We start from the raw sequence: 72,089 nt of genomic DNA, 5'->3' as shown, positions 1-72,089 counted from the left end.
CAGAGAATCCTAAAGAAATGCAGTTCAATTTGGACTAGCTAGAATTCCTACGAGAAAAGATTACAATCAGAATGGCAGTTTACAGAAATAAGATGTCTAGAATATTTAATAGTAAGATTAGGCCACGCGCCATCAACTTAGGATATCTAGTACTTAAAAGAATAGATGTAACGGATGGCAGCGTCGGGTCTGGTAAGTTGGATGAGAATTAGAAAGGACCATTCAAGATCTTGAAGGTTATTCGCCTAGAGTCATATAAGTTGGCCAAGTCATTTCCCATTCCTAAAACATCTGTAATCTAAGAAAGTTTTATCAATAACAAATTAACAAGGTATTTTACATGTAGTGTTCTTCAGAACGATGGGATTACCTCCTTAGAAGAGAGACTAAACAAGGTCGCAAGGCGGTATCAGCCAGACCATTCAGGCATTGGTCCCACTAAGCAAGGCCATAAGGTAATTTTCACTAGGTCAGGCCGTAAGACAGTTTTTGTCAGGCTATTCGAGCATTGGTCCCACTAAAATAATATCACAAGGCAATATTAGCCGGACCATTCAAGCATCAGTTCCACAAAGCAAGCTCATAAAATAATTTTTACCGAGCTATTCAGGCGTTGGTCCCACTAAGTAAAGCCACAAGATAATTTTTCCTAGCCCGGGCTATAAGGCAGTTTTCGCCAGGCCATTTGGGCATTAGTCCCACTAAGCAAGGCCATAAGACAGATTTCGCCAAACCAGGCCAGAGGGCAGTTTTTGCAGGTCAGGTCATAAGGCAGTTTTTGCTAGGTCAGGCCATAAGGTAGTTTTCGCTAGGCTATTCGCGTTGGTCCTATTAAGCAAGGTCATAAAGCATTTTTCGCCAGGACAGACCATAAGGCAGTTTTAGCTAGACCATTCGGGTGTTGATCTCACTAAGCAAGGCTACAAGGCAGTTTTCGCCAAGTCAGGCTAGGAGGCGACTCTCGCTAGACTATGAATGTAATACCCGGCTAGACTTCGGTATCGGAATCCCTACCGTCTAGTGGGATCTCGGATGTCGGAAACCTCTAGAAGGGTAAAATCATGTTTTATAAAATGTTTTAATGTATTTTAGGTTTTTAAGTAAAAAGGAAATTGAGTTTTGAATGAAAAAGGCCAAGGAGACATTTTCAGGTTCGGCCGCCGAACCCCAAGTTCGGTCGCCAAACGTGGGATGGTTTAGGGGGGCAAGTTAGGCTTCTGAAAGTTTCAAAGGTTCGGCCGCCGAACTTGCATGAGATGTGGGGGCACGTTCGGCTGCCGAAAGGTGGTCTGCCAGCCCTATATAAGAGCTCCATGGCCGAAACGGGCGAGTTTTCTCCCCATTTTCGGCCACGGTGAGTTCATGCTCTCCTATGGTTCGTTTTTTATGTTTTTTCTCTGATCTTTCATGTTTTAACAAGCTTTATGTTGATTTGAAGAGATTTGAGCAAAAAGAGCAAGTTTTGGGAAACTTGGAGACCAAAGAGCGAATCTCTCCCATCTCCGAGTTGGATCGTCTCTCCTCTCGTTTTATAAGAGGTAAGAGTAGATCCATAGTTCCTTTCATATTTTAAGTAAGTTTTATGAGGTTTTATGGGATAGAAATGCATGTGTAGGTTTATGTGAAGTTTATGGGTTTATGTTATGTTTATGAGCAATGTTGATTGTTTGATGTGTTGTAGTTGAGGCTTAGGATAGTCTGAAGCCTCTAGGAGCTTGTATTCTTGAGTATGCATGTCGTAGAATAGGAAAATGCATGATTGTATGAGTTGGGAGGCATTTATGCATGTTGAGCTGAGTTTCTGCCCTTTTGGGAGAAACTAGGTTCGGCAGCCGAAAGGACTTTCGGCCGTCGAACCTGTCTGTGAGGCAAGCCTTTCGGCTGCCGAACCCTGCCCCTGAAAGTGGACTTTCGGCTCTGGAAGGGAGTTTCGGCCACCGAAGGTGCCGCCGAACATGCATGAGTTTCGTCTCTGGAAGGAACCTTCGGCCACCGAAAGTGCCGCCGAAAGTGCCGCCGAAGGTGCATGACTTTCAGCTTTGGAGGGACTTTCGGCCGTCGAACCTGCCGCCGAAAGTGCCCTGTTCAGCCATTTCTTGCATGTTTTCTATGATTGTTTTTAGGTGTTTTTAGGGGTTTTTGGGGGAATGTTTAGACTATGTCAGTATATGTTTGGTCCCTCATCTGAGTCCATCTGTGTAGCTTCGGACCCGAGGAACCGAGGAGGTCAGCAGTGCTAGCTGCTTCAGAGTCCTTAGAGCATCAACCAGAGGTGAGTAGAACAGAACTATGCTTTAAATTTAATAAATGTTTAGCATGATCCATGCATCATAGATGCCATGTTTATGTAGGATGTATTGCATTAGTAATCACGAATATGATACATTGCATTTTTACTGTTGATGTGGATGGATGTTGGATGACCCACTAGCTCTCAGTATGTAACCCAGAAAGTCCAGGGCTGTCCATGCCACGCGTCTGGGCAAATGCATGATTGTTTATGAGAAATGAGAGTTATTGGTGACAAGTCTATCCTTAATGTGAAATGTCTATGCTATGATGCATTCCATGAAAGCATGAATGATTAAAATGTTTTATGGTTCTGCTCACTGGGATTTTTAGCTCACCCCATTCCCTTAACCCCCAGGTTTGCAGGTACAGGGTAGACCAGAAGATCAGCAGGAGTAAAGTTATGATTATGTAATAGCTAGACGTGGACATGATAAATGATATAATATGATAGACATGTAATATAATGATGTTATTGAGGTTTAGAATTTGTGCTTGACCCCGGTTTATTCAGTGTATCCCTTTTGAATACATGATCTATGTTTTGAGATGTTTATGATGTACCAAGCTTAATGTATGTTATGATACCCCATTGGAGCATTGATGAGGGCTCCAGTGTGTGGTTTATGTTTATGTTATGTGCATGCACAGGTTAAGCTTGGTTAAGGAAAAGAAAAAGTTTATAGTGTTATGGTTATGTTTGATCATGTATGGGACTGAACAGGTTTACAGGTTTATGTTTGGCTTGCTACGGGTCCCAGCGGCCTTAAGCCGATCTGGATCCTAGCGCCGGTAGCGGTCCGAATTTTCGGGTCGTTACAGACTGGTATCAGAGCCCTAGGTTCATATGGTCGGACCTATAGTGTGTCGGGCTCTTAGATGTTGTAGAAGGTCAAGCACAATAGGAAAGATCATGTCCACTAGGATAGGATGTAGAGTCCTGTCTTGAATGATGATGTGTAATGCCATGATTATATGCATGTGCATTAATGATATGCTATGTATGTGATGTATGTGATGCGGGTTCATGTGTTTTCACATGAACCATTTGATGCTAATGTTGTGCTATGTGTTGTTTTCAGTAAACAGAATGAGAGGAACTCGTCGATCTGCACGATTGACTGGAGTATCACCCCAGGACGAGGGCACTGATGCCCGTCCTCCTGTATTGCCAAGGGCAATGTCTAGCAGATCCAGTAGAGAAAGAGCAGTAAGAGACCCTAGAAGGTCTTTGGATATGAGCAGAAGTAGATCAGTGAGGGGAACAGTTCAAGGTGGAATGTCAGTAGATGTGGGAGATGACATGGATGTGGATCAGAGGAGGGATGGCAGTCTGGGAGTGAGCATGTCTGAAGAGGGCATGAGAGAGTCACAAGGAGGCACCCAGGCCTCGGGGTTTGGCCAACCACCCCAATACCCACCCTTCTCACAAAATCCCGGGTATTCGATGGGAGGTACATCGGATTACCCCAGTTTTAACCCTTACCACTCACACATGCCATACCCACCCTACTACCCACCATACTCACAGTACCCTATATATCCACCCCCTCCCTACCATCTAAATCCAGCAAATCCTACCTCAAGGAATGTTGTACCTCCTCCACCCCTAGCAGAACCCACAGTTCCAGAAACCCACATACCTAAACCTAGCTCATCTGGAGGGAGCAAGGTGAAGATGACCGACTACATGAAGCTTGGTGCTCCTCAGTATGACAAAGGGGATGACCCGTTTGAGTACCTTAGGAGGGTCAAAATGATTACAGATGAGATAGGAGCTGATGATAGTAGAGCCATTCAGATGGCTGGGTTCACACTCAAATGCAAGAAGGCCCGAGAGTGGTTTAAAAATTATGTGAACCCGAGGGTGGACAGCATGACCTGGGAGGAGTTTGCAAACGAGTTTGCTGGATGGGCTTTCCCTGATAGCTCCAGAGAATTGAAGATGATTGAATTTGAACAGTTGAGGCAAACCGATGGGATGAGTGTGGAGGAGCTCACAGACAAGTTTTTAGAGCTGCTACCATTTGCAGGGCAAACCTTAGACACAGATCAGAAGAAGGCAAGGAGGTATATTATGAAGCTTGATTCCAGGTATTCCTCCTTAATCCAGTCAGCAGAAAGGGAGAGCTTCCATGCCATAGTGGATATGGCCTGGAAAATGGAGGCTAGTGCAATCATCGAGGGGAAGGTTAAACAGTCAGTGGATCAGTCTTCAGCTTCTAAGGCACCAAGCAGTGCAAAGTGGGACAGGTCTAAGTCCAAAAAGAGCAAGTTCTGGAACAAGATAAAATCTAGTCTGGGAATGGGAGGTGGCTCAAGCTCTGGTTCGGGCGGTCATGTCTGTATGAAGTGTGGTAGACCACACAAAGGAATCTGCCGGGCTAGGACGAACACATGTTTCAGATGTGGACAAGAGGGACACATGGCTCGGGAGTGTCCTAGAGCAGTTTCAGGGGCACAGTCTCAGCAGACGGGTTCTGGTAGTGCAGCCCAACCAGTAGCTCCAGCCATGACTCAGGCAAGTGGCAGAGGCAGAGGGAGAGGAGCAGCCTCTTCTTCAGGTTACTGAGGTGAAGGTCCATCAACACCAGCACGGATCTTCACCATGACTCAGCAGGAGGCGAACACATCTAACACCGTGGTGGCAGGTAATCTCATCATTGGCTGTTTCGATGTGTATGCATTAATGGACCCTGGTACATCTCATTCTTTTGTGGCTCCGAGAGCAGTTGAGAGGTTGGGTTTGATGGTCTCTGGGTTAGAGTGTCCCCTATGGGTCAGTGGACCCAAGTGTGATCTGTCAGTGGCAGAGTCAGTCTGCCAGTTTAGTCCAGTTTTTATGGAGGGAAGATGCCTGTCCGCAAACCTTGTGGTTCTAGATTTGACAGATTTTGACGTCATTCTAGGGATGGATTGGCTATCTACCCATGGTGCTACCTTGGATTGCAGAGACAAGGTAGTCAGGTTCAGATGTCAGGATGGGTCAGAGGTTGTCTTCAGAGGAGACAGGGGGAGTACACCTAGAGGTTTGATATCAGTCCTACAGGCTCGTAGGCTGCTCAGGAGAGGTTGTCAGGGTTTTCTAGCTCATTTGAGAGAGCTGGATAGTCAGGTCAGGGAGCCCGCCTCAGTGCTAGTAGTCAGAGAGTTCTTAGATGTCTTTCCAGACGAGCTGTCAGGTTTACCACCTACTAGGGAGATAGAGTTTGAAATTAAGTTGATGCCTGGAACTAGACCGATCTCTATCCCTCCCTACAGGATGGCACCAGCGAAATTGAAGAGCTTAAGGAACAGTTACAAGAGTTGGTAGATAGAGGCTTCATCCGACCGAGTGCCTCACCTTGGGGTGCTCCAGTGCTATTTGTGAAAAAGAAGGATGGATCCCTCAGACTTTGTATCGACTACAGGCAGTTGAACAAGGTCACTACCAAGAATAAGTACTCGTTGCCAAGGATCGACGATCTATTCGACCAGCTAGCAGGAGCAGGTTGTTTCTCCAAGATAGATCTGAGATCGGGGTACCATCAGCTGAGGATAAGAGAAGAGGATGTACCGAAGACAGCCTTCAGGACCAGATATGGGCACTATGAGTTCCTTGTAATGCCGTTCGGGTTGACCAATGCCCCTGCAGCATTCATGGATCTCATGAACAGAGTGTTTAGTCAATACCTGGATCACTTTGTTATTGTCTTCATAGATGATATCTTAGTGTATTCCAGGAATGCAGAGGAGCATGCCCATCATCTGAGGTTGGTTTTGCAGACCTTGAGGGAACATGGCTTGTATGCCAAGTTCTCCAAATGTGAGTTCTGGCTGAGGAGCATTTCATTCTTGGGGCATGTGGTGTCAGAAAATGAAATCGAGGTAGACCCCAAGAAAGTGGAAGCTGTAGCTAACTGGCCTAGACCCACTACAGTGACAGAGATCAAAAGCTTTTTGGGTTTAGCAGGTTACTACAGGAGGTTCGTTCAGGACTTCTCTAAAATTGCAGCTCCCATGACCAGACTAACCAAGAAGAATCAGAGGTTTGTGTGGATCGACCAGTGCGAAGAAAGCTTTGAGGAGCTCAAGAAGAGGTTGACTTCAGCACCAGTGTTAGCTCTGCCAACTAGTAGTGAAGACTTCACGGTTTACTGTGATGCGTCCCGTGTGGGACTGGGTTGTGTGCTAATGCAGAATGAAAGGGTGATTGCTTATGCTTCTAGGCAGCTAAAGAAGCACGAGTTGAATTACCCTACCCATGACCTAGAGATGGCAGCAGTAATCTTTGCACTCAAGATGTGGAGGCATTACCTTTATGGGATTAAATGTGAGATCTTCACAGATCATAAGAGCCTGCAGTACATCCTGAGTCAGAGAGATTTGAATTTGAGGCAGAGAAGATGGATAGAACTGCTTAGTGACTATGATTGCAAGATCCAGTACCATCCGGGTAAGGCGAATGTTGTGGCAGACGCCTTAAGCCGGAAATCACTTGGCAGTTTATCCCATATTTCAGCAGAGAGGAGGCCAGTAGTGAGGGAGTTCTTCGAGCTCATGAATGAAGGTCTACAATTGGAGTTGTCTGGTACAGGTGCTTTGGTAGCCCAGATGAGAGTGGCACCCGTGTTTGGAGCAGGTGGCTCAGAAACAGCATGAGGACCCTGAGTTAGTGAAAATTGCCAGGACTGTTTAGTCAGGCAAGGATAGTGAGTTCAGATTTGACACTATGGGAGCAGATTGTGTGTACCAGATGACATAGGGCTGAAGGGAGACATTATGAGAGAAGCTCATAATGCCAGATACAATGTTCACCCTGGAGCCACCAAGATGTATCAAGATCTGAAGATGGTGTATTGGTGGCCAGCTATGAAAAGAGAAGTGGCACAGTTTGTGTCAGCCTGCGAAGTGTGTCAGAGGGTGAAGCTGGAACATCAGAAGCCGGCTGGAATGCTTAACCCACTACCTATTCCAGAGTGGAAATGGGAGAATATAGCTATGGACTTCGTGGTGGGGCTACCGGCGGCGTCCAATAGATTAGACTCCATATGGGTGATTGTGGACAGACTCACCAAATCTGCTCACTTCATCCCTGTCAGGAGTGGCTATTCGGTGGACAAGTTGGCGCAGGTGTATGTAGATGAGATCGTCAGGCTGCATGGGGTTCCTGTTTCAATAGTGTCTGATAGAGGACCCCAGTTCACCTCCAGGTTTTGGCGGAGTCTGCAGAACGCTATGGGTACCAGGTTGGATTTTAGCACTGCTTTCCATCCACAGACGGACGGACAGTCAGAGAGGACCATCCAGACAATAGAGGATATGCTCAGAATGTGTGTGTTGGACTTTGGCGGTTCTTGGAGGCAGCATCTACCCTTGGTGGAGTTTGCCTACAATAACAGCCATCATGCTAGCATAGGGATGGCCCCATATGAAGCTTTGTATGGAAGGAAGTGCAGGTCGCCTGTCTGTTGGGAGGGAGTTGGAGAAAAGGCCTTGGCAGGGCCTGAGCTTGTAGAGATCACCAGCAGAGTGGTGCCCATAATCAGAGAAAGTGTAACGACCCGAAAATCGGACCGCTACCGGCGCTAGGATCCGGGTCGACTTAAGGCCGCCGGCACCCGTAGCAAGCCAAACATACATCCTGTAAACCTGTATAATCCCGTACATGATCAAGAAAATACATAAAAATTAAAACCTTTCTTTCAAACATCCAACTCAACCTGTACATATGCTGTACATAGTCATAATCATAATCCTGATCCCTCTGTGGGATCTCAACAATGCCTCAAAGGGCAATACAACATGAGATGAGTTGGCTAACATCTGTATCATCAAATAACTAAGATCATGCATCAACAAGGGATTACAATACTCATAGGGTCAAGCACATCTATAACCTCAATATACCTCATTACATACATACTGTAATCTCTTACATTACATCATATTACAATTGTCATGTCCACCATCTAACTATTACATACACATACTTCAAAACTCTGGCTAACCTCCTGGTCTACCCTGTACCTGCACATCTGGGGTTAGGGGAGAGGGGTGAGCTACAAAGCCCAGTGAGCAGAATAGTGAAAACATATATTTAAAATCTCATGCCATTATGTAATGCAACACATCACAACAAATCACATCTCGGATGGTATTGTCACCAATAGTCCTCTACATAGTCCAACTGTGCCGGGACGTAGAATGGGTACAACCGGTCTTTCCCTTAACATAACATATCATACAGTCCAATTGTGCCAGGGACGTAGAATGGGTACAACCTGGACTTCCTCTTACATCGTGCCAGGGACGTAGAATGGGTACAACCTGGACTTCCATACCATATCATGCCATAACATCATCATATCATATGAGGACTAAAGGATCATCCAATGACCAATCCACATCAACATCATAAATGCAATGCAACATTTTCGTGAATACTAATGCAAGCAACCTACTATATCTCATGGCATTCATGATGCATGGATCATGCTCAAAATTCATATTTCGTTTATTTTAAAACTTAAAGTTTATTCCACTCACCTCTGGCTAGCTCTGACAAACTCTGTAGCAGCTGGCTCACTGCTGGGGTCCTCGGTTCCTCGGGTCCGAACCTACACAGGTGGACTCCAATGAGGGACCAAACATACATAAACATAACTCTAATATACTCCCCAAAAACCCCCTAAAACATCATAAAACAACTTCATAAAAACATGCAAGGAATGGCTGGACAGGGCACTTTCGGCGGCAGGTTCGGCGGCCGAAAGTCCCTCCAGAGCCGAAAGTCAGGCAGGTTCGGCGGCACCTTCGGCGGCCGAAACTCCTAGACAGAGGCGAAACTCATGCATGTTCGGCGGCACCTTCGGCGGCCGAAAGTCCCAGACAGAGACGAAAGTCTCTTTTCGGGGGCAACTTCGGCAGCCGAAAGGCCTGCCTCCCCAGCCATGTTCGGCGGCCGAAAGTGCCTTCGGCTGCCGAACCTGGTTTCTGCCAAAGGGCAGAAACTCGGCTCCTTTATGCACATTTGCCTCCCAACTCTCAAATCATGCATAAACTTGTTCTAAAACATGCAAAAACACCATATATCACACCTAGGGGTCTCAAACTATCAAATACCCCAACTACAACACTTCACACACACACAAACAACATACATTGTTCAAATCATTAATATTAACCCATAACTCAACATATAACCTAACATGCCTTTCTACCCATAGATCTTGCATAAAACTTATTTAAAACACATAAGGAGCTTAAGATCGACTCTTACCTCTTGAAGATCGAGAGGGAGACGACCTAAACTTGGAGATCCACGAAAATGAGCTCCTGAGTTCCCAAAGCTCCAAAACTTGGTTTAAATGCTCAAAACTTGCAATGTGAGTTTAAAACTCAAGAAAAATGGAAGAGATTTGGAGGAAGAACACAAGAGTTGCAAAGGGAAGGTCGGAAGCTTGCTTTGGCCGAAAATGGGAGAAAACTCGCCCATTTCGGCTAAGTGCCCCTTTTATAGGTGGCTGGCCAGGCCACGTTCGGGGGCCGAATGCGCTTCCGCATCCATGCAATGTTCGGCGGCCGAACTTGACTTTCGGCGGCCGAAACTGGACTTCCCTAACTCATGCTTTCGGGGGCCTAACGTGCCTCCAAAACGCATGCATGTTCGGCGGCCGAACTTGACTTTCGGCGGCCGAACCTGGGTTTTCCTCCAAGGACTTTTCATGCAAAAACTCATTTAAAAACATACTTAAAATTATTAAAAACATGAAAACATATCATAAAAACATACTTTTACCCTTCTAGAGGTTTTCGACATCCGAGATTCCACCGGACGGTAGGAATTCCGATACCGGAGTCTAGCCGGGTATTACATTCTCCCCCCCTTAAGAACATTCGTCCCCGAATGTTCCTCAACTAGTACCTGCATAGCAAAACAACATAACATACATACATAACACATAGCACACAAGGATACTAACCTCTAAAAGAGATGGGGATATTGCTGGAGCATGGACTCCCGTGTCTCCCAGGTGCATTCTTCTATATTGTGGTGGTTCCAAAGGACTTTCACCATCGGGATTTCCTTGTTTCTTAGCTTTCTGATCTGGGTGTCTATGATCCGTACTGGCTGTTCAACATAGGTGAGATCCTCTTGGACCTCCACATCAGGCTCACTAAGAACCTTGCTCGGGTCTGACACAAACTTCCTCAACATAGAAACATGGAAAACCGGATGGATTCTTTTCATTGAAGCAGGTAAATCCAGCTTGTACGACACATTCCCAATCTTTTGCAAGATTTCAAAGGGTCCGATGTATCGTGGGGCTAGTTTACCTTTCTTCCCGAAGCGAACCACTCCCTTCATTGGAGACACCTTGAGCAATACCAGATCCCCCTCCTGAAACTCTAACTGTCTCCTGCGGACATCTGCATAGCTTTTCTGTCTGCTGGCAGCAGTCTTGATTCTCTCTCTGATTATGGGTACCACCCTGCTGGTTCAGGCCCTGCCAAGGCCTTTTCTCCAACTTCCTCCCAGCAAACAGGTGATCTGCACTTCCTTCCATACAAAGCTTCATATGGAGCCATCCCGATGCTAGCATGATGGCTGTTATTGTAGGCAAACTCCACCAAAGGTAGATGCTGCCTCCAAGAACCGCCAAAGTCCAGCACACACATTCTAAGCATATCCTCTATGGTCTGGATGGTCCTTTCGGACTGTCCGTCCGTCTGGGGGTGGAAGGCAGTGCTGAAATCCAACCTAGTACCCATGGCATTCTGTAGACTCCGCCAAAACCTGGAGGTAAACTGGGGCCCTCTATCTGACACTATCGAAACAGGAACCCCATGCAGCCTGACGATCTCATCCACATACACCTGCGCCAACTTGTCCACAGAATAGCCACTCCTGACAGGAATGAAGTGAGCAGACTTGGTGAGTCTGTCCACAATCACCCATATGGAGTCTAATCTGTTGGACGTCGTCGGTAACCCCACTACGAAGTCCATAGCTATATTCTCCCATTTCCATTCTGGAATAGGTAGCGGGTTAAGCATTCCAGCTGGCTTCTGATGTTCCAGCTTCACCCTCTGACACACTTCGTAGGCTGACACGAACTGTGCCACTTCTTTCTTCATAGCTGGCCACCAATAAACCTTCCTTAGATCTTGATACATCTTGGTGGCTCCGGGGTGAACGCTGTATCTTGCACTATGAGCCTCTCTCATAATGTCTCCTTTTAGCCCTATGTCATCTGGTACACATAGTCTGCTCTCATAGCGGAGGATCCCCTTGCTATCGAATCTGAACTCACTACCATTGCCTGACTGAACAGTCCTGGCAATCTTCACTAACTCCGGGTCCTCATGCTGTTTCTGAGCCACCTGCTCCAGAAACACGGGTGCCACTCTCATCTGGGCCACCAAGGCACCTGTACCAGACAACTCCATCTGTAGACCTTCCTCAATAAGCTTGTAGAACTCCTTCACCACTGGCCTCCTCTCTGCCGATATATGGGATAAACTGCCTAGTGACTTCCGGCTTAGGGCGTCTGCCACGACATTCGCCTTACCCGGATGATACTGAATCTTGCAATCATAGTCACTCAGCAGCTCCACCCATCTCCTCTGTCTCAAGTTCAAATCTCTTTGACTCAGGATGTACTGCAGGCTCTTATGATCTGTAAAGATTTCACATTTAACCCCATAGAGGTAGTGCCTCCACATCTTGAGTGCAAAGATTACTGCTGCCATCTCAAGGTCATGTGTGGGGTAATTCAACTCATGCCTCTTCAGCTGTCTAGAAGCATAAGCAATCACCCTCTCATTCTGCATTAGTACACAACCCAGTCCCACACGGGATGCATCACAAAAGACTGTAAAGTCCTCCTCACTAGATGGCAGAGCTAAAACTGGTGCTGAAGTCAACCTCTTCTTAAGCTCTTCAAAACTCTCTTCGCACTGGTCGGTCCACACAAACTTCTGATTCTTCCTGGTTAGTCTGGTCAGAGGAGCTGCTATTTTCGAGAAGTCCTGAACGAACCTCCTGTAGTAACCTGCCAAACCCAAGAAACTCCTAATCTCTGTCACTGAAGTGGGTCTAGGCCAGTTAGCCACAGTGTCTGTCTTCTTGGGGTCCACCTCAATCCCATTTTCTGACACTACATGCCCCAAGAACGAAATGCTCCTCAGCCAGAATTCACATTTAGAGAACTTGGCATACAAGCCATGTTCCCTCAAAGTCTGCAGAACCAACCTCAGATGATGGGCATGCTCCTCTGCATTCCTGGAATACACTAAGATATCATCTATGAAGACAATAACGAAGTGATCCAGGTATTGGCTAAACACTCTGTTCATGAGATCCATGAATGCTGCAGGGGCGTTGGTTAACCCGAACGGCATTACAAGGAACTCAAAATGCCCATATCTGGTCCTGAAAGCTGTCTTCGGCACATCTTCATCCCTTATCCTCAGCTGATGGTACCCCGATCTCAGATCTATTTTGGAGAAACAACCCGCTCCTGCTAGCTGGTCGAATAGATCATCGATCCTTGGCAAAGGGTACCTATTCTTGGTAGTGACTTTGTTCAACTGCCTGTAGTCGATACAAAGTCTGAGGGATCCATCCTTCTTTCTCACGAACAAGACCGGAGCACCCCAAGGTGAGGTACTCTGTCGGATGAAACCCTTTTCTACCAGCTCTTGCAACTGTTCCTTCAACTCCTTTAACTCGGCTGGAGCCATCCTGTAGGGAGGGATAGAGATCGGTCTAGTTCCAGGCACCAACTCTATCTCGAACTCTATCTCCCTAGCAGGTGGTAAACCTGGAAGCTCATCCGGAAAAACATCCTGAAACTCTCTGACAACTGGCACCGAGGCCGGCTCCCTGACCTGACTGTCTTGCTCTCTCACATGAGCTAAGTACCCCTGACATCCCTTCCTAAGCAACCTACGAGCCTGAAGAGCTGATATCAGACCTCTAGGTGTGCCCCTCTTGTCTCCTCTGAAGACGACCTCTGACCCGTTCTGATCTCTGAACCTGACTACCTTGTCCCTGCAGTCCAAGGTAGCACCATGGGTAAATAGCCAATCCATCCCTAGAATGACGTCAAAGTCTGTCAAATCTAGAACCACAAGGTCGGCGGAGAGGCATCTTCCCTCAACAAAAACTGGACTGTACTGGCAGACTGACACTGCCACTGACGGGTCACACTTGGGTCCACTGACCCATAGGGGACACTCTAACCCAGAGACTATCAGACCCAACCTCTCAACGGCTCTCGGAGCAATAAAAGAATGAGATGCACCCGGGTCCATTAATGCATACACATCAGAACACCCAATGACGAGATTACCTGACACCACGGTGTTGGATGTGTTAGCCTCCTGCTGAGTCATGGTGAAGATCCTGGCTGGAGCTGATGGACCTTCACCTCGGGAACCAGAAGAAGAGGCTGCCCCTCTCCCTCTACCTCTGCCACTGCCCTGAGTTGTGGCTGGAACTGCTGGCTGTGCCACACTACCAGAAGCTGTCTGCTGGGGCTGGCCCATAAAAGGTGCTCTAGGACAATCCCGAGCCATGTGTCCCTCCTGACCACATCTGAAACATGTATTAGTCCCAGCTCGACACACTCCCCTGTGCGGTCTTCCACATCTCTGACATTCTGTACCATCTGAGCCTGAGCTCGAGCCACCGCCAAAACTCAGACCGGATTTCAACTTGTTCCAAAACTTATTCTTCTTCGGCTTCCTGGTGGTGTTATCCCACCCCTTCTTACCGGAGCTCTGAGAAGAGAACCCTGGTCCTCCTCTGCCTGGGGTCTTAACCCCTGAAGACTGGGTCACTGACTGCTTCACTGACCCTTCAACTATAGCACTTGCTTCCATTCTTCGAGCCATATCCACCACAGTGTGGAAACTTTCTCTCTCAGCTGACTAAACCAACGAGGAGTACCTGGAATGCAGCTTCATAACATATTTCTTGGCTTTCTTCGTATCTGTATCTAGAGCTTGCCCTGAAAAAGGCAATAGCTCTAAAAATTTATCCGTGAACTCCTCTACACCCATGTGCTCTGACTGCCTCAGTTGCTCAAACTCAATCATCTTCAGTTCTCTAGAACTGTCTGGAAAAGCCCATCCAGCGAACTCATTCGCAAATTCTTCCCATGTCATACCGTCTAGTCTCGGGTCCACATAACACTTGAACCATTCCCGTGCCTTCTTGCACTTTAAAGTGAACCCTGCCATCTGAATGGCCCTGCTGTCACTTGCCCCTAGCTCATCAGTTATTGTCTTCACCACTCTCAGATACTCAAAGGGGTCATCCCCTGACTTGTATTTCACTACAAAAAAACAGGGTATCAGTGACGGATTTTTCCGTCGCTGAAAGTAAAAAATCCGTCGCTGAAACTTTCAGCGACGGATTTGCGACGGACTCAAGTCCGTCGCTTAAAGTCATGTCGCTAATTTTTTCCGACGGATTGCAATTCCGTCGGAAATATTAGCGACGGATTTCCGACGGATTTAAACTGCGTCGGAAAATTTTACGACGGTTTTCCGACGGAAAATTCAGTCGGAAAAATTTAGCGACGAAAAACGTTTGTCGCTAAATCCGTCGGAAATTCCAATTCATCCGATGAACATCCCGTCGCTAATCCGTCGGAAATAATTAGAGACGGAAATTTTCCGTCGCTAATCCGTCGCTAATATGTTAAAATTCAATCACAAAAAATAATTTCCTATTTTTATTTAGATATTAATATCTAAATAATAATATATAAATAAATATGATATCAATCATGATAACCTTATTTAATACACAAATCATAAATATTATTAAAATTAAATGATTCATACAAAGTTTTTAATCTTTATAAAAAAAAAATAAAGTAAATTACATATTAAAATCAAGTTCTTGAACAACAATCATATATACAAGAGGCACTTTGTTCTTCTCATTATCAGTAACAATCGATGCAACAATTATTTTTGCCCACCATTTGCATCTTTTGCCAAATATTATTGAGACGACGTACAAGCACCATATAGTCAGTAAATTAACCTGTAAAAAAAAAGAAAATTTAATATGGTGTTTTTAGTAAAGCAAGAGAAGATTACAAAATATAGCACAAGTAAAGTAATTCACAACTTATATAATAAAAACACATGATATATAAATACCATTTGTACCTGATCTCTTTTTGAGATTTTTTTTTTCACTTCATTTCCAAATTAAAATTTTAAATTCCACATTTTCTTTATTCTCCTCCTACTTCATTTTATTCGATAATTTATTTGAAAATATTTATTAAATAACAAAATTTAGATTAACATATTATTTTATTAATTAAATAAAACCTTAATAATTATATTATAATTTATTATGAATGGTTAATTTTCACATCTAAATTGAAGTTATTATAAAAAATAAAGGCTACAAATTTAAATAAAAAATTGATTAAAATTTGTAGTTTTATATTAATAAAGTTGTTATTTTTTTGTATATGATATTTAGCCACTATTTGTATCATATGAAATATTATCTTACAAAATTTTTCAATTTTCAATTTCACACGCTCAAATTCAATGACTTAGTCTTGACTTGTTTTCTATGTGATGAATTTCTCTGGTTCTTCATTGATTTATTTGCATGTAACACAAGAGGTGATGAGGCGTTGTGGATGTGTTGCTAAACTTTTCACTTTATTGAAATTTCAGCGAAATATAAAAATAGTTCAATTTTAATTTAAAAGAGAAAGTAAGGGTGATGTAAATAACGATAATTTTTTATTTTATTAAAAATTAAAAAAAAAGACTTAAAAAGGAAGACCAAATCACGTGGGCAAGCTGCTGCGTGCCCACGCAGCAAGCTGCTGTTGGGCACGCAGCAAGCTGCTGCGTGCCCACGCTGCTGCGTGGGGGCACGCAGCAAGCTGCTGCGTGCCCACGCAGCAAGCTGCTGCTGGGCACGCAGCAAGCTGCTGGGCACGCAGCAAGCTGCTGCGTGCTCACGCAGCAAGCTGCTGCGTGCCCACGCAGCAAGCTGCTGCTGGGCACGCAGCAAGCTGCTGCTGGTGTGGCTGCCGCACCACAACAATCGACATAGCAAAATCAATTCAATTGGTGCTAATTAAAAAATAAATAAATAAAACAAATAATTAATAAGAAGGACCAAAACTTACCGTCAATTGGCGGAAGGAGGGTGGCTGCCGCTGGTGTGGCTCAGTGAGAGTCTGAGAGATCGAGAACGGTGGGAGAGCCGGAGGGAGAGGGTGGCTGCCGCTGGTGTGGCTCAGTGAGAGTCTGAGAGATCGAGAACGGAGGGAGAGCCGGAGAGAGAGATCGAGGAGGAAGGAGGAGGCGACAGCAAATCCGTCACGGGAACGGCGAGACGACGGCGGCGGTGAGTGGTAACGGGGCGCGCGACATCAACTTGCGGCAGCCTTGGGACTCGCAACGGCGACGGCGGCGGCGGCGGCGAGAGTGGTAGGAAGATCGATTCGGCGCTGAGGGGAAGATAGGAGAGGAAAAGCGTGGCTGAAATTAAGAGAAATGAGGAAAGAGAAGTTTAGGGTTTTGTTTTTATATTGTTTGATTTTTCTGACGGATTAGCGACGGAATAAATTCCGTCGCTAATATTTTAAAAATCCGTCGCTAATCCGTCGCTAATCCGTCAGAAATTTAAACATAAAGTATTCGTCGCTGATCCGTCGCTAATTCCGTCGCTAATTTTTTTTCTTCCGACGGAAGTAAATTCCGTCGCTAAATCCGTCACTGATACCTTGTTTTTTTGTAGTGTTTGGGAGCATCTAGCTTGAGGTAATCTGTCATCTTTACCTTGCTCCCATCAGCTGAGCTAGGTCTAGGAGGTTGAGTAACTGGGGCTACTGGTTTTGTAGGTGGTGGAGGTGGAGGTGCAGCATTCCCCGAGGTGGGGTTTGCTGGGTTTGGATAGAAGGGTGAGGGTGGATAAGCTGGGTACTGTGTGTAAGGTGGATAGAAAGGTGGATAAGGCATGTAGGTAGGGTAGGGGTTAAAGCTGGAGTAATCCGATGTACCTCCCATCGGATACCCTGAACCCTGTGGGAAGGGTGGATAATGGGGTGGAAAACCATACCCCGAGGCCTGAACGCCTCCCTGAGACTCCCCTGTCCCTTCTTCCTCCATGCTCACATCCAGGTTTCCATCCCTCCTCTGATCCTCTTCCATAACCTCCCTCACATCTGAAGAACTTCCTCCTCTATCTGTCCCCCTTCTGCTAGCATCAAAAGACCTTCTAGGGTCCCTTGACACTCTTTCTCTGTTGGCTCTACAAGACATTGCCCTAGGCAATGTGGGAGGACGGGCGCTTGTGCCCTCATCCTCAGGTGGCACTCCAGTCAATCGTGCAGATCGACGAGTTCCTCTCATCCTGTTTTCTGAAAAACAGTACACATCATACAAACATTAGCATCATATGGTTCATGTGGGCACACATGAACCCTCATCACATACATCACCTAGCATAGCATATCATTAATGCACATGCACAAAGTCATGGCAATTCACATCATCATACAAAACAGGACTCCACATCCTATCCTAGTGGACATGATCTTCCTATTGTGCTTGACCTTCTAGAACATCTATGAGCCCGACACTCTAGGTCCGATCCTATGAACCTAGGGCTCTGATACCATTCTGTAACGACCCGAAAACCGGACCGCTACCGGCGCTAGGATCCGGGTCGACTTAAGGCCGCCGGGACCCGTAGCAAGCCAAACATACATCCTGTAAACCTGTATAATCCCATACATGATCAAGAAAATACATAAAAATTAAAACCTTTCTTTCAAACATCCAACTCAACCTGTACATATGCTGTACATAGTCATAATCATAATCCTGATCCCTCTGTGGGATCTCAACAATGCCTCAAAGGGCAATACAACATGAGATGAGTTGGCTAACATCTATATCATCAAATAACTAAGATCATGCATCAACAAGGGATTACAATACTCATAGGGTCAAGCACATCTATAACCTCAATATACCTCATTACATACATACTGTAATCTCTTACATTACATCATATTACAATTGTCATGTCCACCATCTAACTATTACATACACATACTTCAAAACTCTGGCTAACCTCCTGGTCTACCCTGTACCTGCACATCTGGGGTTAGGGGAGAGGGGTGAGCTACAAAGCCCAGTGAGCAGAATAGTGAAAACATATATTTAAAATCTCATGCCATTATGTAATGCAACACATCACAACAAATCACATCTCGGATGGTATTGTCACCAATAGTCCTCTACATAGTTCAACTGTGCCGGGACGTAGAATGGGTACAACCGGTCTTTCCCTTAACATAACATATCATACAGTCCAACTGTGCCAGGGACGTAGAATGGGTACAACCTGGACTTCCTCTTATATCGTGCCAGGGACGTAGAATGGGTACAACCTGGACTTCCATACCATATCATGCCATAACATCATCATATCATATGAGGACTAAAGGATCATCCAATGACCAATCCACATCAACATCATAAATGCAATGCAACATTTTCGTGAATACTAATGCAAGCAACCTACTATATCTCATGGCATTCATGATGCATGGATCATGCTTAAAATTCATATTTCGTTTATTTTAAAACTTAAAGTTTATTCCACTCACCTCTGGCTAGCTCTGACAAACTCTGTAGCAGCTGGCTCACTGCTGGGGTCCTCGGTTCCTCGGGTCCGAACCTACACAGGTGGACTCCAATGAGGGACCAAACATACATAAACATAACTCTAATATACTCCCCAAAAACCCCCTAAAACATCATAAAACAACTTCATAAAAACATGCAAGGAATGGCTGGACAGGGCACTTTCGGCGGCAGGTTCGGCGGCCGAAAGTCCCTCCAGAGCCGAAAGTCAGGCAGGTTCGGCGGCACCTTCGGCGGCCGAAACTCCCAGACAGAGGCGAAACTCATGCATGTTTGGCGGCACCTTCGGCGGCCGAAAGTCCCAGACAGAGACGAAAGTCTCTTTTCGGGGGCAACTTTGGCAGCCGAAAGGCCTGCCTCCCCAGCCATGTTCGACGGCCGAAAGTGCCTTCGGCTGCCGAACCTGGTTTCTGCCAAAGGGCAGAAACTCGGCTCCTTTATGCACATTTGCCTCCCAACTCTCAAATCATGCATAAACTTGTTCTAAAACATGCAAAAACACCATATATCACACCTAGGGGTCTCAAACTATCAAATACCCTAACTACAACACTTCACACACACACACAAACAACATACATTGTTCAAATCATTAATATTAACCCATAACTCAACATATAACCTAACATGCCTTTCTACCCATAGATCTTGCATAAAACTTATTTAAAACACATAAGGAGCTTAAGATCGGCTCTTACCTCTTGAAGATCGAGAGGGAGACGACCTAAACTTGGAGATCCACGAAAATGAGCTCCTGAGTTCCCAAAGCCCCAAAACTTGGTTTAAATGCTCAAAACTTGCAATGTGAGTTTAAAACTCAAGAAAAATGGAAGAGATTTGGAGGAAGAACACAAGAGTTGCAAAGGGAAGGTCGGAAGCTTGCTTTGGCCGAAAATGGGAGAAAACTCGCCCATTTCGGCTAAGTGCCCCTTTTATAGGTGGCTGGCCAGGCCACGTTCGGGGGCCGAATGCGCTTCCGCATCCATGCAATGTTCGGCGGCCGAACTTGACTTTCGGCGGCCGAAACTGGACTTCCCTAACTCATGCTTTCGGGGGCCTAACGTGCCTCCAAAACGCATGCATGTTCGGCGGCCGAACTTGACTTTCGGCGGCCGAACTTGGGTTTTCCTCCAAGGACTTTTCATGCAAAAACTCATTTAAAAACATACTTAAAATTATTAAAAACATGAAAACATATCATAAAAACATACTTTTACCCTTCTAGAGGTTTCCGACATCCGAGATTCCACCGGACGGTAGGAATTCCGATACCGGAGTCTAGCCGGGTATTACAGAAAGGATCAAGACTGCTGCAAGCAGGCAGAAGAGTTATGCAGATATCCGCAGAAGGCAAGTAGAGTTTCAGGAGGGGGATTTGGTATTGCTCAAGGTGTCTCCAATGAAAGGGGTGATTCGGTTTGGGAAGAAAGGTAAGCTAGCTCCACAGTACATCGGACCCTTTGAAGTCTTGCAAAAGATTGGGAATGTATCGTACAAGCTGGACTTGCCTGCTTCAATGGAGAGAATCCATCCGGTTTTCCATGTTTCCATGTTAAGAAAGTTCGTGTCAGATCCGAGCAAGGTTCTTAGTGAGCCTGATGTGGAGATCCAAGAAGATCTTACCTATGTTGAACAGCCAGTACGGATCTTAGACACCCAGATCAGAAAGTTGAGAAACAAGGAAATCTCGATGGTGAAAGTCCTTTGGAATCACCACAACATTGAGGAGTGTACTTGGGAGACACGGGAGTCCATACTCCGGCAATATCCTCATCTTTTCTAAGGTAAGTTTTATGTGCTTTGTATGAATGTTCAAGTTTTATGCTATGCCATGTTTGTTGGTGAATATTCGGGGACGAATGTTCTTAAGGGGGGAAGAATGTAATACCCGGCTAGACTCCGGTATCGGAATCCCTACCGTCCGGTGGGATCTCGGATGTCGAAAACCTCTAGAAGGGTAAAATCATGTTTTATAAAATGTTTTAATGTATTTTATATTTTTAAGTAAAAAGGAAATTGAGTTTTGAATGAAAAAGGCCAAGGAGACATTTCCAGGTTCGGCCGCCGAACCCCAAGTTCGGCCACCGAACGTGGGATGGTTTAGGGGGGCAAGTTAGGCTTCCGAAAGTTTCAAAGGTTCGGCCGCCGAACCTCATGTTCGGCCGCCAAATTTGCATGAGATGTGGGGGCACGTTCGGCCGCCAAAAGGTGGTCTGCCAGCCCTATATAAGAGCTCCATGGCCGAAATGGGCGAGTTTTCTCCCCATTTTCGGCCACGGTGAGTTCATGCTCTCCTATGGTTCGTTTTTTATGTTTTTCCTCCGATCTTTCATGTTTTAACAAGCTTTATGTTGATTTGAAGAGATTTGAGCAAAAAGAGCAAGTTTTGGGAAACTTGGAGACCAAAAAGCGAATCTCTCCCATCTCCGAGTTGGATCGTCTCTCCTCTCGTTTTATAAGAGGTAAGAGTAGATCCATAGTTCCTTTCACGTTTTAAGTAAGTTTTATGAGGTTTTATGGGGTAGAAATGCATGTGTAGGTTTATGTGAAGTTTATGGGTTTATGTTATGTTTATGAGCAATGTTGATTGTTTGATGTGTTGTAGTTGAGGCTTAGGATAGTTTGAAGCCTCTAGGAGCTTGTATGCTTGAGTATGCATATTGTAGAATAGAAAAATGCATGATTGTATGAGTTGGGAGGCGTTTATGCATGTTGAGCTGAGTTTCTGCCCTTTTGGGAGAAACCAGGTTCGGCAGTCGAAAGGACTTTCGGCCGCCGAACCTGTCTGTGAGGCAAGCCTTTCGGCTGCCGAACCTTGCCCCCGAAAGTGGACTTTCGGCTCTGGAAGGGAGTTTCGGCCGCCGAAGGTGCCGCCGAACATGCATGAGTTTCGTCTCTGGAAGGAACCTTCGGCTGCCGAAAGTGCCGTCGAAGGTGCATGACTTTCGGCTCTGGAGGGACTTTCGGCCGCCGAACCTACCACCGAAAGTGCCCTGTTCAGCCATTTCTTGCATGTTTTCTATGATTGTTTTTAGGTGTTTTTAGGGGGTTTTTGGGGGAATGTTTAGACTATGTCAGTATATGTTTGGTCCCTCATCTGAGTCCACCTGTGTAGGTTCGGACCCGAGGAACCGAGGAGGTCAGCAGTGCTAGCTGCTTCAGAGTCCTTAGAGTATCAACCAGAGGTGAGTAGAACAGAACTATGCTTTAAATTTAATAAATGTTTAGCATGATCCATGCATCATAGATGCCATGTTTATGTAGGATGTATTGCATTAGTAATCACGAATATGATACATTGCATTTTTACTATTGATGTGGATGGATGTTGGATGACCCACTAGCTCTCAGTATGTAACCCAGAAAGTCCAGGGCTGCCCATGCCACGCATCCTAGCACCATGTCAGAAAGTCCTGGGCTGCCCATGCCACGCGTCCGGGCAAATGCATGATTGTTTATGAGAAATGAGAGTTATTGGTGACAAGTCCATCCTTGATGTGAAATGTCTGTGCTATGATGCATTCCATGAAAGCATGAATGATTAAAATGTTTTATGGTTCTGCTCACTGGGCTTTTTAGCTCACCCCATTCCCTTAACCCCCAGGTTTGCAGGTACAGGGTAGACCAGAAGGTCTGCAGGAGTAAAGTTATGATTATGTAATAGCTAGACGTGGACATGATAAATGATTTAATATGATAGACATGTAATGTAATGATGTTATTGAGGTTTAGAATTTGTGCTTGACTCCGGTTTATTCAGTGTATCCCTTTTGAATACATGATCTATGTTTTGAGATGTTTATGATGTATCAAGCTTAATGTATGTTATGATACCCAATTGGAGCATTGATGAGGGCTCCAGTGTGTGGTTTATGTTTATGTTATGTGCATGCACAGGTAAGCTTGGTTAAGGAAAAGAAAAAGTTTATAGTGTTATGGTTATGTTTGATCATGTATGGGATTGAACAGGTTTATAGATTTATGTTTGGCTTGCTACGGGTCCCGGCGGCCTTAAGCCGATCTGGATCCTAGCGCCGGTAGCGGTCCGAATTTTCGGGTCGTTACAATGAATTTAGGCACTGGCCCGATTAATCGAGTTGTTTATGCTAGACTTCCGAAAAGGCGGATATACCAACCTCCAAAAAGACAAAGGATGAAGTGCCAAACAAAGAATTAGATCGAGTAAAGATCCTTATTAACAAATCCCCCCAAGGCGTTTTACGGCAAAAGTCAGTCGGCTATAGGCCTAGGTGTTAATCCTATTTTTCAGTAAATTTTCCAAAAATTATGACTAAACAGGTATTAAAAAATATACTTTTTAGCCCCCTTTGTTCGACAAAAATGGTGGCAACAAAGTATACAAAAGCATACGAAACATATATTTTCATTACAAAAGATTACAAAAAGCCAAAAAGAGACTTGAATAAAGTCTCTATTACATCAAAAGTCTCTATTACACCAGAATCCTTAAAACCTATTCTACCCTATGGGAGGAAGCCGCCGAAAAGGCCATGATAAGAGCTGTCTCTCCAACTACCTTCCTACCCTTACCCTCAGAATCAATCTTGCACAAACAAGCCCTTGCCCTAGGGATTGTAGAGCAAAAAGCCACTATAGTTGAACTGGTTGCAATCCTCATAGCTAAGTAATATGCTTGCACCTTCATGAAGACCTGCCTTCAGTTACTCTTTGAAGACCATGATGATATCCTTTACATAGATTTGGTTACCCTCAGAAATAGAAGAAGAAGAACCTCCATTCCTCTCTCCCATGAGAAGCTGTTGTGAGCCGAAAAGAAGAAAGAAGGGTTATTATACAGTGAAATAGCCAACAAAGCTTTGAATGCGGCGCAGAAGATAAGGCGACCACAGCTAAGCGAAATGACATTCACAACTGAGGTTACGCCATGTGTCCTAAACCGAAAAGGCAAATGGCCACTTTCGAACCTAAAGAGTTGAAGACTAGCGAGGGACCTCTAATGCTACATAACATCCGTCTAAAATAAGCTATGAGTTGTCACTACAAAACAGGGGTCACATGACAAGGATCTGATAAGTGAAAAACGCAGTCCTGCCCGAGTAAAGGGAGATTCAGACACTTTAAAGACTCGCCCTCCCTTGATAGATCGAGTCTTGGCACAGAGTTACCGTTATCAGGCACATTCCCATTTTGTCTGTCATCGCGGGATTACCAACTTATTAGCTGACAATGTCCCTTATCAAACAACCGGCCACATCATCGCCGGATTTTCAAAAAATGCTATATTTATTTCCATTTTCTCACAATATAAAAGGGAAAGATAGTACGCTATCTCTAATACTACTAAAACTCTAAGTCATCTATTGTATTATATCTTTTCTTCAAGGTACTGATTTAAGCGTCAGAACGACTACTTTAGGCACCCATCACAGCCTCACATCTCCTTACTTGCAGGTTCCATCAACCACAACCCAATACCATTTTAACCATCTTATCAGCCTCATCTCATAACATTAAATATGTTAATACTTATTTTCATGATTATCTAATATTTAAATAATAATATATTTTAATATTTAATAATCACTATAAAAATTATTTAATATTTTAATATCACACATTAATAAAATTTAAACTTATTATTTATTGATATTTATTAATTTAATATTTTTCATAATTATTGAATTTTTTAATCTTACATAATTATTGAATATTTGAATGTAGTATTTTAACAATCATTTTCTCTAACATATAGTCTCCTAATGTTTTGTACATTCCAATTTTAAATTTTTTTATTAGCTTCTAAACTAATTTAAACAATAAAAGTTTCATCTATTTTAAAAATTTAAATATAATTTGTATTATTAGAAGAATTATATATATTTTAAATAATCTGATTAATTTTATTACTTTTCGCTATTTTTATAAGTTGTACATTATTTTATTTATTAATATATAGAGTAACAATCTTGAAAGTTAAAGAAAAAAAAGTAAATATTTCATTTTTTTAGTTACTTTTCCAAAAAAAAATAAAAATTATTTTAAAATTTTGAGTTTTCGTATTTGGATTTTTTAGTCAATATTTAGAAGAAAAATACTAATTTTACATTTTAAATTTAAATAAATTGAAATTAAGTTAAATATATAGATAATTTTAGTATGATATAATATAGTTTGAATAAGAAATCAATCAAATTAAAGATTCAGATAATAATAAATTTTCATGTTACTTTTTAGTCAATCAAAATAAAGAAAAAGTTGTAATTATCAAATTCTACTATAGTCATTTTAATTCTTTTAAATCCTTTTTTTTACCGCTTTATGATTGAATAATGTAAAAACAAAGTTTTTAACTATTTTCTTCTATTAAATATATTATCCACATGAATAATTTTATGGTAGTATTCGGTCGATTTAATTTAAAATTATACCGAATCGAATAAATCAAAAATTAAAATATTAATATTTATAAAAATCAAACCGAATTGATTTTAATTAAAAATCGAATCGAATTGAATTGAATCAGTCTGATTTGATTTGATTCAATTCGATTTGATTGATTTTAACTTTTAATAAATTTTTTTATTTTTTACACTTTATTTTTAATATTTTAAAATTTAATTAAAATATTTTAATTTTAATATGATCTAATTTCTCCATATTATTAAAAATAACATATTATTATCACTAATCAGTTCAGTTCGATTTTTTTATTTTTTTTCTAATAAAACCGAACTGAATCAAAATAACTAAAATTTTTAAAATTAAAAATCAAACTGAACCAAAATGAATAAAAAATCAAACTGAATTTTTAAATTAATTCGATTCGGTTGATTTTTTCGGTTTGAATCGAATACTGCTAATCCCTAGGTAAATTGTATATTTTTTTAAAAAAATTATTTATTATATAATAATTCAAGGTTATAATTATAATATTTTAATGTAAACTGTTGTTATCTTAGGATGATCTTCATATAAAAAAACTTGTAATCAAATTAAATTATTGAATAATTATAATTTCATTCTTAAAATTAAATAATTTTATTCGAATTAGAATGGAGTAATTTTTGTAAGTATGGGTAGCTTGTAAGTAGGGGTGAGCATTCGGTCGGTTCGGTTCAAAACCGAACTGAACCGAATAAACCGAAAACTGAAATTTTAGTGTTTATAAAAATCGAACCGAACCGATTTTGATCAGAAACCGAATCGAACAGAATTGGTCTGATTTGATTCGATTCGGTTCGGTTTGATCGGTTTTGATTTTTAATAATTTTTTTATTTTTTACACTTTATTTTTACTATTTTAAAATTTAATTAAAATATTTTAATCTTAATATGATTTAATTTCTCTATATTATTAAAAAAATATATTATTATCGTTAATCGGTTCGGTTCGGTTTTTTTGGTTTTTTTCTGATCAAAACCGAACCGAATCAAAATAATCGAAATTTCTGAAATTAAAAACCGAACCGAACTGAAATATATAAAAAATCGAACCAAATTTTTAAATCGATTCGATTCGATCGATTTTTTCGGTTTGAAAAGTATATAGTGCATTTCAATGGATCTATTTTTTCTAGATTACATATTCAATGATTTTACAGTTTCATGACATTTGTGGAGTATCTCACTCTAAATTATATCTGATACAATAATTTTATTTTTATTATCCTTTATAAAAAATAATTTTATTAATTAATTATGTAGTAATATTAATTATCATGGTCAAGTTTTAATTTATTTGAGGAGACTGCAAATATAATTAAGAAACTCATGTAAATTTGGAAATACTTAAAATACTCATAACGAAAAGAGGCATTATGCCATTTATGTAGTCTATCATATGATTCCTTGTCGGAATATGCCTAGGTTACTGTTATGACTAATCTCCCGGTCTATCTTGCCCGGCCTGCCCTTTTTCTCTGTTTCAAACTGCCCAACCTGCCCGTTGTTGAACACTTTCCCTCTTTCTCAAGCACCCTCTCTCTCTCTCAAACCTCCTTTTGACTAAAATTCACAACTTGTATCACTGGTTTTCACTTGTGATCCATTTTTTCTTTCGTTTTGATGGGTCCAATGATTTGAAGTGAGATGCTTTGAAATGGGTTCTCTTTGTTTTTATTAGTTTTGAGCTTTTCATTGAATTTTTGTGGAGATGGGTTTGGGTCCTGATTCTGCAAAGGTAAAAAATTTGGAAGATAAATCAAAGAGCAAGAAGAAGAAAGATGAGGGAAGTAGAAAGATGGAGGAGGAGGAGATTGGGTGTTGGGCTAAATTCAGACTGATGGGAGGTTGCATGCCTTCAAGATCAAAAGTTGATAGCTCTTTAAGCGGTATTACAACTCAGTATGGTAATAATCTATTGAGTGCCTTTCGTTTTGATTTCGTTTTGATTTTTGTCATATTGTATTTGATTAAGAATGGTATGTCTTGGTGGTGAAGCTAGTTTTACTCATTTTTGTGCTGTGGTTCCTCACACCAGGCAAAGAAAAGTCATACGCTCTTTGAACTTTTAGGATTGACTATTAACATTCTTCTATCATCAGGGGTTCGATTCCATAGGAAGTTATCATGAGGATAAAAGTTGTAGCCTTCTCCCCCTTTTTTCTTTTGTGGGGGTGGGGCGGGAGGGGAGGGTTTGCAGTAACTTTCTTATGTTCATGTGTGAGAGTCGTGTCATGCATGAGGTGAGCAGGGAGCACCATATCAAGTTTTGTAAAATTATGGGATTTCATTGTTTTTGTGGTGATGATACAGGGAAAGTTAAGATAAAGGTGTCCCAAAACTTAGGTTGTTTTATTGAATAGCTCAGAAATGAGGCTTTTGTTGAGTTGGTTGGAGCCTTAATGAAGATTGTCGATTTTAATGACAATTTATTGTTGGAATCATGTTTGTTTAAACAGCAGCTGCATGATCTTTTGCCGTATAGTCAATCAAAATACTGCTTTGATAGCAACTATATTGTCAGTAAACTTGTTTAATTTCACTACCTAACTGTAATAAGAAGTTCATCTGCATAAATGTTTAGAGAGTTATGAATTTGAATAGCAAGAATTAATTTGTTTTGCATTGCCTTGTTGTTCAGTGGAATCTAAATCTACTGATGAGAAGAGCAAAGACCAACCAGTTGTTCCTGTGATGTCCTCTACAACTAGTAATGGAGAAAGTGCTTCATCCACTCCAAAATTCAGTGAGGAACTGAAGCTTGCTTCTCATCTCCGAAAGTTTACTTTCAATGACCTTAAATTAGCTACTAGAAATTTCAGGCCTGAGAGTCTTCTGGGGGAGGGTGGTTTTGGTTGTGTCTTCAAAGGATGGGTGGAGGAGAATGGAACTGCCCCTGTGAAACCCGGCACAGGACTTACTGTTGCAGTGAAAACCCTCAATCATGATGGACTTCAGGGTCATAAGGAGTGGCTTGTGTGTAACCTTCCCCATTGCTCCTTTCTTATTCTTTCAACATAGATAATTCGTTTGCTTAATGTATTTCACAATATTTCAGGCTGAAGTTAATTTTCTTGGCAACCTTCTCCATCCCAATTTGGTTAAATTGATTGGTTATTGCATTGAAGATGATCAGAGGTTGCTGGTGTATGAGTTTATGCCTAGAGGAAGTTTAGAGAACCACCTCTTCAGAAGTATGTGATTGAGAAATTTATGTACTCAAATTTGCTTACTTACCTTTTATTATGTTTATTCAAATTTATAATGTAGAGCATTAGTTTTTTAACTATATGATGTAAATATGACCCATAAGTACATGTTTCTGGTTCCTCCAATGAGGAGTCTTAGATTTTTATAGTTCTACTGGAAAATGGAAAAGCCTTGTGCATACACTTGCACTTTTGTTTTAGGAAATATTTCATCAAAGTTGGTTGAACTTATGATAGAATGTTATAGCATAAACAGATAGGCTTGCTTGTTATGCACAACAATCCATTTGCATCAGCATCGGTAAGGAGAGGTACTTTTTTGGTATGTGTTTCTCCAAATATTATATGCTTAGCCATACATAGGCAATGGGTTAAGCTGCTAAAATAGTGATTTAGGGCTTTTCTTTAAGCAATATCCATATATGGGTGGTCATGACATTCTGAGAGGATCGGTGATACTGATACCGAAGTTTGTTTAGCTGTCATAGTTTGGTAACAATTGATTTATGTTGGGAACAAGGTTTTTTAACTATTTCTATGAAATTAATTTGGTACAAGCATTATGTTGACTGGGACCACCCTGCAAATCCATTAGAAAGGGATTATATGAATTATTTGTGTGGATCTAAAGATGCATATTCATATAATCTAGATGTTGTTTTTGGTTAATACAGGGAATTGTAAGGATTTCCAGTTTGACATACTGCTTAGTTAAACTGAGAAGTGGCCTACCAGCGTTTTGCCCTAGATTATGCTGGGACAGTTCATTGGCTCCTGATTTTGAATTCTTATAAATTCTTTTGAATGCATATCAAATTCCCCATCTATTTGATACAAGGATATGAAAAAGATTTAAGTAATAAGAATAGATTTACCACACCTTGTTCCATTTGTATCTGTGTATTGTCTGTATATTTGGATTGGTTACTGCTCACACACACTTCCTTTCCTTTTGGTCTCCTAAAACAAATCAGTCTATTTGTTATGGTTTTAAATATATGAATCTTCATGATTGATGTTTAATGTTCTCTGGTAACAACCATTTTATATGCAGAAGGGTCCTTGCCTCTTCCTTGGTCGATCAGAATGAAAATTGCACTGGGTGCTGCAAAGGGTCTTGCCTTCCTTCATGAAGAGGCTGAAAGATCAGTGATATATCGTGATTTTAAGACATCTAATATTTTATTAGATGCTGTATGTCCTCGACACATGCATCAGTAGTAAGTTATTTCCCTAATATCATAATCTTTACCATTCACATTCTTACAACTGTACTTGTAGGAATACAATGCCAAACTCTCTGATTTTGGACTTGCAAAAGATGGTCCTGAGAGCGGCAAAACTCATGTATCTACTCGAGTAATGGGAACATATGGCTATGCTGCCCCAGAATACGTGATGACTGGTGAGTGTTGTTAAATTACTTTTTATATAATTTACACACATGCACATTGGTAAAGATTAGCGTTCTAGCTAATTTCTGAATAGTCTCTAGACTGTATAGAGAGAAATAATCGAAGGAAATTGCTAAATAGTCCTAATAAAATATAAAACTTCCTAACAACCATATCATAATGTAAAATTACTTTTTAACTTTCCTAGTACTAAAAGAGAATAATAATTGTGAAGAAGTGTGAAGAGGCCCTTCTTTCCAAATCAGTTTGGATCACGGTAAGGGCTTAGATATCAGGAGGAGTATATACTGGTTCAGTGTCCTTGCAAGTTATAGCACTGGATGATGAAAATATATAACGGTCATGCAGAAATTTGGATGGTTTGGAATATGGATTGATTGAACTTTGAAGCCAGCATTTATATTGCAGCATAGGTGTTCTCGTAAGTTGCATAGGGCTCCAAATGAACCAATTGACTAGGGAAATGCTCGAGTATAGTTCAACAAGGAGTTGACTTGAGTTCATTTATTAGGGAAAGAAAACCAAGCTTAAGCTTCAGCTTAAGTTCATAAGGAAAACCTTATTGAGCTAAACATTTCTTATGCCAAACTTGTGGTTAGTACCAGGCTTTCACTTTGCTCTTTATAGGCAAATCAGTGAAGTAAGTTTTGACAAGTTTTTGGAGATTCCACAACCACCATCACCAAGAGCTACAAAGAGGTGTGTGAGACTGTGATCTCTTTATTAGAGGCAGTTTTCCTTCCTCCTGTTCATTAATGGGAACATGAGCATGGTGGGCTTCCTCTTATCTGTCATCTATCATTCTCGCTTGTCTTCTATGGCATAATAGTGATAACAGCGCATATACAATAATAACAGTAGTCATGAGCTTTTAAGATTCAGGCTTGAGCAAAAGGACCAACAAGGCTGTTTGGCCCTGTGGTCAGTTTGGACTGAAAGCTGGTCAAGCAAGGCAGAACTCAAGCTTTAATGTTGGTGGAGTGTGTTTGAATGCAATCTTGAATAAGGAGTTTATTTTGGGATGGCGCTTTTGCCCACTAAAGTTGCTCCTTTATTTCAGGCTGAACACGACCATACTTACCTTAATTTATGTGCATTGCTTAATGGACCTCCAGACGAATTTTCTTTGGTGGCTGTTTGTTGCCCTTTCTGGAATTGTGCTTGTCATCTTTCCATTTTCCTAATTGTGGTTTATTTGTTGAAGCCATGCTGCTACCCTTGAATCAAGGATGCTCATTTTGTGGAAATCATGAAAGCCAGTTATGGCAGTAGGAAATTTATATTAACCTCATAAGATCATTTAACATGCCCCTGATTATGGTGATCTACTGTATTGGAAATTTTAACTATAATATATATGTTTTGAGCAGAATTATTATATCATTTCAACTATCTCTACTTGTATATCAAGTATTTTATTAGTAGAGGTCTTCCATATAAAGTCATGGATCCACTGTTTGCTTGTCATCTGATTTTATGCTGTACATTTCTTATTGTCTTAGGACATTTGAGCTCAAAGAGTGACGTCTACAGTTTTGGAGTTGTTTTGCTTGAAATGCTGACAGGACGAAGATCTATGGACAAAAACCGTCCAAATGGGGAGCACAACCTTGTCGAATGGGCAAGGCCTCATTTTGGAGATAGGAGAAGATTCTATCGGTTATTAGACCCTCGTCTGGAAGGACATTTTTCAATCAAAGGTGCTCAGAAAGCTATACAACTGGCTGCTCAGTGTCTTAGCCGCGATCCCAAAGCTAGACCCCGAATGAGTGAAGTTGTTGAAACGCTAAAGCCTTTGCCTAACTTGAAGGATATGGCCAGCTCTTCCTATTATTTCCAAACTATGCAAGCAGATCGGAACAAGTCAAATATGCAAAACAAAAATGGTACCAGAACACCGGCAGGATTTGTAACAAGGAATGGACAAACACTGAGGAGCTTATCCAGTCTTAGCGACTCACGTGCTTCTCCATATAACCAGCCATACCAGTCACCAAAACCTACTGTGAAAAAATCATAGCACTATAGTTGCATTTGTGTATATCTTCAACCGGCTCCTCCTTGTCGGTAGCTTTGTCAGTCACATAAGTAAAAGAAATAGCACGGCGGGTCATTCCATCATTTTCTCGATATATTTTCTTATTCATCTGGTAATCTCAATCCGTCAAATGATGGAAGAAGACTCCTCAACTTACACAATGCCATTGTGGTATGTAATCACTGAATCAACGAGACCCATATGCTTTACTTCCTGCTTGATTTCTTTGTTATGAATTGTCTGTTGAGATATTGAAGTCTTATTGGAGATTGACAAGACACTGGGAAATATGAAGTTAATCGTATGTGTTGAAATTTGGGAGGTGAAGGTGTAAGCAGCCACTGGTAAGCTTTGAGGCACAGTAGGTGGATGTGAAGGGAATTTTTATTTGGTTTTAGAAGTCATCATCCAAAGATGCAGCTTTACATTAACCTCTCTTATTCTTCTTTTTCTGGCTTTTTAAGCTCATTGTTGTTTCTATGCAAATGGGTCTTTCTACTCTGGCATTGATGTAAATATAGGTATGTGGGTCTCTTTACCTTGTATCTCCTTATGAGATTTTAGAGTACTTTGAAAAGGAAAGCACAGGATGATGTATATTTTTCCTCCTTCAATTGACAGCAAGTGTTGCCTCATTAATTTAACTGCTGTTCAACTGTACCTCACTAGAAGTGGTGCTTTTATATGTTTTGAAACTCCTAAGAACTTAGGATTATTTTAAGAAATTTGCTCTAATTTCATGCATGGTGTGGACAGCTTGTGAATAATACTAAAACCAAATTCAATATGGTGGAGAATTCAAACATGAGGAATTTCGAGAGCTTGAAAATAATAATAATAAAAAATTATCAATTTAGAGTGATTGATGAAATATTTGTAGATTTAAAATTTGATGAAATATTTGTAAATTTAAAATTTGACCGTGAGTCAAAATTAATTCTTATAAAAACGCCAAGCAATTATTTATTTTTTATTATTTATTTAGAATGGTCTATTTTTTATTATTTGTTTAGAATGGTCTGCCCCACCTGCCATGATTTATTTTTTTATTTTTTTAATTATTAAAATATTATAATTATATTAATTAATTAATATATTGTTTTTATATTATATTAATTTAATAATTTTATTATATTTTTTATTATAATAAATTTTTTATAATATATTTTATTAATTTTAATATATTATTATAATAATATTATAATTAAATAATATTAATTATAAATTTATTTACCAGTTATAAATTTATTTATTCATAATTATTATATTTTATATATTTTATTATTTTAATATATAAAATATTATAAAAATTGATAAAAAAAAACTGAACAAAAATATTTAAAATTATAATATTATCTTGTTATTAAATATATATATACCATAGCACTGAATTAAATAATTAATCAAAGAAAAATAGATAAATAAATTAATCAATTAATATGAATATTTAAAATTATAAAAATTAAATTTACTTTTTATTTAACTGAGAATACTATATAATAATAATATTAATTTTATGGTATCGTATATAATTATAAAATAATATTAATTTTATAATATTAAAATTATATAGAAGTAGTATTTTTAATTTAAATATTAATAATAAAATATATTAATATTTAAAATTATAAAATATATTTATAGGTTTAATTTGATAATAAGTGTATGTCAGTAAAGTAAATTTAAGAGATTTCAATTCTACTCCCCTAATTTTCAATCTTTATTTAAAATAAAAAAAGGAATTATAGTATAATAATTCTAAATATTGTATGTGATTACCAAATTTATTTGTGTATAAAATTATCGTTACTATTTAATTACAATATTAATGTATTAATCTATTAAAATTATAAAAAAATATTTATTATTATAATATATTAATAATAAAAAAATAAAAAAATAAAATTGGTATGCCACCACTTTAAATATTGGCGGACCATAATTTTAAAAAAAATAAAATAAAATAAATAATAATAAAAAATATTTATTATTATAATATATTAATAATTAAAAAAATAAAAATAAAATAAAATTCACATAACACCACTTTAAATGTTTCCAATCACAATTTTAAAAAAATAAAAAATAAAAAAAATAATAGTCTTGACCTTATGTTCGAGATTCAGAAGTTTCGCTGTTTAACAAGTGAGTCTATCTTTAGAATTTATTTTTTATTTCGTCTGAACCAAAAAAATAAAAAACTCAAATATTTTTTTAGCTGTGTAAAAAATTTATTGTCAGCTCGAATGGTCTTTGTACGGGTGGTCTGTTAGCAAAAAACACATAAAGCGACTCTAAAATCACAGAATATGGAAGTATGGTTTCACCCACTGCCAGCAAAGTTGTCTCCCACTGCCAACAAAGTTGTCTCTGTCTGCATTTCTCAGTCTACATCGATTAGAATTCAATTAGAAATTAAATGAATTTATTTTGCTGGTAGTTTGGCCAAGCAGCCAAAATCTTCATTTTTAGAGTCCATGGATTTATTGCTACATTTAGTTTTGTACCGTATGCATTTTTACCCGTGTATTCATATTTTGAATAGAGTATTGACATTTGACCTGCAGATTTTGTCTCTGATTTTGAATAATTTATATAGACTTTTTGTCAATTTAGAATTAAAAATAAAAAAAAATTTCAATTTAAAGTTAAAATAAAATATTTATGAATTTGGAGTTGAATCGCTTGTGTGGAGTTAAAAATGATTCTAGACATTTTTTTATAAAAATGCTAGGATTTTTATTTAAATAATAGTATGGTGTCACTTTAAATGATTTTTTTTTATTTTTTATTTTTTTTAAATTGTGGCTTGGATGTGATGTTAATTTTAATTTTTTTAATTATTAATATATTATAATAATATATTTATATTATATTAATTTAATAATATTATATATATTATATTTTTATAATAATAAATATTTTTTTATAATTTTTATATATTAATATTTAATAGATTTTATTATTAATATTTAAATAAAAAATTATTGATATTATATAATTTTATGATCATAAAACTAATATTATGTTGCGATTAGATGTTGAAAAATAATTCGATTGCGATTAGATATATAAAAATAATTTAATAATATAGTATATATTTATCTAATGATAAATTTTTTTTATTATTTTAATAAATTAATACTATAATTAAATAGTACCAATAATTTTATATTTATTTAATCCCATAATAATGTTATTTCATAAGGACCATTTATAAAGTATTATGACCAATTATAAATAGGTATTATATTTTATAAAAATATTTTTAATATATAAGAGTAATATAAACGTTCATAGGAAACTGTATATAAAAATATTTAAAATTATAATAATATCCTAAATGTATATAAAATCACTTTACTGAATTAATTATTTAATTTATTAATTATTTAATTTATTTTTTATATGATAAATTATAAACTATTCGGTAATAACAAACAATATTTAAAATTATTATTTTATTTTTCTATTAGATGTTATATGAGAATACTAAATTATTTATAATTTATTAAAAAAATAAATTAATTAATTAATTCAACTGTAAAATAAATTAATTAAATCTATTATTTTTAATAAATTATAAATAATTGAATGATAGCATGCAACATCTAATCACTGCATAATTTTAATATATTAATATATAAATATATTAATATTTAATATATTTTATTATTAATATTTAAATTAAAAAATTACTTATTTTATATAATTTTAATATTATAAAATTAATATTATTATGTGATTATATATTATTGCATAGTTACAGTTCAATAAAAAATAAATTTAAATTTTATAATTTTAAATATTCATATTAATTAATTAATTTATTTATTTTTAATTAATTATTTAATTCAGTATTATTGTATATATATTTAATAATAAGATAATATTATAATTTTAAATATTTTTTTCAATTTTTTTTATTAATTTTTATAATAATTTTATATATTAAAAATAATAAAATATATAAAATATAATAATTACATATCAATAAATTTATAACGAGTAAATAAATTTATAATTAATATTATTTAATTATAATATTATTATAATAATATATTAAAATTAATAAAATATATTATAAAAATTTTATTATAATAAAAAATATAATATAAATAAAACTATTAAATTAATATAATATAAAAATAATATATTAATTAATTAATATAATTATAATATTTTAATAATTAAAAAAATTAAAAAAATAAATTTCATTCTTAAAAAATAAAAAATAAATAAATAATGGTTTGACTTAAGTGGCGCCAGATCTGACTCCTTTTATAAATGTGCGAGGAATCAATTTTAACCGCCACTTGTCTAGTCAAATTTTAAATCTACAAATGTTTGATAATGATTGTAAATTGATATTTTTATTTTTTATTTTAAAAAAGAGTCTGAATTTTGATGAGGCAGAAGATGATATTGTTTTAAAAAGCTCACCAGAAAATTTTTATGAAGATTAGTGAGTGCTGTGGAAAATAAACATGGATTTGTGCTTCTGAATTCTCATTGGATACAAATCCTTGAGGATGACAAAATCAAAACCATAATGGAAATATTATAAAGTCCTACCATCATTAGTACTGATATCAGATAGGAGAGGTGAGTAGTATTTGATTCAAATCGAAAAAATTAATCGAATCGAATTGATTTGAAATTTTGATTCGATTTTTTATATATTTTAGTTCAGTTCAGTTTTTAATTTCAGAAATTTCAGTTATTTCAGTTCGGTTTGATTTTAATCAGAAAAAAACTGAAAAAATCGAACCGAACCGATTAGTGATAATAATATATTTTTTCAGAGAAATTAAATCATATTAAAATTAAAATATTTTAATTAAATTTTAAAATATTAAAAATAAAGTGTAAAAAATAAAAAAATTATTAAAAATCGAAACCGATCAAACCGAACCGAATCGAACCGAATCAGACCGGTTCGGTTCGATTCGGTTTCTGACCAAAATCGGTTCGGTTTTCATAAATACTAAAATTTCAGTTTTTGGTTTATTTGGTTCGGTTCGATTCAAAATCGAACCGACCAAATGCTCACCCTATCAGAGACCCTCCTAAACAAACCAGGTCAGTTTAGCAGCTTTGCAGCGTCCACCACCAGGAATTTGTCTGTGTTAACCAAAAGGGGCAATTGCTTCTGTAATCAAACTTCTTTTACAGACTTTCTTTATCTCCTTCATTACAGCCTGTAATCCATCAAAGAAGCATATTCCAATAAGAGAAATCCTCCCAAACTGAACATATAACTCTTGTTTTAGTGTAACTTAAAATATTCTCCCTAGTGTTAGTAAAAATGGCAAAAAATCAATTCAAATTTAAGGACTAAAATGATAAATATTAAAATTATAAAGACTAAATTATTATAAAAATTGAAAGGTAAAGGACTAAATTATTAGTGTAATAGTGAATTATTTATAGTTTGATTGGAATGATTTTGTAAAATAAAATTTAAATAAATTTTTATAAAATTATTTATGATTTCATAAAGTTAAAAAATTTTAAATTTTTTCATTTCAAACAAATATTTTATAAGAAAATAATACAAAATTTTTGATTTCCAACAGATAGCAGTGTTTATTGATAAATAAGATTTGTTATTAAAAAAAAAATTTATCATTTAATTTCTATATTATAAAAAAAACTCATAAGTTAGTTATTAATTTCGAACAATATATTTAAACATTCTTAACGTTTTAAAAGATCTACTTATTAATTTCTCCATTATTATTTACTTTATATATTTTTTAAAAATTAATTAGTTGATTTTTTAATTTTGATAAAAAAATTAATTAAAAGATTTTTTTATTAATTTTTATGTTTTGAAAAACAAACAATTTTATAAAAGTAATAGTTAACTGCTAAAATTAGTAGATAAATATCAAGAAGAAGAAGAAGAAAGAAAGAAAGAAAGAAAGAAAAGGTAAATATGATTTTCTCTTGGAGGTAAAAAGCTTTCAATTAATCCACATTCCAAGTAATTTGAGCAATGAGAACTCAAATTTATTCTTGTTGTAGCTTCTCATACTATTGATGAACAGCTCACAGATCCTCTTAGCTAATACTGTGTGTAGTATGTAATACCATAGCTGTCTTGTTTCTTGTTCTTAAAAGAAGATCAAACTCCTGTCTTCACTTTCCCCACCAGGACCTTATATTTCTTTATCTTAAAGGTACACAAGCTCATTTGTTTAAACTCTGTTTGTCTTGCTTCCTTGTTTGGGTTCTTGAGAAGCTTTAGGAAAGCAAGAAGAAAGAAATTGGAAGACACAATTGCATAAAAATGGTTAATTTAATTTAGCTCCTTGATTGTTTTCCTTTGCTTGGTTGCTGAGAAAATGGGCGGATAGAACAGTAAAAAGGAATTTGAGTTTCATGTTCCATTGTTGTGTTTGTTTTTGGTAAGTGGGAATTAATAATAAATTATGATTTTTTTAGTTACTTGTTTTCTGAGGTTAAGTTTCCATTTTCAACAGTTTCTTTGCATTCCTGAAGATATAAGTAGCTTCTTCTTCTTCCTTTGTCCATAGAAGTGATAATTGAGGATAGGGAACAGGCAATGTGCATCTATGGAAAATACCTGCATTTACTGATGTCAATAAATTCATATCTTGATGTTGATTTTAAGATGAAATTTTGGTTGAAATTGATATTTGCCTTTTGCCCAACCGAAATCCATATGGATCATGACAAATACTTCTGTTTTTTAATCCTTAAGCCCCCCTAGACCTGTTGCTTCTAAGATATTTCACCAAGCATAGGTGCCCTCTCTTTGCCCCTCTTTTACTTTGAACAGTTCTTTTCCTTCTAATTGCTTTCCTTTTTCCACATTTGAAATTTGATCATTGAGAAAAGTGGGGGAATTTACAAGAAAAAAAAATGGAATGTCAAGAGGTGTATGATCTTCTAATGGTTTTTTACAGTCAAGTACCAGATGAAAGTATTCATGGATATGAGATTTGTGTTTCCACTTCAGCATAGTTTTTGAAAGTAAGACCTTTTTCAATCAGCATGGTTCGTAGTTCCCTTTGATGCCATAAAAATTCCTAGAATCTCAAAACTAAGCCTGAATAATGAACTAGTCAAGAGTCGGCTATGTGGATCTTTTGTCATCATTCAGCTCTATTAGCCACGATATAAAATTGTTTCTGTTTACTGCATGTTTTTTTAATTCTATTATGGTTTTCATATCCTACCGGCAGAATTTAATATGGGTCAAGCATGTGGTTGCATTCAAGTGGAGCAATCAAAAGTTGTTATCAGGGAACACTTTGGGAAGTATGATGCTGTGCTGGAGCCTGGCTGCCACTGCATGCCGTGGTGCCTGGGATACAAAGTGTCTGGTAAACTTTCTCTGCGTGTCCAACAACTTGATATTAAGTGCGAAACAAAAACAAAGGTCAGCATATTTTTCCTTCAATTTTCGTGAACATTAAGATTTATTCTCTATGGCTATATGAGGTTCTTTTGGTCAGATTGATAGTTCATGTTCTTCTGCTGCAGTCTCTCAAATGATAAAAGTTTGAATATACCGTACTTTCCAGGATAATGTATTTGTCAATGTGGTTGCCTCTATTCAATATCGTGCTTTGGCAGAAAAAGCCGCAGACGCCTACTATAAGCTCTCCAACACCAAAGCTCAGATTCAAGCCTATGTTTTTGATGGTTTGTACAGATTTACATCAGTAAAACTGACAAATTCTTTCAATGTTTTAGAGTTCATTAAGCAAGCATTGATATAAAGTTGAATAGTTTTAGAGCAGATAATTGCGCGGCATAGCCAATCATAAGGGCAATAAGGTTCGACTTCGACCATATGAATATTGACACGTGTAAATTTTGTATATCCAGTTATCAGGGCAAGTGTTCCGAAGTTGAGCTTGGATGCTGCTTTTGAACAGAAGAATGAAATTGCAAAAGCTGTTGAAGATGAACTTGAAAAAGTATCATGCTACTTTTAACAGTAAAGCTAATATTAGCATTTCAGAATTCATTAATCTAACCCATTTCTTTCTTTTCCTTTACAGGCCATGTCTGCATATGGATTTGAAATAGTGCAGACTCTTATTGTGGATATAGAACCAGATACTCATGTGAAGAAGGCAATGAACGAGATAAATGCAGGTAAATTTTGTTACTTGCTGAGCTTGATGCTCAGTTTTTTCTTGAAGTTGTTAACCTTACTAACACGGACACTTGAAACACCAGATTGATAATTCAGTCTAGTATTCTATGACTTTGTTCTTGAGCAAAGTTTAAGGATTGAATCTTGCTTTCACAGCTGCAAGACAGAGAGTGGCGGCAAGTGAAAAGGCAGAAGGAGTTAAAATATTGCAGATAAAACGAGCAGAAGGAGAAGCAGAATCCAAATACCTTTCAGGGATTGGCATAGCTCGTCAGCGCCAGGCGATAGTTGATGGACTAAGAGATAGTGTGCTTGGATTCTCTGAGAATGTTCCTGGAACAAGTGCTAAGGATGTGTTGGATATGGTGCTGTTGACTCAATACTTTGATACAATGAAAGAAATTGGAGCATCCTCAAAATCCTCATCTGTTTTCATTCCACATGGCCCTGGTGCAGTGAGAGATATTGCATCGCAGATTCGTGGTGGACTTCTTCAGGGGAACTCTGCAAATCAGCGCTTCAGCGGATGTATGGAAACTTGTGTGCCTGCTAATGAGTAAGACTTCTATTGTATTATGTGTGCTTTGTGTTTGCTGCTTGTTGAAATAGTACAAAGTCTAAGGTGTGGGTTTTAAGAATTAGAAACAATATGGATGATGTTCATTCCAACTGCTGCCATTACAAAAGTAATCAATATTTTTGACATTAAAAGATACTTTTCGCCAGTATTTATTTCAAAGAATACTATCAATTCTGCAAAAAAACTGCTCATGTCCGGCCGCCTATCGGTGCTAGTGGTGTAGGGTTAACCTTCAATACAAAACCCATAGACATAGGTGTAGGTGTAACCTTTCGTTTAATACTAGAATTGATATTGTAAGGGGAGCTAGCAATAAGATGCTGAATGTCATGAAAATTTTTTGCATTGAGGTAGAGGTTAATGGGGATGGACTATGAATTCGTTGGCATATGTCTATGCTGGTTCATATCCAGCTCGTCCCAATAGTTCACTGTTTATATCTGCTAGCATTTCATTAAATCACTGATTTTTTGCAAAATAGATCTGTGTGTAGGGACAGTGGATCAGATAAAATTCTCTGGTTTCTGTGAACAACTGCTGAAAATCAATAGATGCTGCATATATGTATTTCTTACACTGATAGTTGTTGGAAAAAAAGATGAAAACTTGGAATCTTGTATCAGATAGGCATAAAATACTGGATTAGTTTCCAAGTGCCAAGTGGATATTGGATATTCTCTCAAAGCTTCATTTCCTTTATTATATGAAGAATTACGATTTGGTCCTTGTGGATTAGTGATATTAACTACTTACTCCCTCTATTTTAAAAAACGTATTAATTAATCCATGTCTTTTCAAATGGATAACTATTTAGTCCCTTGTATTAATTGTAGGACTAAATAGTTGTGATTATGAAATTGTAGGGACTGAATTGTTGTGTTCCGAAATTGCATAGAGATAGGAGCATATTAGTCATTTCATACATTAATAACAATTTAAATAAACAAAGAGATTAAATAGTTAACGGTTTGAAAACACGGGATTAAATAGTTTATTAATGTGTTCTTTAAAATAAAGGGACTAAATAAGTTTTACTAAATTATATGGACTAATTAGTAATTTTTCATTTATTCTATTCAAAGGCAGTAAATTAGCTCTTTTTTTAATTTATTTTTAAGAGGAAAGAGGCTGTTAGGTTGCTTTATTAAACTCTGAATTCCGTTGTGAGTGAGCTCATGAGAGATTCCCAGTCACTTTCAAGAAGTTCTCTGAAGTCTGACCCTTCAGTGATATTGTACCTAAAAGAAACCAGAACAGCATAAATGGTAAATGCCACTTTAATCCACAAATTATTTTGGTTCAGAAAGGTCTGAAAGCAAAAGAATCACTGAGAAATTACTATTTCTTTTTACTTTGAAAAAATTACTATTGAGTCTCTATGTTATGAGAAAACTCACTAGTTGGTCTCTTAGTTTTGAAAAATAATTAAAACGATCCTAGAGTTTTAGCCACAGTTTACTAGAGCTTGAGACAACTTTGAGAACCACTGTCTGTTGGCTTGTTTAAGTCCATATAATGATTTTTGTAACTTGTAAACTTGATTGGCTATGGCAGAATTGAAACCAGGTGGTAATAACATGTATACTTCCTCTTCAAGGTCACCATAGAGAAAAGCATTGTTGACATCTAATTGTTACAAGTGCCATTTATTAATTAAAGCTAGAGCCAGAATCAATCTAAATAGTAGTCATTTTTGCAATTGGAGAGAATGTATCAAAGTAATCCACTCTTTCTATTTGAGTATATCCCTTAGCCACTGGTCTTGCTTTAAATCACTTTATGTTACCATCTGACTTATATTTAATCTTATACACCCATTTACAGCCAATAGGAATTTTACCTTGAGGGAGATCAACCAGAGTCCATGTATTATTCTATTCTAGAGCAATAATTTCAGCATCCATGGCTTTTCTCCATTCTTCATGTTTGACAGCTATTGAGTATGTTTTGGGCTCAATATGAGTGGAAATGGACATGACAAAGTGAGAATGAGTTGGAGAAAGGTTATGGTATGATAACACTGAGGATAAAGGATACTTCACTTTGGAAAGATGGGTGACAGTAGTGATATTGCAATGAAAATCTTGCAAGTAGGAAGGAGTTTTTCTAACTTTGTTTGAGGTCCTGGAGGAAGATGGTGGTGGAGATTGTGAGGGCTGAGGAATGATAGGTTCAATATAGTCTGTGTAAGAGATATCTTGAACTTGTAGTGTATCATTCACAGGCGTGGTGATGGATGAAAAGGGAAAGCATGATTCAAAAAATGAAACATTTCTTGATAGAAAGATTTCTCTGGAATGCAAATCCATGAGATTGCAGCCTTTTGTACTAGTTTTATTACCCAAGAATACACACTTCTTTGCCTTAGAATCAAACTTATTTCTGTTGTGAGTCAAAGTAGAGGTTTAATACAAAGAGTCAAACACTCTCATGTCTGTGTAAACAGGTGGAGTGTAATGCAACATTTCAAAAGGTGTTTTATCTTGAAGAAGAGAAGTAGGAAGTCTGTTGAGGAGAAAAATTGAATGTAGTACTGCTTAGGACCAAAATGATTTTGGCAACTAAGATTGGAAAAGTAAAGCTCTTGCTATATTCAAAATATATTGGTGTTTTCTCTCAACAATACCATTTTGCTGTGGTGTTTCTAAATAGGAAGTCTGGTGAAAAATGCCTTTTGAATTGAAAAAGTCAGTATTCAAGCCCATTATCAAATCTTATGGTCTTGATAGTTTTGTGAAATTGATTTTCTACTAGAATGACAAAATTGTGGAGAAGTTGTCTAGTTTTTTATTTTTCTTTCATTAAGAATACCCAGGTGTGTCTAGAGAAATCATACACTACTATGAGAAAATACTTATGGCGATGTATAGAAGGAATATGAAATGCTCCCCAAATATTGACATGAATCAATTAAAAAATCTCAATAGTAACAGAGGTACTTAAAAGAAAGAAAGCTTCTTATTTAGCATAATGACATATATAACAAGAATGGGACATAGTTTTACATGTCAATGAAGGACAACCTTTATGTATCACATCGATTCTTGAGCTAGATGGATGCCCAAGTCTATAATGCCACAGCTTATTCTCAGAATAGGAAGCATTTACTGAAATCAAAGATGCTACTGACCCAAAAGCTGGTAAGGGAGAGCTATGTAGGACATACGAGCCTTCATTTGCTTTAGCTGAACCAATCATCTTCCAGGTAGTTAAATCCTAAATTATGCAGATTGAGCTCTTGAATATGAGACAATAATGTAAAGTGAGGGAGTTTAGTCACAGAAATTAAATTGAAGGTAAAGGCAGGAACATAAAGTATATCTGTCAGATAAAATGAAGAGGAAAATGTATTGTTCCTGAAATAGAAGCAAAGACTTGACAACCATTAGGCAGTTTGATAGACATAGGTCTAATCTGCCTAAAAGTAGAGAATGATGATAAAGAGAAGCAAATATGTTCAGTTGCTCCTGTGTGCAATATCCATATGTCTGAAGCTTGGCTAAATAAAACAACATGATTACCTGTGGAAGACTAAACTGAAGATTTAGAATCAGAAGAAAAAACTGTCATTGTTTGATTGGCTGAGTGAGCAAGAGCAGGAGCAATTTTTTATTGATCTTGAATCAAATACAAGAGTTTATGATACTGTTCTGGAGTGAAATTCATTGCAGAAGTGTCATTGAGTTCAGATGAGCCTTCAAGATTTGGAGTTTCAGTGAATATAATAGTTTGCAGCAAGATTTGAGTTCTTGAATTTGAAACTTAGAGGAAATCCATGTTTCTTGAAGCAAGTTTCAACAATATGTCTCTGCTTCCAACAGTAAGTGCAAAACTTATTATAACCACCCTTAGCATTTGCTGAATTAAAGATTCCTCACCCTCCTCTGCTATAAGAACTAGTGTTACCTCTTCTGCTATAAGGATTGTGATTGCCAGAACCATCATCAAATTTTGATGCTTTACTCATATGAGACTTTAGTTCTACATTCACTCCAGATATTATTTGTCTTACTTGATGTAATACTAGTGAGAAGGCCCTAGTTATAGAAGGTATAGGCTCCATCATCATTATTTGAGACTTAACATTGAAAAATGCTCATTTAAGCCTTTTAAAAAGCTTATAGAGGGCATAGGCTCCATCATCATTATTTGAGTAAAATAGTCAGTGACAATGAGTTCACCTTGTTTAAAAGCATATATTTCTTCTTGAAGTTCAGAAATACGAATGATATCTCCTTACGAGAATCTATCATGCAAATTATTCTAGACATCTATTGCTTTGTCAACTCAAAGAATGCTTTGTGCTATTAAAGATGATAAAGATCAAGTGATCTACAATAATACCATTGTGTTGCATCGTTCCCACGTGGAAAACATTAGACCTATCTTGGCTGGTTGTGGTAAAGAACCATCGATGAATTTTACTTTGCTCTTGAAAGCTAAAGCCATGCGCATTGCTCTTGCCCACGAGTAATAATTGGATTAAGAAAGAATTAGAGAGACCAATACCAAAGTAGGGTTTTTCATTTGGATGAAGAAAGTAAGGGTTTGAAAGATTTTGGATATGGTCAGTGTTTTTATTAGTTGCCATGGAAGAAGAAAGGGCTTCAAAAGAAAAGTAAAGAAGAGTGAAAAGAGAATACTAGTTCTTGAGAAAAAAAATGGAGCTCAGATAACATATTACAGAAATAATTTAAGGAGAAAAGAGAATACGCTTTCTCATTGATATGGATGGATTTATATACAAGCAAAATGAAGAAACTAGAAGCTGAGTGCTTTAGTTGTACAACTGAATACAGTTAAAGGTTATTATTAACTACTATTAACTATCTTTCTTTAACTAACAATTACATTGGCTTTATTCTCTAAAAATTTTGTATGACAAAGGGTATTTTAGTTAATTATTAATTTTTTAATAAAAATTATTATTCAATTATTTTCTTAATTTTTGTGAACATTCTTAAAAAGACATTTGAAATATGACGGAGGAAGGGAGCAAAATTAATTTGAATAACCACCCACAAAAGGAGCAGTTACGTGGCAGAAAATCTCTCTTTTTTTTTATTTATATAAAATAAATTAAAATTAAGCTATTATAAATAAGATACAAAACTTTAAATCGTACTTTATTTTTTTCAGCTCTAACTTAGATGTATAATTTTTTTCATTTCCTACTCACACATGATAGGACACGATAATACATAGACTGCAATTTTCATATGAAATAAATAGGCCGTATGACATGTGCATACTTCAAAAGCTCAAATATTATATATCTATTAGGGCAATATAACCACTCGAATGGCAAAATTCAAAATAGTTACAGTATGCAATGTTCTAGATCATTTATTACATTGAATATCTATATAATATCAATTATTTCTTTTATATCCATAAATATGTTTTATCTACAGATAAATATAATTGACCGATCAATGAACATATATGATCTTCCTTAAATCTAGATAATCTCAACCTTAATTCAATTTATTTTTCTAGAAATATCTCATCAGATCGCATCATTCATAATCATCTGATAATATTCTAAAATAGCAAATATTAAATTAAGTCTCAAATAACATATCAGAGTCCTAAGGGTATTAATAAGATTATCTATAATCTTTAGAGTCTCACATATTAACAAGCAGAGATCAGCGCTTGTACTCTCAACATTGGTCACAAGCACATGTGATATGAATCACATGTTATGACATCTCTTTCCATTCACAATGGAGTGTATGTCACTATTTAAGATACAATACAGATAATAATTTGAGTATACTAAATGTCCTAATTTGAGTACTCTAAGCAATTCATTTTAAAATAAAACTCCATCTGCCTATTAAGACAGATAATGTGACTTATTCACATAATATCAATGTATTTTAATATATTAATCTCCCACTGTTATTCTCAATCTCTTTGAGATGACATCTCGTATTATAAGTTTTAGAGTGCTCTCCATTTTTTGTCTGCAAATAAAGGAAAACTTATAATTGTCTTATGTTTTATTATCTCACTTGATAATAAAACCAATGCCATGTAAGAAGGTATTTGTTATTTATTTGACATACTTCTCATAATTATATCACGGATATAAAATAGTATATATAAATTACATAATTGCAATTAATAATTTAAATATATTAACTAATTATCTTATCATCTACGCTAACTTAATCACTTTATAAGACTATACAGAACATCTTTTTGTACTCGTCTTCATTAAAAGACCTAAAGTCATTTCATGCGTAAGAAAAAACTTTCATTTATGTGCACCTATATCCCTAATATAGTAAACTATAACTTTCATCTAAATCTCCTCTCCTTTTTGCATCCCTATAATCTCTCACTTTCAGACTATTTCCTTGATATCATCATGAATAATTTAATGTACGTCTAAGATATCTCTATATCCAATTCTACGATATCCAGTGTGCTCACTTAGGGTCAGATTGATTTACTATACTCTTAGTATAGAACATATCAAGTCTTGTACACTTCATAGCATACACCAAGCTCTTGACCTCACTCTTATATGAAACATTTTTATTTGAGCTCTGTCTTTTGGAGTCTTAGGACATAATCTATAGTTTAAAACTTTCACTTTTGAAAAAAAATGAGTATCTATAAGTTTGAAATCTTGCAAATTCAATTACTATAAGCCTTGCATGATATATTGCTCTTGCAAAGAGACAGTAGTTTTCTTAGTGATCCCTTAGAATCTTGACTCTAGAATTATATATAAATTCTTTATCCCTTTTATCTCAAAGATGATAATCAAACCTTAATGATTGTGATATACTCACCATCATTTCTAGCTATTAGTATGTCGTCTACATACAATGATAAGATTACTAATTTATTCTTGGATTGTTTATGTATATTTCCAATGATCCTCATTAATCATAACGAAATCATAAATACGACTGTATTATGAAATCTAATATGCCATAGTTCCGAAAACTGTTTAAGGCCTTAGATTGAGTTCAAAAATCTACACACTTTGTGGTTTTTGCCATTTACACCAAAACTTGTGAACTGTTTCATATAAATTTTAATTTTCTGTTTGAGAAAAAACGATCTTCACATCTATTTAATGTAATTTAAGATCCAAGTTAGCAACTAATGCAATTAAAAAAAAATAACCTTATCAAGGTAAACCTCACAATAAGTTCAAAAAATCCTTATAATTCTTTCCTTCCTATTGTGTGTATCCCCTTAGCTACTAAACGAGTTTTGTATCTTTTGATACTACCGTCAGTCTTACGCTTCAATTTGAGAATCCTCTAATTCTCAATCGCCTTATGTCCTAATGGCAACTCTACATTGGTAAACTCTTTATTGACTCCATTTTCGGTTCCATTATTTTAATCCATTTTTTCTTTCTTACCTAAAGATATAAGAGCTTAAGAAATATATTTCTCAGCTTATCTCCACCAGGAGTAATAATAAATACTTTTCCTACAATCTCAAAATGACAACTAGAAATCCTTAGATGATATGTTTGTCGTAGTTGAAATTGATCTATTGATTCATTAATATGTATGTTACTCCCACTCAGACTAGATTATATGACTACACTTACTTCAAGATGTAATTATGAAATTAATTACCATATTCATCTGTATCCATATTGCTCCCACTTGGACATGTGTCTGTCAAAAATTTCTATAGCAAAAGCAGTCTAGTCTTGAGTTTAATTTAGAGATAAGAGTTATCCTATATCCATATGCTTGAAAAAAAAAAATCTAAATCCTTTATGATTCAAACTCAGTTAAATTTCCATTCTCTTGCTCACTAAAGAATTCATATCCTTTAACTGCTCAAAAATATCTTGGAAAGAACATATATTCTTCCTTTTGGTCCTCCAAATTTATATGAAGGTTTGTGAGCAATTTTATGACCCTATGGTTTTAAAATCCACAAACAAATTTGTGTTTAGCCCATAACTCATATGGAGTGGAAGTTACTGATTATGCGAATATTAGGTTATGTTCAATAGCGATTACTAATAATGTATCACCCTCAATAGATGATTGACAAAATTAACTCATCTCATTATTGACCTAACCTAATAGGGTTCTATTTCTCCTTTCTGTTATATAATTTCTAAATTGCTCTGATAGAAATTTACTACCTCAATTGGTTCTTAAAGTCTTTTTTTTTTCTGTCTAATTGATTCTTAACTAAATCTAAAAATTTAATAAAGCAACTTAAAGTTTCAATTTAATGAGATATCAAATATGTAATGACCCGGAAAACGGACCGCTACCGGCGCTAGGATCCAGATCGACTTAAGATTGCCGGGACTCGTAGCAAGTCTACTATACATCCTGTGAACCTGATAAAATCCCATACATGATCATACATTTTCATAAAAATTTTAAACTTTCCTTATACCAAGCTCAACCTATACATTCATCATAAACTGTAAACATAAAATCCACACTAGAGCCCTCATCAAATGCTCCAATATGGTCAACATACATGCCTCACTTGGTTCAACATATCATAAACATAAAACATTTTATTTAAAGCTCATGTAAACTAGGATTTCAAGCCATCATTAGGGCCAAGCACAATACTAATGCACAATACTAATCCACAATACATTACATGTCCACTACTAATCTATTACATTAAACTTTACCCAAAACCTTGTTGACTCTCCCAGAGCTACCTGTGATCCTGCAAACCTGGGGGTTAGGGAAGAGGGGTAAGCTACAAGAGCCTAGTGAGTAGAACATAAAAACGATTTAATAAACATATGCTTTCATGAAATGCATCACAACACAAACAATACACATCAAGAATGGACTTGTCACCAGTAACCCTCTACATATCCAATGTGCCCAGCCTTCGACGGAGCTCCTCAAGACTTTCGCTTAAATATAACATAACATGTCCAACTGTGCTAGCAGCGTAGAATGGGCAACCCTGGTCTTTCCCTTACATAGTGCCAGGGCGCATAGAATGGGCAGCCCTGCTCTTCCATATCCGTATTATATCATAACCTGCTCGAGGGCTAGTGGATCATCCAATATCCATCCACACCAACAGTAAATTATGCAATGCATCATATTCGTGAATTCTAATGCAAACATCCTATAAATATGGCAATCGTGATGCATGAACATGCTCAAAAGTTTGATTACTTTAAAACATAGTTCAGTTCTACTCACCTCTGGCTGACGTTTGACTGACTCTGAAGCAGCTGACTCACTGCTGGCCTCTATGGTCTCTCTGGTCTGATCCTACACAGGTGGACTCAAGTGAGGGACCAAACATAACTCTATTAAGACTCTAAACAACTCCCCAAAAACCCCTCAAAACATCATAAAACATGCATAGAAAATAGGCAAGGAAAGGCTAGGCAGGGGACTTTCGGCTGTAACGACCCGGAAATCGGACCGCTACAAGCGCTAGGATCCAGATCGGCTTAAGGCCGCCGGGGCCGTAGCAAGCCTCACATACCACCTGAATACCTGTTTAATCCCATACATGATCAACATATACATAAAATTTTGAACTTTTCTCATTCAATTACCAAACTCAACCTGTGCATGCACAACTCATAGGCATAACCATCAACCCCACACTGGAGTCCTCATCAATACTCCAATGGGGTAACATAACGTATGATAAGTTTGGTTTACATAAATATCATTAACTCATTTCTTTAAAAGATCATGTACTCAAAAGGGGATTAACAACATACTAGGGTCAAGCACAACTATAAACCTCAATAGACATCATTACATTACATTACTATACATTACATCATCCTCATGTCCACAGCTAACTATTACATAAAATATAACTTTACTCTTCTTGACCTCCTGGCCTATCCCGTACCTGCAAACCTAGGGGATTAGGAAAATGGGGTGAGCTACTAGAGCCTAGTGAGCAGAATAATAAAACATTTAAAACACATGCTATCATGGAATGCATCACATCACAGACAAATCACATCAAGGATGGTTTTGTCACCAATAGTCCTCTACATATCCAATAGTGCCAGGGGCGTAGAATGAACCTCGTCCTGGTCTTTCTCTTAACATAACATACATAACATAACATTCCTATAATGCCAGGGGCGTAGAATGGGCCTCGACCTGGTTTTTCTCTTAACATAGTGCCAGGGGCGTAGAATGGGTCTCGATCTGGACTTCCATACCATACCATATCATAACACATCATATCATATCATACGAGGACTAAAGAATCATCCAATACCCATCCACATTATCATCATATTATGTAATGCAACATATTCGTGAATTCTAATGCAAACAACCTAATTTATCTCATGGCATTCGTGATGCATGAACATGCTCAAAAACTGATTTATTTGCTTTGAAACATAAAGAGTTATTTCACTCACCTCAGGCTAGCTCTGACAAGACACTGAAGCAGCTGTCTCACTGCTGGGGTCCTCGGTTCCTCGGGTCCGAACCTACACAGGTGGACTCAAATGAGGGACTAAACATACATGAACATGACTCTAAAATACTCCCCAAAAACCCCCTAAAACACCTTAAAACAATCACAGAAATCATGCAAAGGAAGGCTGAACAGGGCACTTTCGGCGGCAGGTTCGGCGGCCAAAAGTCCCTCTAGAGATGAAAGTCATGCATGCTCGGCGGCACCTTCGGCGGCTGAAACTCCCTTCCAGAGCCGAAAGTCCACTTTCGGGGGCAGGGTTCGGCAGCCAAAGGCCTGCCTCCACAGGCAGGTTCGGCGGCCGAAAGTCCCTTCAGCTGCCGAACCTGAGTTCTTTCAAAGGGCAGAACTCAGCCTCCAAGATGCACATTTGCCTCCCAAACCATTCAACTCAAACACAACACTTCCACAACATGCATATACACATACATAAGCTCCTAGGGGCCTCAAACTATCCTAAACTCCAACTACAACACATCAAGCATAAACAAACAACCCACATTGTTCAAAGACTCAACATAAACCCATAAACTCAATAATAACCTAAACATGCATTTCTACCCCATAAACTTTCATAAAACTCGTTTAAAACATAAAATGAGCTAAGGATCTACTTTTACCTCTTGGAGAACGAGAAGAGAGGCAATCTAACTCGGAGATGGGGGAGATCTAGCTCCTTGGGTCTCCAAGCTCCAAAACTTGCTCAAAGCTCATAAATCTTCAAAAACCAAGCAAACACTTGTTAAAACTTGAAAGATTGGAGGAAAATCGTCAAAAACGACCATGGGAGAGCATGGACTCACCGTTGGCCAAAAATAGGGAGAAAACTCGCCCGTTTCGGTCATGGAGCCCTTATATAGGGGCTGGCCAGACCACCTTCGGCAGCCTAAAGTGCCCCAAAACTCATGCAAGTTCGGCGGCCGAACATGGGATTCGACGGCCGAACCTGAACCACTTTCGGAAGCCTAACTTGCCCCCCTAAACTATCCAATGTTCGGCGGCCGAACCTGGAAATGCCTCCATGTTTTTTTTTTTTCATTTAAATTTCAATTCTTTCTTACTTAAAATCATAAAACACATTAAAACATTTTATGAAAACATGATTTTACCCCTCTAGAGGTCTCCGACATCCGAGATCCCACCGGACGGTAGGAATTCCGATACCGGAGTCTAGCCGGATATTACATCGGTGGCAGGTTCGGCGACTGAAGGTCCCTACAGATCCGAAAGTCAAGCACTTTCGGGGGCAGGTTCGGCGGCCGAAAGTCTCCACAGATCCGAAAGTCACCAACCTTCGGGGGCAGGTTCGGCGGCCGAAACTCCCTTCCAGAGCCGAAAGTCCATGCTTTCGGGGGCAGTTTAGGCGACCAAAGGCTGTCTCCACAGGCAGGTTTGACGACCGAACCTTGCTTCGGCGGCCCAACCTAGGTTCTCCAGAATGGCAGAACCCGATTCGCCTCACACATCCAGCCACCAAAATTCTCCAAACACACATCCAACTATTTTAAAACATGCATACACATTTCAACATGCATAAGGGGCATAAAACTAGCCTAAACCCCCAACAAACAATACAAAAAATATCACATTAAGCATAAAGCTAACATAAACCCTAACATAATAATCTACTAAAAAACATGCATTATATACCCTTAACCTCTTTTAAAACTTACTTAAAACATAAGAATAGATGAGGATCTACACTTACCTCTTGAAGGTCGAGAGTAGATGTGATCCAAACTCGGAGATGAGGAGAAAATGGTCTCCGGAGGTCTCCAAGCTTAAAAACTTAGATTTAAGCTTAAAATCTTCAAAACAAAGCAAAAACTTATAAAAATCTTGAAGGATTTGAAGGAAAAACATAAAATCAACCATGGAAGGGCAGAACCTCACCTATACCCGAAAATGGAGAGAGAAAACTCGCCCATTTTCGGACAGGGGGCCTTTTATAGGTGGCTGGCCAGACCACATTCGAGGGCCAAAAGAGCTTCCGCCTCCGCACCATGTTCGGCGGCCGAACCTGGGCTTTTCCCTTCAAGACATTTTCTTCAAAAACTGACTTTTCTTTCTTCATTAAAACCATAAAACATATAAAACATTTCAGAAAACCTTAATTTTCACCCTTCTAAGGGATCCCGGCCTCGAAATTTCGCATTCCAATGAAGATTCCGCCGGAAAGCTGGGATTCCGATACCAGAGCTTAGCCGGGTATTACAAAATAGACATAACCTTACAGAGAGTAGTCATTAATTACGAATAATCACATTTACTAGAAAAGATTAAACACAATAAAAATTGAGCTCTTGTTTCTAGATAATTTCAAATTAGGCAATATTTATAACTGGACATATCTATTTTGTTAATATTACCTAATAGGCTCACTTTGATTGATCGCTATACATCTTTTAATCTATGTGGTCAAACATAGCATACCACGTATTTATATCATTCTTAGATGCATCAAATTATATAAAATAGGAAAAGAAAATACTATTAAAGTTACATATAACTTCTAAGTCAATATGAGCGTTCATGAAATATCTAGAACTACTAAAATTTATACTTAAAACAAGTTTACACTTAGTTCCTGAAAAATAAAAAAAAATTAAATTTAATCAACACCAACACAAATAATAAATTCCATTGAATTTATGGAACAAATTGGATATTATGTAGGAATAGAATTTGCTTACTACATATAGTAAGCTCATAGGTGCTTAAGCTCTTCACCTCCATTTTGGAGTTATTTCCTAACAAATATTCATCTTACTTATAGTCATAGAAGAAGTCGAAGGTATTACAATCATGTTCTATACAATTTTAACTGTAATACCCGGCTAGATCCCGGCATCGGAATCCCGACATTCCGGCGAACCTCAAGTTCGGCCGCCGAACATGCATGAGTTTAGGAGGCATATTAGGCTGCCGAAGGTAGTCGACCATGCCACCTATAAAAGGCCCTCAGACCGAAAATGGGCGAGTTTTCTCCCCATTCTCGAGCTCAGGTGTGTTCATGTCCTCCTCTAGTCATTTTCATGCTTTTTCTTCAATCCTTCATGTTTTTATAAGTTACATGGTTGTTTTGAAGAAGTTTTAAAGCTTGGATCAAGGTTTGGAGAGCTTGGAGACTTTAAGAGTTTGGGTTCTCCACATCTCAAGCTTTGGGTCGCACCAACCCTCGATCTTCAAGAGGTAAGTGTAGATCCTTGCTTTCCTTGTGTTTTAATGAGATTTTACGAAGTTTTAATGCTTGAGTATGGGTAGATATGCATGTTAGGGTTTATGTGGGTTTTGTGCCCAATGTGTGTTTATGTGATGTTATGTTGAAGGTTTGAGCTAGTTTATGCATGTGGAAGAGTGTATGCATGATTGGAAAAGAGCAAGTGAGATTATGGGTTGTTTTGATGGTTTTGGCCTAAGTGGGTCATAAGCTATCTAAGTATGCTTTTGATGTTGTTTTTGGAGTTTAATCAAGTTGTTAAGCTCCTTAGTGCATGGTTAAGAGTTTATGCATGTTTTTAAGAAGTTGGGTGCTTGTTTTGGGGTGTTTGGAAGGTTTGGGAGGCGGGTATGCACGAGGGCTGAGTTCTGGAAGAACTCAGGTTTGGCCGTCGAAGGTAGTTTCGGCTGCCGAACCTGCCTATGGATGCATGGTTTGGCCGCCTAACCTTGCCCCCAAAAGTTGTGTTTCGGAGCTGGAGCAGACTTTCGGCCGCCGAAAGTGATGTTCGGCCGCCGAAAGTGCCCCCGAACCTGCATGACTTTCGTCTCTGGAAGGGACTTTCGTCTCTGGAAGGGACTTTCGGCCGCCAAAAGTGCCGCCAAAAGTGCCCTGTCCAGCCCTTTCATGGGTGTTTTCTATGATTGTTTTAAGGATGTTTTAGGGGTTTTTTGGGTAGTTGTTTATGAGTTGTTTAGAGTATGTTTGGCACCTCACTGGAGTCCACCTGTATAGGATCGGACCCGAGGAACCGAGGTGTTTAGCAGTGTTAGCTGCTTCAGAGTCGGTCCAGAGCTAGTCAAGGTGAGTAGAACATAACTCTTTTAATATTAAAGAAACTAAATGTTTAAAGTACATTCATGCATCACGGATACCATGTTATGTAATAAGTTGTTGCATTAGAGATCACGAATATGTTGCATTGTATAATACTATGATGATGATGTGGATGGATTTTGGATGATCCATTAGCCCTCAGTATGACATGATATGCTATGATATGACACGATATGACATATATGACATGATATGAGATGAAAAGACCAAGCGTGGCCGTATCGCCCCTGGCATAGAGTAAGAGAAGACCAGGCGTGGCCGTATCGCCCCTGGCATAGAGTATGTGAAGCCCAAGCGTGGCCGTATCGCCCCTGGCATAGAGCATTGCTGAACTTGTTATGATATGACATCTATATGTAGAGGGCTATTGGTGACAAATTCATCCTTGATGTGTATTGTTTGTGATGTGATGCATGTCATGAAAGCATATGATATAATAAACTGTGTTTCTCTATAGTTCTGCTCACTGGGCTTTATAGCTCACTCCTCTCCCCTAACCCCAGGTTTGCAGGGTCAGAGATAGTCAGGAGATCAGCAGGTCATGTCTATGGTCAGGTTATGTAATAGATTAGTAGTGGACATGATATAAGGTAAAGATATGTAATGAAATGTAAAATGTTATGATGTAAATTAATATAATGTAATAGATAGAGTTGTGCTTTGCCCTAGAAGTGTGGTTAATCCCTTTGTACATGGTCCTTATGTATGTTTTATAATGAGGCATGAAAGCCAAGCTTAATGTATGTTACCCCACGCGAGTAGATGATGAGAACTCTAGTGTTGGGGTTTATGATTATGAGTTGTGCATGCACAGGTTAAGCTTGGTGTATGAAGGAAGAAAAAAGTTTACAGTTTTATGTTTTAAAGTTTTTATGTTTATGTTTGATCATGTATGGGATTATACCGGATGTACAGGATGTATACTAGGCTTGCTACGGGTCCCGGCGACCTTAAGTCGATCTGGATCCTAGTGCCGGTAATGGTCCGATTTTCGGATCGTTACAGATTGGTATCAGAGCCCTAGGTTCACATGGTCGGACCTATAGTGTGTCGGGCTTATAGAGGTTATAGAAGGGCAAGCACAATAGGAGAGATCATGTCCACTAGGATAGGATGTGGAGTCCTGTCTTATATGATGATGTGAAATGCCATGATAATATGCATGTGCATTAATGTTATGCTATGTATGTGAGGTAGGTTCATGTGTTTCCACATGAACCGTATGATGCTAATGTTTATGTGGTATGTTATGTTTTCAGAAGTCAAGATGAGAGGAACTCGTCGATCTGCTAGATTGACTGGAGCTCCGCCAGAGAATGAGGGCATGGATGCCCATCCCCCTACTCTGCAGAGGGTAAGATCTTGTAGAACAAGCAGAGAAGGTACATCAAGTGACCCTAGAAGGTCTTTTGATGCAAGTCGGAGGAGATTAGTTCATGTTGGTATATTAGCGGATGTGATGGAATCAGAAGAGGATAACCAGAGAAGAGATAGTAGTTTGGGCATGAGTATGTCAGAAGAGGATATGGAAGAGTCCCAAGGAGGCACTCAGGCCTCGGGCTTTGTTCCACCACAGTATACATCCTATCCTCAGGGGCCAGGGTATCCGATGGGAAGTACGTCGGATTTCCCTAGCTATGACCCATACCCCACCTTTATGCCCTACCCTCCCTTTTACCCACCATACCCACAGTACCCCATGTTTCCACCCTCACCCTTTTTTCCAGGTCCAGCAAACCCTAACCCAGGGAATGCTGCACCTCCTCCTCCACCAGCAGAGCCATTTGTCCCTGATGCCCAAACACCCAAACCTAGCTCATCAGTTGGGGGTAAGGTAAAGATGACGGATTATCTGAAGTTGGATGCCCCCAAGTTTGAAACAGGTGATGACCTTTTTGAATACCTCAGAACGGTGAAGATGATAACTGATGAGTTGGGAGCAAATGACAGTAGAGCCATTCAGATGGCAGGGTTCACATTGAAATGCAAGAAGGCAAGGGAATGGTTCAAAAACTATGTGGACCCGAGGTTAGAAAGCTTATCCTGGGAACAGTTTGCCAATGAGTTTACAAGATGGGCTTTTCCAGATAGTTCCAGAGAACTGAAGATGATTGAGTTTGAACAACTAAGACAGACGGAAGAGATGAGTGTAAATGAGTTTATAGACAGGTTCCTGGAGCTGTTGCCGTTTGCAGGACAAGGTCTTGACACAGACCTGAAGAAGTCTAGGAGATATGTTATGAAGCTTCACTCCAGGTATTCCTCGTTGATTCAATCAGCAGAAAGGGAGAGCTTCCATGCTATAGTGGATATGGCACGGAGAATGGAGGCTAGTGTCATTATCCAAGGGACAGTTAAGCAGTCTGTGGCACAGTTGTAATACCCGGCTAGACTCCGGTATCGGAATTCCTACCGTCCGGTGGAATCTCGGATGTCGGAAGCCTCTAGTAGGGTAGAAACATGTTTTCACAAAATGTTTTAATGTATTTCATGGTTTTAAGTAAAAAGGAAATGAGTTTTTGCATGAAAATAGCCTTAGAGGAAAACTCAGATTCGGCCGCCGAACATGCATGCCTTCGGGAGCGCTATTAGGCCCCCGAAAGCATAAGTGAGGGAAGTCCAGGTTCGGCCGCTGAACATGGCATGCATGCGGAGGCAGTTTCGGCTCCCAAACGTGGCCTGGCTAGCCACCTATAAAGGGGTCCCTTAACCGAAAACGGGCGAGCTTTTCTCCCCATTTTTGGCCAAGGTGAGCTCTCCGCCATCCCTCGCCGGTTTTGAGTTCTTTCCTTCAAATCCTTCCCGTTTTTCATTAGTTTTACTCTTGTTTTGAAGATTTTGAGCTTTTGAGCAAGTTTTGGAGCTTGGAGGTTCAAGGAACTCTCTCTCTCCCATTTTCCGAGCTAGGGTCGTTCACCTCTCGATCTTCAAGAGGTAAGGGCCGATCTTGAGCTTATGGCATGTTTTAAGTAAGTTTTAAGTAGATCTATGGGGTAGAATGCATGTTTAGCTCATGGTTAGGTTTATGGGTATAATGTGTGTTCTTGAGCAATGTTGGTATGTTGATGTGCTGTAGATGGGGTTTAAGTTAGTTTGTTGCCCCTAGGAACTTGTATGTTTGAGTATGTATGTTGTAGATTAGGAGATATGCATGTTGAATGGTTTTGGGAGGCAAAAATGCATGAGGAACCAAGTTTCTGCCCTTTGGCAGAAACCAGGTTCGGCAGCCGAAGGACTTTCGGCCGCCGAACCTGCTTGGGAGGCAAGCCTTTCGGCTGCCGAAGCCTACCCCCGAAAGAGGACTTTCGTCTCTGTCTGGGAGTTTCGACCGTAGAAAGTGCCGCCGAACATGCATGAGTTTCGTCTCTGTCTGGGAGTTTCGGCCGCCGAAGGTGCCGCCGAACCTGCCTGACTTTCGGCTCTGGAGGGACTTTCGGCCGCCGAACCTGCCACCGAAAGTGCCCTGTCCAGCCCTCCTTTGCATGTTTTTCTATGATTGTTTCATGATGTTCTAGGGGATTTTTGGGGAGTAGTTTAGAGTTATGTTCTTATATGTTTGGTCCCTCATTTGAGTCTACCTGTGTAGGTTCGGACCCGAGGAACCGAGGACCCCAGCAGTGAGTCAGTTGCCCCAGTGTCTGGTCGGAGCTATCCAGAGGTGAGTAGAATAAACCTTTACGTTTTAAAGTAAATCAATTATAAAATTTTGAGCATGATCCACGCATCATGAATGCCATGTGATGATTTAGGTTGTTGCATTAGAATTCACGAATATGTTGCATTGCATACTTTACTGTTGTTGTTGTGGATGAATGTTGGATGATCCATAGCCCTCGATCTATGATGTGACGATGTGATATGTACGGTACGGAATGTAAGACCAGTGGGACCCATTCTACGTTCGCTGGCACTATGTAAGAGAAAGACCAGGACCCATTCTACGTTTTGGCACAGTTGGACTGTTATGTTATGACATGTAAGGGAAAGACCAGGACCCATTCTACGTTCTGGCACAGTTGGACCATGTAGAGGGCTATTGGTGACAACTTCATCCTTGATGTGATTAGCTGTGATGTGATGCATTCCATGTTATCATATGTTTTAAATGTTTTATTATTCTGCTCACTAGGCTCTAGTAGCTCACCCTCTCCCTAATCCCCCAAGTGTGCAGGTACAGGGTAGACCAGGAGGTCAGCAAGAGTATTGAAGTCGTGTCTATGTAATAGATAGTGTGGACATGATAAATTGTAAAATAATGTAAAGTTATGAATAGTTATGTAATGTAATGATATTGAGGATTAGAGGTTGTGCTTGACCCAATGTGTAAGGTATCCCTTTTCTTATACATGATCTTAGATGTTTTGTGATGTTCATGTAAACCAACTCAACGTATGTTACATCGCCCATTGGGGCATTGATGAGATCCCACAGAGGGGTTAATGCTTATGATTATGACTATGTTCAGTGCATGCACAGGTTGAGTTTGGTGTATGAGAGAATGTATGAAAGAAAAGTTTTAATTTTTATGCATATTCTTGATCATGTATGGGATTAAACAGGTTTACAGGTTGTATGTCAGGCTTGCTACGGGTCCCGGCGGCCTTAAGCCGACCTGGATCCTAGCGCCGGTAGCGGTCCGATTTTCGGGTCGTTACAACAGTCTTCGGGTCTCAAAATCCCGGGGACAAGTGATGCTAATCTCTCCGATGTCACGAAAAGTAAGAAGGGAGACAGAGGTCTCAGAAGATCAAAGAAGAACAAGTTCTGGAATTGGATAGAGTCTGGTCTGGGATTAGGAAGAGGCTCGAGCTCAAGCATAGAGGTTGCAAAGTGTGCAAGGTGCGATAGGCCGCACAAGGGGGTCTGTCGATTTGGGACTACAGCATGTTACAGATGCGGCCAGGAGGGACACATAGCTCGGGAGTGTCCTAAGACAGCTTTTATGGCACTGTCCCATCAGACAACTCCAGGCAGTATGGCACAGCCAACAGTTCCAGCCATGTTTCTGGGTAGTGATCGAGGCAGAGGAAGGGGGACGGCCCCTTCTTCAGCAGGTTCCCTAGGTGAAGGTCCATCAGTTCCAGCTCGGATCTTCTCCATGACGCAGCAAGAAGCTAACACATCGGACATGATGGTGACAGGTAATCTCACTCTCTTATGTTTAATGTGTATGCTTTTGTGAACCTTGATGTGTTTCTCTTTCCTTGTGGCTTCGAGAGTCGTAGATAGGTTGGGTTGATAGCTTATGGGTTAGGGTATTCCCTTTGGGTCAGTGGACCCAAGTGTGATCCATCAGTGGCAGAGTCAGTCTGCCGGTATAGTTCAGAGTATGTGTGAGTAGATGCTTCCAGCTGGCCTAACGGTTCTAGATTTGACTGTTTGACATCATTCTATGGTTGGATTGGTTCTTCTACTAGTGGTGCTACCTGAGTCTGCAGAGACAAGGTAGTCAGGTTCCGAGGTCAGGATGGATCAGAGGTAGTCCTCAGAGGGGGACAAAGTAGGGATACCTAGAGGTTCGATATCAGCCCTGCAGGCTCATAGGTTGGCCAGGAGAGGTTGTCAGGAGTTTCTAGCTCGTGCAGGAGAGTTCAGTAGTCACGTCAGGGAGCCGCCTCAGTACCAGTAGTGAGTTCTTAGATGTTTTCACAGACGAGCTGCTAGGTGTACCATCTGTTAGGGAGATAGAATTTGAAATGAAAGTGATGATAGGGACCAGACCCGTCTCTACCCCTCCCTACAGGATGGCACCTGCAGAATTAAAGTAGTAGGAAGAGCATGTTGTAAGAGTAAGTAGTTAAGGGTTTTCATCCGACTGAGCACTTCGCCTTAGGGTGTTCCAGAGTTGTTATGAGGATGAAGGATGGATCCCTAGGACTTTGTATCGATTACAAGTCGTTGAACAAAGTCACTACCTAGAATAAGTATTTGTTACCTTGGCTCGACGATCTATTTTAAACCAGCTAGCAGGAGCTGGTTGCCTTTCCAAGATAGATCTGAAGTCCAGGTACCATCAGTTAAGATCAAGAAAGAAGATGTACAGAGAATAGTGTTTAGAACCAGATATGGGCACTATGAGCTTCTAGGAATGTCGTTCGGGTTAATGAACGCCCCTACAACATTCATGGATCTCATAGGCAGAGTTTTAGTCGGTTTCTGGATCACTCCGTTATTGTCTTCATTGACGGTACCTCGGTGAGTTCCAGAAATACAGAAGAGTATGCCCATTATCTGATGTCAGGATTGCAGATCCTGAGAGAACATGGCTTGGGTGCCCAGTTCCCCAAATGTGAGTTCCGGTCAAGGAGCATATCTTTCTTGGGTCATAGTAGGTCGGAAAAAGAAAAGTGAGGTAAACCCGAGGAAGTTGAAGTTGTAGCTGACTAGCCCAGGCCCATTGTAGTAACAAAGATCAAGAGCTTTTTTGGGTTGGGCAGGTTACCTACTGGAAGTTCATCTGGAATTTCTCTAGAGTTGCCGCTCCTATGGCCAGATGGATCAAGAAGAACTAGAGGATTGTGTGGTCTTCTCAGTGTGAAGAGAGCTTTGAAGAGCCAAAGAATATGTTGATGCCAGCACCCGTGGTGGCTCTGTCCACCAGTAATGAAGATGTCACAGTGTCCTGTAATGTGTTTCGGGTGGAACTAGATTGTGTGTTAATGTAAAGTGGCAGGATGATTGCTTATGCTTCTAGGTAGCTGAAAAAGCATGAGTTGAATCATCTTACACTTGATCTAGAGATGGCAATGGTAATCTCTGCACTCAAGATGTGGAGGCGATACTTGTATAAGGTATGATGACAGATCCTTACAGATCGAAAGAGCTTGCAATACATCTTGAGACAAGGGAGGAGAATTTGAGGCAGAGAAAATGGGTAAGAACTGCATGGTCAGAAAAAGAGGAATCAGAACTGCTGTGAGTCAGCAGGAGAGTTATGATATTGTCCGCAAGAGGTATGTAGAGTTTCAGAAGAGAGAAGAGTTTTGTCCGAATGCGCAGTGGAAGTTTGTGGAGGTTCTCGAGAAAGTGGAGGGTTGTTGGAGGTGTCTCCTAAAGAGAGGGTGATTCGTTATGGGCAGAAAGGTAAATTAGCTCTCAAATAATTGGACCCTTTGAAATCCTACAAGGGATTTGGGAATGTATCTCATGAGTTAGATTTGCCCACTTCAATGGAAGAGATCCATCCGTTTTTTTTTTTTCATGTTTCCACGGTATATGAATTCGTGTCGGGTCCGAGTGAGGTCCTGGAAGGAACCAGAGGTGGAGATCGTAGAGGATCTCACCTATGTGGAGCAGCTAGTACGGACCACAGACACACAAGTTAGAAATGGTGGAAACAAGGAAATCCCGATAGTGAAAGTCCCTTAGAATCACCTTAAGATGAAAAGTGCACCAGGGAGACCGAGAGTTCATACTCCAGTGATACCGTGTTTCTTTATAGATTAGAGCTTATGTGTTGCTATGTTTATGCATGTGCCTGTTTGTTTGAACATTCGGGGACGAATGTTCTTAAAGGGGGGAAGAATGTAATACCCGGCTAGATCCCGGCATCGGAATCCTGACATTTCGGCAGAATCCCCGTTGGAATCTGGAATTCGAAAGATGTCAGAGTCTTCTAGAGGGGTAAAATGTGTTTCTAAAATGTTTTTACTGATTTCATGATTTTAAATGAAAAAGAATTGAGTTTTAAAAGGATTAGGCTAAGGAGGCATTTGCCAGGTTCGGCCGCCGAAAGTCAAGTTCAGCCGCCTAACATGGGGCTGTTTCGGGAGTGCTTTAGGCTTCCGAAAGTGTGAGGGCAGAAACCAGGTTCGGCCGCCGAACATGCATGAGTTTAGGAGGCATGTTAGGCTGCCGAAGGTAGTCGACCAGGCCACCTATAAAAGGCCCTCAGACCGAAAATGGGCGAGTTTTCTCCCCATTCTCGAGCTCAGGTGTGTTCATGTCCTCCTCTAGTCATTTTCATGCTTTTTCTTCAATCCTTCATGTTTTTATAAATTACATGGTTGTTTTGAAGAAGTTTTAAAGCTTGGATCAAGGTTTGGAGAGCTTGGAGACTTTAAGAGTTTGGGTTCTCCACATCTCAAGCTTTGGGTCGCACCAACCCTCGATCTTCAAGAGGTAAGTGTAGATCCTTGCTTTCCTTGTGTTTTAACGAGGTTTTACGAAGTTTTAATGCTTGAGTATGGGTAGATATGCATGTTAGGGTTTATGTGGGTTTTGTGCCCAATGTGTGTTTATGTGATGTTATGTTGAAGGTTTGAGCTAGTTTATGCATGTGGGAGACTGTATGCATGATTGGGAAAGAGCAAGTGAGATTATGGGTTGTTTTGATGGTTTTGGCCTAGGTGGGTCATAAGCTATCTAAGTATGCTTTTGATGTTGTTTTTGGAGTTTAATCAAGTTGTTAAGCTCCTTAGTGCATGGTTAAGAGTTTATGCATGTTTTTAAGAAGTTGGGTGCTTGTTTTGGGGTGTTTGAAAGGTTTGGGAGGCGGGTATGCACGAGGGCTGAGTTCTGGAAGAACTCAGGTTCGGCCGCCGAAGGTAGTTTCGGCCGCCGAACCTGCCTATGGATGCATGGTTTGGCCGTCTAACCTTGCCCCCGAAAGTTGTGTTTCGGAGCTGGAGCAGACTTTCGGCCACCGAAAGTGATGTTCGGCCGCCGAAAGTGCCTGACTTTCGTCTTTGGAGAGATGGTTCGGCCGCCGAAAGTGCCCCCAAACCTGCATGACTTTCGTCTCTGGAAGGGACTTTTGGCCGCCGAAAATGCCGCCGAAAGTGCCCTGTCCAGCCCTTTCATGGGTGTTTTCTATGATTGTTTTAAGGATGTTTTAGGGAGTTTTTGGATAGTTGTTTATGAGTTGTTTAGAGTATGTTTGGCACCTCACTGGAGTCCACCTGTGTAGGATCGGACCCGAGGAACCGAGGTGTTTAGTAGTGTTAGCTGCTTCAGAGTCAGTCCAGAGCTAGTCAAGGTGAGTAGAACATAAGTCTTTTAATATTAAAGAAACTAAATGTTTAAAGTACGTTCATGCATCACGGATACCATGTTATGTAATAGGTTGTTGCATTAGAGATCACGAATATGTTGCATTGCATAATACGATGATGATGATGTGGATGGATTTTGGATGATCCATTAGCCCTCAGTATGACATGATATGCTATGATATGACACGATATGACATATATGACATGATATGAGATGGAAAGACCAGGCGTGGCCGTATCGCCCCTGGCATAGAGTAAGAGAAGACCAGGCGTGGCCGTATCGCCCCTGGCATAGAGTATGTGAAGCCCAGGCGTGGCCGTATCGCCCCTGGCATAGAGCATTGCTGAACTTGTTATGATATGACATTTATATGTAGAGGGCTATTGGTGACAAATTCATCCTTGATGTGTATTGTTTGTGATGTGATGCATGTCATGAAAGCATATGATATAATAAACTGTGTTTCTCTATAGTTCTGCTCACTGGGCTTTATAGCTCACTCCTCTCTCCTAACCCCAGGTTTGCAGGGTCAGAGATAGTCAGGAGATCAGCAGGTCATGTCTATGGTCAGGTTATGTAATAGATTAGTAGTGGACATGATGTAAGGTAAAGATATGTAATGAAATGTAAAATGTTATGATGTAAATTAATATAATGTAATAGATAGAGTTGTGCTTTGCCCTAGAAGTGTGGTTAATCCCTTTGTACATGGTCCTTATGTATGTTTTATAATGAGGCATGAAAGCCAAGCTTAATGTATGTTACCCCACGCGAGTAGATGATGAGAACTCTAGTGTTGGGGTTTATGATTATGAGTTGTGCATGCACAAGTTAAGCTTGGTGTATGAAGGAAGAAAAAAGTTTACATTTTTATGTTTTAAAGTTTTTATGTTTATGTTTGATCATGTATGGGATTATACCGGATGTACAGGATGTATACTAGGCTTGCTACGGGTCCCGGCGACCTTAAGTCGATCTGGATCCTAACGCCGGTAACGGTCCGATTTTCGGGTCGTTACATTAACATTTGATTTTAGCAATGTTTTCCTTCTTCTATCCGAAAGGACCTTTATCCTTCCCTTTATTGTTGTTTCTTGTTGAGCTTAACTTTTTCTGTCCCATGCTATTTACCATATTGATATTTTCACTAGTACCCCTTTCTTCTTTAGGAATTAGAGCTAGTTATATATACTTTTGTACTCATTAGATTTATACGCAGACATTCCTACTCTAACTCTAAGAAGCGCATAACATCTTCCATATACTTAATATGGACTTTGTGGGTAAATAGCATTTTTCATGCAATCCTAAGTATTTGGGCAAAAGCATATGAGCGCTTGAATATTATGTTTGTCAATCAAAATACAATGAGCATCTTTTAGCTCATTCACTATATTACTCATAACTTTAAGATGTATTTTTATATCATGATGAGGACTCTGCTTATTAGTGTTTGATTATATAGTATAAGCTATAAGATTGACAAACGAGCTCTTTCAAATCTCACTTTCAGGAGCAGACCATATGTTTGTTGTTAAATTATATCTTTGTAAATTCAAGCATAACAATATCATGCATACTACTCACTAAAGTGATGTGAGCATTTGAATTTACTTCTTCCAAGCATCATATGCCTCACAGTCCAGTCTATATTAGGTCGTGTTGCCCTATTTTAGTATTTCCATAACTAGGTTAAGAGATTCTGAAGCTCCTAGTTCCTCTGAGCACATAATAGATTTTTTTACTTTAGATTTTATAGTTATCCTCATTTAGTCTCTCTCACTTATTAAGATGAGCTAAAAAAAGTTTGGAAGTAAATACTTATAAATTAAAGATATTTATACACATGAATTAATATCTTAGTTCATACATACACTAACCTTAATAATAATGAATTATATTAATAATTCTTTTACATTAGATTTTAGAGTTGAAAATTCACTACATTCGCAATCATCGTCTAAAATCCTAATGTATAAAAATTAATCATAATTAATTATGTTAATATTCATATCTTAAAATACTTATAGTTTAAGAGTTTTAAAAATATTTTATGACTAATATCTAGAAATATCAACTCATGCACCAAATATCAACATATTCAACATATCATATAAAAATAATGAATAATTAACAATTTATGAAATAAAATAACATATTATTTAAAATTATAAAATGACAAAAGATAATATTATTCATTATAAAATTAGTCACAGTAGTATAAACAAACTACATGGATAACAATAATTCCCAAAAGAAATTATTCATGTTTAATATAGACTTGAGACACAGATATAGAATGTTCAAGAAATATATATAGAATTTTATCTAGTCGAGTCAAATCATAGCTCTAGGAAATTTTGGCTTAACTATAGGCCTACTATTAAATCTTAATAATCCTATCGAATAACTCATGTCTTATTTACAACTCATTTGAAATATTTACTAATGAATTTCAATACAAGACGACTATAAGACTCATTGAAATTCTCTCAAATAGAATTCAAAATTCCTTTTAAATTGAAATTAAACAATACGATTCTTAAATAAAAACTCATTTTTTTTGTCTTAAAAAAATATTTCTTAAAAAAATTATTATTATTCACATTAATGATCAACTATATTAGACTATTTATCTCATTTGAAGTGATTCATATCAGAGATGATGAACTATCTAATCATTTTATCTATCTAAACTCTTTTCCCGATAAAGTGCTCATACGGGACTATAAATAACTTTCATCCCACTTTAAATTGATATTATATTTTTTGCACATATATATAAAAAAATAATGGTCCAAAATAAAAATAATATTCACATCCTCAACAGAAAAAATACTTTGGATGTTTTTTCAAAAAATATATTTAATAATAATGTTTTAAAAAATTCCTAAAATAAATTATATAAAAAATACCCAATATTAATTTTAATTTTTAAGTGTTACTTTTCAAAAAAATTTTTTATAATTTTGGATCAGGAATTTATTACGTTTGTTTTTAAAATAAAAGTCTTTTTTTTTAATTAATTAAAAAAAGGCCTGAACTATCCAAGCCAGCATGCGGATTGGACCGCGACCCAACCTACGTGCCTGGGCCAGCGCGTGGCTAGTGCTGTATGCTTGAGTCTGTGCGCGTTTTAGTGTTCCGAGACTTTCTGCAATGTTTAATTTTGCTAAAACTAATAAATTGTAGAGTTTAGGTTCAACTAACTTCTATTGTAATTGAAATAATGTGTTCTATAAACATCCCGGAACAATAAAAAAAAAATTAAAAATATTTCTGATGATCTGAGATCCAGAAAATAGGGTTGTACAAGAATTCTGTAAACTTAGCAAAAAACTTAGGTCTCGAGGAGGGCAATACTCCTTTTATCTGTTTTCTTTTGTCTGCTAGTGACGTATAACAAACTGTCTATCATTGGGCCACATGTCCCTGCCATGTTGATTCGGACGTACGAGAATATCATATCCCTGCCCCATGCGTAACGGCCTCTGATTCTCCCCGAGCGCGCGTGTGGATGGACCCACAAGACAAATAGGTTGATCTTCTTCCTGGTTTCGGGCTGGGCCGGAAGATAAGAATAAAGTGGGGCCCAGAAGGGATCTGCTTGAGGGGCTATGAAGGCTGGGACCGCCTGGTTGAGAAATTCAGATGGAGCCCGGTCTCAAGGCTTGAGCGGACTGGACCTGGTTTGCGTGGGAGGCATGAGGGTCTCCAGGTGATGGGCTATTCTCATGGGTCTGGCCCCAGACCGGGGTGAAGAAACCCAGTGGTCATCAATTGCCCCTTTACCTTCTTGTCAGTTATTGTCCGACTGATGAGGGGGTAAATACCAAGAGTAATAATGACCACGCCGCCCAATGGACAAAACTGCTCAAAACATCTTTTCGGCTCTTCATTGTTTCAAATTTCATTTCCTGTCAGTCTCCTCAGAACGTTTGCTCTTCTCTGCTCTACTGCTCTCTTTGCTTTCCTCTGCTCATCCGCCCTAATCGCTTTTCAGGTACGCCTCTTCTTCTACCATGGATAGTTCTAGCCTCCCCGATGTCGTCAACCTAGAGTCTAGCATCACCCCGTCCAACATTAGGAGTTTCATTTCTAAGGAATACCTGGATACCCCCCTTTTTCCCATCCGGGCTCCTTACTAGAATGAGAGGATCGTTCTCCCTTATCTTTCTCCCCCTGGCCTAGTCGACCCTCAAAGAGACATCAGTCTAGTCTTCTTCATCAAGCAGAGAGAGTATGGTTTGTCTTTTCCCTTTTCTCCGTTCTTCAATGAGGTCTTCCGGTATTTCGAGATTACCCCTCGAATGCTAACCCCTAACTCTATTTTTTTCATGTCTTCCTTCGAATCTGTGTGTCTGAGCTGGGGGTTCACACCCACAGTTTATCTGTTCGTCAGCTTCTTCAGGCTGGTCAAAGCGAGCCAAAAATTTTACTACTTTGCCCCTCGAGGAGGGTTGTCCATCTTTACGGGCTATAAGGACTCTATCAAAGGCTGGGTAGAGGGATTTTTGGTGGTAGAGTTGAAGAAGCAAACGGGGTTGGCTTGGGAGCTCGATCTCCCCTGGGAGGATGTCTCTCTGGGCTGCAATGACCTGCCCCAGCTAAGCCTTATCGACCAGGTCGGATTCCTTCGACTGACTTCTGTGGATAAGAAGTATGACGTCGAAAAGTGCTTGTTCGCGTCCAACCTTCGGGATATTAAGGGCGCGGGTACCTTATTTCATTTATCTGATTTGTTTTATTTTTTTTGTTTTTTTGTTGAAGATTGTTTCTGACTTGCCATGGTTTTGGATTTTTGCAGCTTCCAAGGTGAAAATGGACCAAATCAAACCTCCCAAGAATCTTACACTATCTCGGGAGAGCATGAGCGCTGCTTTGGATGCTCTCTTGACTGGGCAATCCGTGAGGGAGGCTACTCAAAAGGTGGCTGAAACCATTTCTTCCAGGTCGGCTATTCGACCTCCTCCTCCGGTCTCCTTTCAGGCTTCTAGACCGATCCCCCGACGCAGCAAGTCATCTCGGCCTTCCAGCCGTAGCAGACCGAGCTCGGCTCTTCAATATTCAGAGCCCCCCGGCCTTGACGGGCTTCTAACGAGGGGACGGAAGAGGCTCCCAGGGTCATTCCTGAGCTGGCCGAAGATACTGGGTTGGCGAGGACAGATCATGTCCTTCCTCTCAAGGAAGCTCCTGAAGTGAGGCTTGATGCCCCCATCGCTGAAGAGGGTGCTCCAGAGGAGAGAATGGAGGTTATTCCTGCAAGTGAAGGTGACCAGGAGGCCCCTGTCGGAGTTGCCCCTGCTTCTGAGGGGATTGGATCCAGCCCTATTGACAGTGGGATTGTCGGGGAGAGGTGTAATACCCGGCTAGAGTCCGGCATCGAAATTCTACTGTCCGATGGAGTTTCGGGTGTCGGAAGACTCTAGAAGGGGTAGATTTATGTTTTTCTAACATGTTTTGGTATGTTTCATAGTTTTAAAGCCTAAGGAAATGAGTTTTTGAGTGAACTGAACCAAGGCAGAAAAGCCAGGTTCTGCCGCCGAAGTTGAGGTTCGGCCGCCGAACATGCATGGCTTTCGGTTTCACGATAGGCCGCCGAAGGTGGTCTGGCCAGCCACCTATAAAAGGCCCTCAGTCGGTTGAAAGGATAAGCTTCGCCGTTTCTTTCACGTTCTGAGGTGAGACCCTGTCCTTTGTGAGTATTCTTTCATGTTTTCATCCAATCTTGCAAAGATTTGATTAGTTTTTATGTTCTTTTGAAGGTTTTAAGCTAAAAACTCAAAGTTGTGAAGTTTAGAGAGTTTGAAGGAGAGTTGCTCCCAAAATCCACGTTAGGATCGTTCATCTTTTTAGTTTCAAGAGGTAAGTGAAGATCCTGAGCTTGTTCTGAAGGTTTTATGTGGTTTTGGGGGAAAGTTGCATGAATAGGGTTCTTTGTGAAGTTTTGATGATTTTGTGCGTAGAGCTTGTTTCTGTGTTGTTTGTGTTGTGTGTTTGGGGTTTTAAGGTAGTTTCTAACCCCTTTGAGCATATAATTGGGTATATGCAAGTTGAGGTGTAATACCCGGCTAGACTCCGGTATCGGAATTCCTACCGTCCGGTGGAATCTCGGATGTCGGAGATCTCTAGAAGGGTAGAATCATGTTTTATAAAAATGTTTTAATGTGTTTTATGAAATGTTTTCATGTTTTTAATGGTTTTGAGCATGAAATTTAATGAGTTTTTGCATGAACAGTCTTTGGAGGAAAACCCAGGTTCGGCCGCCGAAAGTCAAGTTCGGCCGCCGAACATGCATGCGTTTTGGAGGCACGTTAGGCCCCCGAAAGCATGAGTTAGGGAAGCAAAGGTTCGGCCGCCGAAAGTCAAGTTCGGCCGCCGAACATTTGCATGGATGCGGAGGCACATTCGGCCCCCGAACGTGGTCTGGCCAGCCACTATAAAAGGGTCCCTTAGCCGAAAACGGGCGAGCTTTTTCCCCTATTTTCGGCCAAGGTGAGCTTTCCGCCATCCTCCCTCAATCTTGAGTTTTTCCTTCCTTTTTCCATGATCTTTACAAGTTTATAACTTTGGTTTTGAAGATCTTTGAGCTTAGAATGAGTTTTGGAGCTTGGAGACCAAAAGTTGGAACTTCTCCCATCTCCAAGTTTAGATCTCCTCAACCCTCGATCTTCAAGAGGTAAGAGCCGATCTTAAGCTCAATGTATGATTTAAACAAGTTTTATGAAGTTTTTAAGGGGTAGAATGCATGTTAGGTTATATGATGAGTTATGGGTTAATATTGATGTTTGAAACAATGTAGCTTGTTTGTGTGTGATTGAAGTGTTGTAGATGGGGTATATGTATGTTTGAGGCCCCTAGGAACTTGTATGCATGCTTTGGTTGAAAAATATGCATGTTTGGAAAGGATTGGAGGCGAGATGTGTTAAGGGAGCCAAGTTTCTGCCCTTTGGCAGAAACCAGGTTCGGCAGCCGAAGGTACTTTCGGCCGCCGAACATGGCTGGGAAGGCAGGCCTTTCGGCTGCCGAAGTTGCCCCCGAAAAGAGACTTTCGTCTCTGTCTGGCACTTTCGGCCGCCGAAGGTGCCGCCGAACCTAGCTGAGTTTCGTCTCTGTCCAGGACTTTCGGCCGCCGAAGGTGCCGCCGAAAGTGCCCTGTTCAGCCATTTCATGCATATTTTCTGTGATATTTTCAGGATGTTTTAGGGGGTTTTTGGGGAGTAGTTTGGAGTTATGTTCTAGTATGTTTGGTCCCTCATTTGAGTCCACCTGTGTAGGTTCGGACCCGAGGAACCGAGGACCCCAGCAGTGAGTTCAGCTGCGGTGTTGTCAGAGTCAGCCAGAGGTGAGTGGAACTAAACTGAATCTTTTAAATTAAATGTTTTATCATGTTTCATGCATCATGATTATGCAATAGGATGATTGCATTAGTTTTCACGAATATGCCGCATTGCATAAATTGTTGTTGATGTGGGTGAATGTTGGATGACCCAATTAGTCCAAGACAGGAAGACCAGGACCCCATGCTACGGCCTGGCACAGAGTAAGAAAGACCAGGCCCCAGTCTACAGGCCTGGCACAGAGTAATGCACGGTTATGGGACTCGAAGACCAGGAGCCCAGAGGAGGCCCTGGAAAATGGTAAGTAATGTATGTTATGACAGGAAGACCAGGCCTGTAACGACCCGAAAATCAGGCCGCCACCGGCGCTAGGATCCAGATCGGCTTAAGGCCGCCGGGACCCATAGCAAGCCAAACATACATCCTGTGAACCTGTTTAATCCCATACATGGTCAACAACATACAT

The 72,089-nt window shown here is 39.0% G+C and overlaps 2 protein-coding genes across 4 annotated transcripts; both read left to right on the top strand.

Moving 5' to 3' along the window:
- The first annotated feature begins 26,824 nt into the window (after positions 1-26,824).
- Positions 26,825-32,729, top strand: LOC110607458 (serine/threonine-protein kinase PBL34). Of its 3 annotated transcripts, none has more exons than XM_043952550.1 (6): positions 26,825-27,296; positions 28,049-28,383; positions 28,466-28,601; positions 29,671-29,810; positions 29,898-30,021; positions 31,534-32,729. In XM_043952550.1, the coding sequence occupies exons 1-6, from the start codon at positions 27,119-27,121 to the stop codon at positions 32,049-32,051; spliced, it is 1,431 nt and encodes a 476-aa protein (XP_043808485.1). In that variant the 5' UTR covers positions 26,825-27,118; the 3' UTR covers positions 32,052-32,729. The 3 variants fall into 3 exon arrangements, with proteins under 3 accessions (XP_043808485.1, XP_021602267.1, XP_021602268.1); XM_021746575.2 differs by having other exon boundaries at positions 26,828-27,314; XM_021746576.2 differs by having other exon boundaries at positions 26,830-27,314; positions 29,674-29,810.
- Positions 32,730-38,064: 5,335 nt separating this feature from the next.
- On the top strand, positions 38,065-41,616 carry LOC110607459 (hypersensitive-induced response protein 2). The gene is made up of 6 exons (XM_021746577.2): positions 38,065-38,254; positions 39,284-39,480; positions 39,626-39,746; positions 39,933-40,024; positions 40,109-40,205; positions 40,363-41,616. Exons 2-6 carry the CDS (start codon positions 39,292-39,294, stop codon positions 40,764-40,766), a joined length of 903 nt encoding a protein of 300 aa, XP_021602269.1. The 5' UTR covers positions 38,065-38,254; positions 39,284-39,291; the 3' UTR covers positions 40,767-41,616.
- Positions 41,617-72,089: the final 30,473 nt, after the last annotated feature.

The sequence above is a fragment of the Manihot esculenta genome, chromosome 17 (assembly GCF_001659605.2).
Source record: "Manihot esculenta cultivar AM560-2 chromosome 17, M.esculenta_v8, whole genome shotgun sequence".
Lineage (NCBI taxonomy): Eukaryota > Viridiplantae > Streptophyta > Magnoliopsida > Malpighiales > Euphorbiaceae > Manihot > Manihot esculenta.
This window is presented reverse-complemented; position numbering and strand designations above follow the sequence as displayed.

What these genes read in the sequence shown, in the direction of transcription:
- LOC110607459 (XM_021746577.2), top strand. Translation starts at nt 39,292, where the DNA reads ATGGGTCAAGCATGTGGTTGCATTCAAGTGGAGCAATCAAAAGTTGTT. An exon ending in AGTGCGAAACAAAAACAAAG is followed by an intron (nt 39,481 to 39,625) that starts GTCAGCATATTT and finishes CGTACTTTCCAG; the next exon opens with GATAATGTATTTGTCAATGT. An exon ending in AATGAACGAGATAAATGCAG is followed by an intron (nt 40,206 to 40,362) that starts GTAAATTTTGTT and finishes TTGCTTTCACAG; the next exon opens with CTGCAAGACAGAGAGTGGCG.
- LOC110607458 (XM_021746575.2), top strand. Translation starts at nt 27,119, where the DNA reads ATGGGTTTGGGTCCTGATTCTGCAAAGGTAAAAAATTTGGAAGATAAA. An exon ending in CGGTATTACAACTCAGTATG is followed by an intron (nt 27,315 to 28,048) that starts GTAATAATCTAT and finishes CTTGTTGTTCAG; the next exon opens with TGGAATCTAAATCTACTGAT. An exon ending in CCCAGAATACGTGATGACTG is followed by an intron (nt 30,022 to 31,533) that starts GTGAGTGTTGTT and finishes TTATTGTCTTAG; the next exon opens with GACATTTGAGCTCAAAGAGT.